At 40.8% G+C, this 72089-nt stretch overlaps 1 protein-coding gene and 1 pseudogene across 1 annotated transcript; one reads left to right on the forward strand and one right to left on the reverse strand.

The window, feature by feature from the left end:
* Positions 1–12480: 12480 nt before the first annotated feature.
* PTPN20 (protein tyrosine phosphatase non-receptor type 20) lies at positions 12481–52832 on the forward strand. Its single transcript, XM_045570639.1, has 7 exons — positions 12481–12619; positions 14453–14601; positions 17377–17467; positions 35132–35466; positions 40157–40372; positions 50158–50220; positions 50990–52832. Exons 1-7 carry the CDS (start codon positions 12481–12483, stop codon positions 51074–51076), a joined length of 1080 nt encoding a protein of 359 aa, XP_045426595.1. The 3' UTR covers positions 51077–52832.
* LOC118732186 lies at positions 30577–31093 on the reverse strand (annotated as a pseudogene).
* Positions 52833–72089: the final 19257 nt, after the last annotated feature.

Raw genomic sequence — 72089 nt, forward strand, 5'->3', positions numbered from 1 at the left:
GGTATCTATTTCATTTTTGTTAGTAACAGATACAAAATAAAATTTGAAGCAACTTAAATATATTGCTGATGACATTTTTAGTTGATAGAGAAAGTATGGCACAGTGTCTCCAAACTATGGTTGTAAAAAATCTGGGGCAAAAACTCTGACCTTGATAATATTACCTTCCTTGTGGAGATACCACCAAGTTTAGAGTAAAAAAAAGGAAATTTTCATGTTGTGGATGCCTTGCACTTTTCTCTCATCTCACCTGCTGGAGCTTTAGGACTTCCATCATGTTGGGGTCTTCATAAGTCACTTCCTATAAATTCCAGCATTTAACAGAGATAAAAATTAGTATCGAGAATAAGCACTGCTTCCCTTACTTTCCAATTTAGCTGCCACCTCCCCTCAGGGATGACAGTTATGCTGCTTCTTTGAAAAACAACTTTGAAGATTTTTGTGTGACATGTCAGGTGGCCTTAAAGGCACCAGTGCATCTCTGACCAGCAGTGTTTGACTCTTAGTGTGCTGCTGGGCTCTCAGCCCACTGTGGATACTTGTCTCTGATCTGAATGGCAATTTGGAAGTGAATAATTTCACAGAATATCCTGAGTGAGTGGATCCTTTGTATAACTGCAATCTACAACTGAGCACTATTTATTTATTTATTTATTTATTTATTTATTTATTTATTTATTTTTACTTATCTAAAGTGAGTTTTGATATATTATATTTTAAAGTTTCATTTTTAGAAAAGAGTATCTTAGTACACTTCTGCATGGCTTTTAGAGTATGTTGGCAAAGTCAGCTGAGTTTTAAAATCAGAATTAGCTGATTAAGTAGCCACTTGACAGCCTTTCAGTTAAGATATTGTTCCTAGGAATTATCTAAAGGCATAGACGTGTAGATGTTACATTTGAAAGATAGACTAAGTTTTTCATTTATTTTAGAGTGAAGAAACTAAGTCCTAGAGAGAACTGAAATGATTCATCTGTGACATACATCTCTTCATTACAGAGAAAAGCCTAGAAACCAGGCTACTATCTTATAGAATTACCTTGTTTTCATAAAATCCTTGGCATGTGCAGTGCAGAAAAGCTAACTTAGCCTGATCAGAAACATTTATTCAGCCTTTTCTCTAATTTGACATTAATTTGATTTGGTGAACAGTCTATGAGAAGAGCTGACATCTTGTGCCTTCTTGACGTTGTTAGCCAAGTCGCATGTCATTCATCAGACGTGCCCTGATGAGCCTTCAGTCTGAACTGCAGCCAGCTAGAGCAGTTTGCTTCTTTGATAAATGTACTCAAGTTGACTTGAAAGAAGCCTCAGATTTAAACTGTGCTAGGACTTCTTACTCAGGTGATGTCACTTCTTTGGTGAATGCGTTGCAGGTAGATGCCTTTGTAAGTGCACTGTGCTGGATGGAAATGGGAGGGATCCTGTTGATGTCGCGTCACATTCACAATCTTCACATTTCTGTTTTAATTATTCAGAAATTAATTTTTAAGCATTTGTTTTACAAACTACTATTAATAAACTAGTTTTCAGGACTAGGTTAACTCTATAGAACACATTTAATTTATTAGTCACCCATATAGTTTAATGAAAAGAAATCCTTGGGAAACATTTTTCCTTGACATTTTAAAGGAAAATACACAAAGCAGCATCAAGAAAAGAGAGCTGTTGAAACTATAGTAATAGAAGACAAAGAGAAAGAAGCAAAAAGCATTAGGCATTAAGAGTTCACTATGTAATACTAGAAGGGTTAGTTCACAAGGAAGACATAAAATTCTATATTTATAAACACCTAATTACAGCTTCAGAATATATAAATTCATATTGGACAAAACTACAAGGAGGAATAATGAATAACTTTACTATTATAGTAGAACATTTAAAAATAAATCCTATCAATAGATTAGACAGTAGAAATTACCAAAAATCAATTAGCAAGTGAAGTATAATAAACATAAATAAACTTGCTTTTAAATTTAAAGAATACACATTCTTTTTAAGCATAGATGGGTCATTTATAAAAAATTATTAGATATCAAATCAAAATATCTCTTAGCAAATGTCACATAATCTTATAGTACTGACTGTGGTCTCTGACAAAGAAAATCAGTAATAAGTCAACCACAAAAGGGTAAATGTACATTTAAAATTTAAAGACATATACTTCTAAACGTGTGTGTCAAAGAAGAAATTACAAATAAATATTTTATAAAATATTTATAATAGAATAAATACAAAATTATTTATGAAAACTTGTTTGCTCATTCATTATGCAGTGGTTAGCAAATATAATGGTATAATCTATATAATTACATTTACAATGGCACCAGCTAGTAAGTATATAGGAGTAAATATAAGAAAAGGTATGAATTGTTATTGAGAATATAATAAAATGTTATAATAGCTATATCATATTAATAAAACTTAATATAATAAAGATGATAGTTATCCTCAATTTAAACAACAATAATTTCATAATTTGTATTGTGTGCATGTGATTTTATTGGCTGATTTAAAAGCTTGGAAAAACCTAACACCAAGATTAAGTAAGACAATATTAGGTAAGGAAGGAAAAGTGTGTATATGGTGGGAATGCTGGATAGTTGTTTATATCTTTCCATTAATGTGCTTAATTTTAAAATCTCTTTTGATGGGTTCATGTTGTGGAATGATGTCTGTTTACATGCCCACAAGAGGTATTCCAGGACTAGGAAGTTTTATGGAATCAATCAAAGCACATACACCTGTAAGAGGGAAAAAATTAATATGTTTTTAAAAAATAAAAGTCACCAAATAACACTTTAAAAAGATGAAAAGGCCGAAACTGGTTTGGCTCAGTGGATAGGGGGTTGTTGGCCTGCGGACTGAAAGGTCCCAGGTTTGATTCTGGTCAAGGGCATGTACCTTGGTTGCGGGCACATCCTCAGTAGGGGGTGTGCAAGAGGCAGCTAATCGATGATTCTCTCTCATTGATGTTTCTAACTCTCTATCCCTCTCTTCCTCTCTGTAAAAAAAACCAATTTTATATATATATATATATATGTTATTGGATATATATATATAAGATAGAACACAGGCTGTGGCTGGATATGCTACATGACAAATAGGGAAATTGGGGTTTCTCTGCACCAGAGAAGGCTGCCCAGATGCTGAGCCTGCTCCTTCTTCTCAGGATGCTTCTTTTTCATAGCCCTTCCTGGTATTTTTTAGGTACATGGCTATTTGTAACACCATATTGTGTTATTGCAGTAACACTAATTGCCAGCTGTAAGTTTACCTGCTTGCTTATGTATTTCCTCTCTTCCCAGAATATATAGCTCCACAGGGCAGGACACAAGCCTCTCTTGATCAGTGTTTCATTGAGAGCATTTAGAACATTGTATTCTGATCACAGGCCCCCAGGAAAGAATTGTCAAATGAATAGATTAATTGAAACAGAATTGAGGGCCAGAATATTGATTACTGAATCCTAATTTTAATGACTTTTCCCCTTTAATTATATTCAGTTCTGTTTACTGGTGGGCTAGGTACTGTACTGGAAGGTTGCAGATGCTACAAAATGGCCTAAAGACCGTCAGGCAGTACAAGTTCTCATGGCAGAGACATGCTTAGAATTATTGTATTAGACTATGCAAGTTCTAAAATAAAGATAAATATAATGTTGGGAATTTTATATTTACAATAAACTCAACACTCATTGTAAAAATTTCTAAGTTGAAGTCATAATCTTTTTTTTATTTTAAATGAAGCTTAACCTGGCTAGTGTGGCTTAGTTGGTTGCATGTCACCCCTTGCACCCAGAGGTTGCTGGTTTAATTCCTTATCAGGGCACATGCTCAGGTTGTGGGCGGTGTTGTACAGGAGTCAGCCGATCGATGTTTCTCTCTCATCATTGTTTCTCTTTCTCTCTCAAAAATCAATAAAAACATACTTTTTAAAAAGAAAGAAAAGAAATATGAACTTATTTTTTATTTACTTTGGAAAATAACTTGGGTGAGTTAATAAAAATCACCTGTATATGCATAGTACTCTACAGTCTATCTTAACAGATTGGAAAATATAGACTAGGGAGAGACACATTTCAAGTGATTTTCTAGGAGTAAAAACCATGTGATTATGGCTTTAATTCTGTTATTTGAAACCTTAGTTTAAAAAATATTTTTAAAATTTAAAATTATAGTTGACATACAATATTAAATTAGTTTTCAGCTGTACAACATAGTGATTAGACATTTATATACCTTACAAAGTCATCATGCTGATAAATCTATTGTAGTACCCATCTGACACCATGCATTATTATTACCATATTATTGACTGTATATCTTATGCTAGACTTTGCATTCCTGACTGTTCATATAACAGTCAATTTGTACTTCTGGTTATATTTTAAGAAGCTACATGTTTCTGAAACCTTAGCCAAAATTTTCTATTCTTTCTTATTCCTATAGGTTTTTACACAAGTTAACTTAGATAAGGTAATATTCTCTTTTTCGGATTTCAAACACCGTGATTTTGTGGACCTTTTTAAAGAACCTGCTGCAGAAAGGTATGACTAATGAACTTAATTAGTTTTCTGCTTATTTCTGTTAATATCTATACCTCCTCTGAGTGTAGATAGTGAATAACGGCCTTCAAATGTTTGGCATATTTCAAGATATAGCTCTTTGTAATAAGTACAAACTGGTTTGGTTAGAAATAGAATGTATTTACGATCTCATAAATATGGTATTAACACAAGAAAAAGATATGCCTACAGAATTTCATTTCTCTGCCATCTCAGCAATTCCTTGCTTCCCAAGCTTTTGTAAATGTGTCTGGAGCTCCTAAGGTAAGGTAAAGCTTGTTACACAGTGACATTTTATTAGAAATGATGGCTTGTTCAATAAGAAAATAATATGCTAGAAACAATGGGACTCAGCTTGGTGAATTCTTTGTATTTCATATGAAAAAAATTTAAAGAACCAAGAGAAAAGTAAATTTACATCAAGAAAAATAAACAGTGGTAGCAGCTCTTATGCTCATAAAATGTTCAGATTTAGGTGTTATATGCAAAAACCCTACCAAATAATGAAGTGTTTTATTGAGTCATATTTCCATAGAGATTACTAAGTAATATTACCTATAGTCACTGGGGTAATATTCATAATAATGTGTACAATGTAAATATTCTATGTTTAACTTTCAGAAGTACATTAAATGAAAAAAAGATATATGCTAATAGTATGTACTAAGCTGTAGGTACTTGTTATATATTAAGCAGTGTTTAAAAAGACGAAATATTGCAATGTACAGTTTAATTAGGGAAACACATAAAAAGACAACTTTAAATACAATGTGGTAAATAACAGTGCCAGTGCCCAAGGACTGTGCTTATGGAAGATAGAGAACTATGGAGAGAGGCATTCTTTACCAGCTCTGTGAAGAAAAGATTTTTGAAGATAGCTGGCAAGGAATGGAGAAGGAAAAAAAGTAAGAAATCTGAAATTACACACAGAAGCAAAGAAAGAAAGCATTTATTTTGTTAAAGGTTGAAATACATGAAGGAAAGTAGTAGAGATGACAATGAAAATGTAGACAGGGAGCAGGACTTCAGAGAGGGAGAGACTGTAAGGCAGTGATAGGGGTGTGTGTGGACGTGTGTGGTGTGTGTGTATTTGTGTGTGTGTGAGTGAGGGACAGTTAGATTTCACAGGAGTCTCAGGGTCTAGCGGATCAGGCTCTCCTGGACAAAGAAACCCGGCTACTGTCACAGGCACTCCTTGGGCAGGTGTGGCTCTAACACAGAAACCATGCCATGGGGCAGCAGTGGTGGCTAGAAGCACAGCCTCATCATCACCAGACTGGCCTTGGACTCTACTTTAGACCCATGCAACGAGTCACTGGTCAGTGGAAACTTGCAAGAGACCTGTTGCAGAAACAGGGACCCCCACAGTGAGTGGGCTCCAAGTCTACACAGTGAATGCACACCAGAGGGACCTCCTGCGCCACCCTGCTCAGACTCGGACCATGCGATTAGTGCACACTAAAGGGACAGTGTGCATGCCATCCTGCCATCTGCAGTGAACTGAGGGACCAGATCAGTTAGGGAAGGGAGTACAACTCAGAACAGAGACAATTAAGGCGTGAGACACAAGTTAGACCCAGCCTCTGGGCTAAGGTCTCCATGACCACTCTGCTAGGGGCTTCAGCCTTTTGGATCTCAATCAAGTTTACAGGATAAAGAATAGACAGCAACTCATATTCTCCTGCACTAAAGCAGTTTCCAGGAGACCTAGGATAGATACCAAGGGACCAGATTCAACAATATCAGAGCAAAATCCAATGAGTTCCAGTCTCACTGGTAGCAAATCAGAGGAGAAATCCTTCCTATCAATAGTACATCAACAATCAAGTGGGATAGGAAAACACATACATTATATTCTCTGAAAGCTAAACATTACCTCTTTTTCTCTAAAGCTCTGTCAGAAACAGACTTTTGAATGATTAAGATTGACAGCTGGCTGACAGACAAAAGAAGGGCAGAGGCAAAGGCCAGGGAGCCAGCATACCTTGGCTGAGCCAGCCCTGAGTCCCATGGGCCTAACAAGCATACCTTAGAGGGCAGATTGCCCCTCCTGCTTGTGGCCACAGTCTGTGGAGACAGACACAAGTGGCAGATCAGTGGGTCACCTGGAACAGCAAGCAACACATGTACAACAACTTGCACCATGAGGTTGAGGGTGAGGCACATAGTTAGACAGCATGGGACAATAACATTCAAGACCCAAATACATCAGGAGAATCCAAGTAACTCAAGTAAGGGGTTTTCCTAGAACACCCAGTCAAGGACATCTGAGAGATTGCACCACTGGGTCTCACAAAACAATGTCTATATAGGATGACCCTTCCCCCCCCCCCCCCCCCCACACACACACACAAAAAAAAGCTTAAGTGGCTTAGCAACAAGAAACAAATACAAAGGGACAGCAAAAGTGGGGACAGAAAGAAAGAAAGGAGAAATTGCCAGAAAAGGAAATGGAGGCAAATAATTTGTCAGATAAAGAATTCAAAGTAATGATTTAAGGATGCTCAAACATCTGACTACTAATTACAAGCAGCTCAATGAGAATTATAAGGAGCTGAGTAAAAAATACAACAACATGGATAAGAATTAAGAGGAAATGAAGAATGATATGCCTGTAATAAATAACACACTGGAAGGCTTCAATAGTAGATTAGAAAAAGCTGAGGAACAAATCAATGAGATAGAAGATAAGATAGAGAAAAACGCACAATCAGAGCAGCAATTGAAGAAAAAAATTAAAAACCAGGAAGAGAATTTAGGGAAGCTTAGGGACAACATGAAATGAAGAAACATCTGCATAATTGGGGTACCAGAAAGAGAAGAAACAGAACAAAGAATAGAAAGCCTGTTTGAAGAAATAATGACAGAAAACTTCCCTGCCTTGGGGAAGAAAAAAGTCACACAAGTCCAAGAAGCACAGACAGTTCCAATCAAGATGAACGCCAAAAAACCCACACAAAGACACATCATAATTAAAATGCCATGTGTTAAATACAAAAAAGAATCTTAAAGGTTTCAAGACAGAGACAGAAAGTTACCTATATGGGATCTCCCATTAGGCTATTAGCTGATTTCTCAACAGAAACACATCAGGACAGAAGGGAGTGGCAGGAAATATAGAAAGTAAAGAAAAGCAAGGGACTAAATCCAAGACATTCTATCCAGCAAGACTAGCATTCAAAATTGAAGAAAAAATTAGGAGCTTCACACACAAAGGCTAAAGGAGTTTATTACCATCAAACCAGCAATGTAAGAAATCCTAGAGACTGCTTTAAGAAGGAATAGTAGGGAGAAGCACAGGCATAAAGAATAAAAATGGCAATAAATAAGTACTTATCTATAATAACCTTAAAAGTAAATGGATTAAATGTTCCAATAATAAGACAGGGTAGTCAAAAGGTTAAGAAAACATGACCCATACTTATGCTGTCTAAAAGAGACCCGCCTCAGAACACAGGGCTCACACAGACTGAATGTGAAGGCATGAAAAAAAATTTCAGGCAAATGAAAAAAAAAAAAAAGTTGGGGTAGCAATACTGATATCTGACAAACTAGACGTCAAAATGAAGGCCATAACAAGAGGTAATGGTGACCACTTCATAATACTAATGGGATCAAGCCAGCAAGAAGAAATAACCCTGGAAGTAATCAAGGGAGATATAGCAATGCAATCATAGCAGGGGACTTTAATATCCCATTGACATAACAGGATAAATCTTCTAGACAAAATATCAATAAGGAAACAGAAATCCTAAATCATAGACTAGATCACATGGAACTAATTAACATCTTCAGAACATTTCACCCTAAAGCAGTGGAATATACATTTTTTCTCATGTGCACACGAGACATTTTTAAAGGTAGACCACAGGGCAAGTCTCTACAAATTCAAGAAGATGGAAATCATATCAACCATCTTCTCAAATCACAATGCCATAAAATTAGACATACACTATGATAAAAACATTCAAAAACAGTCAAACACATGAAGACTAAACAGCATACTATTAAACAATGAATGTGTTACCAAAGAGATCAAAGAAGAAACAAAACAAAAATATATATCCTGGAAACAAATGACAATGAAAACACAACAATCCAAAATCTATGGGACACAATGAAAATAATCCTGAAAAGAAGTTAACAGTACTACAGGCCTATCTTAAAAACAAGAAACATTTGTAATAAGTTATCTAACCAAATAATTTAAAGAATTAGAAAGAGAGCAACAATAAGAGACCAGAATGAGTAGAAGGAAGGAAATAAGGAATGTCAGAGCATAAATAAGTGACGTAGAGACCAAAGAAAACAATACCAAAAAACAATAAAACCAAGAGATGATTCTTTGAAAGCATAAACAAGATTGATGAATTTTTAGCCAGATTCAATAAGAAACAAAGAGAAAGGACCCAAATAAACAAGAGAGGTCAAGTAACAACTGACTACACAGCAAAACAAAGAATCATAACAAATACTATAAACAACTCAATTCCAAAAAACTGGGCAACCTTTACAAAATAGACATATTCCTAGAAAAAATACAATCTTCTAAAACTCAATCAGAAAGAATCAGAAAACCTGAATAGGCAGATAACTGCTGATGAAACTGAAGCAGTGATTTAAAAAAAAAAAAATTCCAGCAAAAAAAAAAAAAAAAAAAAAAAATGCCCTGATACAGATGGCTTCACAGGAGAGTTTTTTCCAACATTCAAAGAACTAATACCTATACTCTCCAAACTATTCTAAAAAATCCAAGAGAAAGGAACATGTTGAAGCTCTTTTTATGAAGCCAGCATTACTCTAATTCCAAAACCAGATAAAACTACAAAGAGGGGGAAGATCCAAGATGGCAGCCTACGTAAACACCTAAACTGCTGCCTTACACAACAATTTCAAAACTACAACTAAAAGACAAAACGTCTATCACCCAAAATCATGGGAAAGCTGGCTGAGTGGAAGTTCCACAACTAGAAGAAAATAGAAAAAAGCATTCAGTGCACACGCGCTGAAAAGCTGAGGTATGGAGGTTCACGTGATCCAGGCTGGCAGCAGGCGTTGCTCTCTTCAACCCAAAGGGAGACAAGCTACCAATTTCTCTGAAATCCATTTTCTGGAGAGACACAGGGGACCCAAACTCCTATGGGAAAAGCTGAACTGTCTGCCATCAGGTCGGAAAGCAAGGGTGGCTTGCTTGTAGACCTGTGTGCAGGAATAATTGCTTGTTGTGCTGGGGTGCAAGACATGGAGATGTGGTCAGAAGTGTGGGGACAGCTGGCTGGCAGCCATTGCTGTTTGCCACTTCCTAGCCCAGTGATACCCTGAGACTCCGTCCTGCACAACCTACAAACCCACCCAAGCTCCAAGCAGAGGCTTTTGCATATGAATGGCCTTCCATATCGCAGCTTAATCTAGCAAATTTGTAATCTGGTTCAGACAGCTCTAAAACCTCCAAACCCCAAGCAAAGAGGAGAAAACTGTAGTTCTCGCTACAGCTCCTGCAGGGTGGCCTCCGACAGTAGCTGACCTGCACCCCATTGGAGATCCAGAAGACAGTGTACCTAATGGTCAGTGTGAGACACCAGATTTCAACTCCTCACATCCATAAGTGTCATATTCAGGAAGCAGTCTCAGAGCACCAAAGCTCCACTGAAACAAGTACTGCAACATAAGAATGTCTCCAGTGCAGCAGTTCTTCGATTATAAACAGTGGGTCCTCACAGCCAATTGGCCTGGAGATCAATTCCTTCCAGTGTACCAACAGCAATCAAGGCTTAACTACACCAAGACCTCAGGTGATAGGGGAGGCTGAGTGACTGGCCCCTATAGGTAAGCTACCACACAAAGCCACTCCATCAACACCAGAGCAGTCAAAATGTGGAGACACAGAAACATGTCATGAATGAAAGAAATGGAGGAAAGCAATCTACTGGATGACATAGAGTTCAAAACCACATTTATAAGGTTACTCAAGAATCTTCTAAAAACCACTGAGAAACCTGAAGAGACCTTCAAGGACCTTAATGAGAATGGAAAAAAAAAAAAAGTGGAAAAGGACCAGTCAGAAATTAAGCATACACTGTATATTCTGTATAGTCTGATAAAGAATATACAGAAATTCAACTGTAGATCAAAGGACCCCAAGAGTCAAACCAAAGATCTTAAATATGAGGAAACAGAAAACACCCAACCAGAAAAACAAAAAAGAATCCAAAAATATAAAGATAGTGTAAAGAACCTCTGGGACAACTTTAAGGGTACCAACACCAAAATTTTGGGGGTGCCAGAAGAAGAGAGAGAACAAAATATTGAAAACCTATTAGAAGAAATAATGACAGAAAGCTTTCCCTACCTGGTGAAAGAAATAGACTTACAAGTCCAGGAAGTGCACAGAACCCCAAACAAGAGGAATCCAAGGAGGACCACACCAAGACACATCATAATTGGAATGCCAAGGACAAAAGACAAAGAGACAATCTTGAATGTAGCAATATAAAAACAGTTAGTTACCTACAAACGAGTACCCATACGACTGTCAGCTGATTAATCAACAGAAACTATGCAGGCCAGAAGGGAGTGGCAAGAAATATTCAAAGTGATGAACAGCAAGAACCTACAACCAAGATTACTCTACCCAGCAAAGCCATCATTCAGAATTGAAGGTCAGATAAAGACAAGAAAAAGTTAAAGGAGTTCATCAACACCAAACCAGGATTACATGAAATTTTGAAAGGTATTCTTTAAGAAGAGAAAGAAAATTTGAATTTTAGTGGGAATTTTTTTCTAAACATGAAAGATTAGACAGATAAGTCAAATAATAGGAAGCTTCTGTTAAGTGGGATAAAAGTGAAAGTACAGCAAGAGCCAAGCAGATAGCACAAGAGAAGAAACTGAGTCACAGTGAGAAGTTGGAAAGCAAAAAGAAATGAGTGTGGATTTGTATTTGAAAAGTCTCTTAGAAATAGAGCAGGAGTTAGATTTAGATAGAAAGTTTGAAGGGTTTTCTATTTTTACAATGAGGGTGAATCAAGTATCCTTATAATATTAAAGAATGTGTAGGTAGGGGGAGACTTTATATATATAAAACATACGTATATATGGAATTTTAGAAAAAATGTCTCAAGAGACAAAGGCATTGTAGTTGAGAATGTGGAAGGATGAATTTTGAACAGGAAGAAAGTAAGGAGTAATGAAGAATGTTAATGCATCTAAGTACACATTTTTTAATATATATTTTATTGGTTTTTTTACAGAGAGGAAGGGAGAGGGATAGATTGATGAGAGAGAAACATAGATCAGCTGCCTCCTGCACACACACACACCCTCCCCTCCCCACTGGGGATGCGCCAGCAACCAAGGTACATGCCCTTGACCGGAATCGAACCTGAGACCCTTTAGTCCGCAGGCTGATGCTCTATCCACTGAGCCACACTGATCAGGGCAGTACACATTTTAAAAGTAAGTTGAAAGAGTTCTGGTTTCTGGCCTGCATTTTGTAGAAGTAGCTGCATTTTTACTTCAGCAGAGGGTTAGGATAGGAACTACATGCGGCTGGTAGTTCAGGTTAGCGGCAGTGGAGGGATGGTAGAGAAAACCAGTGATATACCAGTGTTTTCCAAAGGGCTCTCTGTTGATATGAGAACACTGAGTGAGCCTCATATTGCTCTCTCACAGCCTAGGTAAAGGAGGAGAGAGGTGGAAGGTGGATAGGTACAAGGTGGCTGGTTTACAGGTAAAAGTTGGGGGAAATGGGGTTTGTGATTAGACACTGGGATTTCAGAATTATCTCTTGGGAAGTGGGCCAGCTCAAAGTGCTGACAATGGAAGTAGGTGGTGGAAAAGAAATGCCGGTGAATGTCAATTAATAATGACTGTTGATTATAAGAGGTTTTTAAATGCCCAAGTTCTGTGATCCCATGAACAAGTATGTACATTTATTTTCTAGTGAGAGTGAACACACGGTGTGGACAGCCGATGACGCCTACCACAGAGATAAGTGGATGGGCGAGGATGAGCATGCAGGGCCGTCACAGCCCATCTCCCCGTCTGCGCACGGTACGGCTGCTCCCGTTCTGCTGAAGGGCCTTGAGCAGGCTGGTTCAGAGCTGCAGAGCACAAAGCTTTTCTAGCACAGATGCAGGAGAGAGCTAGGCAGACTTTTTAAAACGGGAAAACATATTTTTGGGGATTTTCTTGCTGCACACTCCACATTCATAAGGGTGAATTTCCATCCTTTCTTTAAATATTTTAATATATAAAACATGACATTAAAATGAGCTATTTTATATTTTCTTAAACTAGGAATTATAGATTTGTATAGACTTGAATATGACCTTTCTCATTCTCCTAATGTTAATTCGTTGTTGCATAGTATGTGCTTTGTAAATAAAATAATAATTTTGGATTACACACACACACACACACACACACACACATATATGCATGTATATGTATATGTATATGTATATGTGATATAAACCTACATAAAACCATGAATGATATATTCATTATCCATATATAAAACTTTTGGGTGTGAATTAGAGGGCCACATGCATACTTTGGAGTTTGAGAGGAGTTTAGAGATCACTCATTTCAACCTCCCATCAAGTGTCAGATTACTTCTCTAATGACTTTTTATTTTAAAAATGTCAAATCTAATTAAGGCATTATCACACTGCAATTACTAAAACACAAGTCTCACAAAAATAGTTGATAAGGAAATAGTTTTAAAATGTTGAAAATTCATTGACATAGAGCGAAACCCAGCCTTTCGGCACACAGTTCTCTGAGGTCGGACAGAGGTCTGCCACACCCCAGGCAGAGGCTGCTCTTGCCATGGTCTCTGCTCTTCCGCAGCCGGCCACCAGCACCGCAGCCAGCAGTGCTTTCCTTCTGTTCCCTCTGGTTTCTTTCAGAGTCATGTAACTGGAAGCATACATATATGTTGCCTTTTGAGTCTACTTTCTTTCACTTTGCATAGTATTGTTGATATTCATCTATGTCTTTGCATTTATCAGAATTTACTTTTTTTCTCTACTGAGTAACATTCCACTCTGTGACTACCCCAGTTTTATTATCCCTTCACCAGTGGAAGGACATTTGGGTTGATTTCAGGTTTTGGCAATTATGGATAAAAGTACTACAACGTTCACATTCTGTTGGGCTCAGTGACACAATTGTTAACCCTTCTCCTGGTGTCCATAGAGGCAAACCTTGAGCACCAGTTGTGAGACGCTGCACAGATGCTGCCCCCGGAGGTGGGTGGTTCCCAGAGGGTCTGGAGCCTGTCGGGATCCCCTTACATGTGCTGCTTGTGTGACCAGTTGGGTCTAGCTCTGGTGTGATGTGAACCCACCACAGCAAGAGCCAACCAGTTAGCACAAGAGAAGAAGCTGGTTGTTTTGGTTCTGGGTCTTCTTAGATGGGTTTCATATGCAGATCACTCTCAGACATTGTGTGTACCTGGCTTGACCTACCATTCTGTAGCTACTACTCTGTTCAGTGTTTGTGTCTGCATCTGCTAGACCTGTGTGTGCATGGGAGGGGCCAGTCTGTGTAAATGGGTTAGCTCCTCCAGCTCAGAGCTGGGGCCAGATCTGTGGCTGTCCTGCTGGGGCTCCCTAGGGCTGGCTTCCACCTGTGAACCTCTTTGCCTTCTGTTACATTTATTGAGCCTACAGTTTTCTCCAAGAGCAGTGGGTTTGGTGTAATTTCAAAGTATATAGTTATGATTTTTCCAAAACAAGGATACTTCCTTTTAAATAGACCTCTGAAAATATAAACTTCCATTATCCTTAAGTGGCTGTGTATTTACTTAAGAGAAAACAACAAAATCTCCTTTCATATACATACAAGTAAGTTACAAGTGTGAATTTCTCTCTCCCTTAGGTATACAGCTTATTTCTGAAAAGGATTTAGTTCAGTTGGCTCAGATTCGGCCATTAAGATTCAGTTTTCGCGAACAAACAGAAATCAAGAATTATTTTCAAGTACTACAGAGAAAGGTAGAAGATAATGAAATAATCCAGGAGTATATGGTAAATATTTTTGTCTTAACAAAAGTCTATATGTGATTTATTTTCCACATTACTACTAGGGTTGTTGTTTTTTCTTTCTTTTTCTTTTTTTAAAAAGACTGAGTATATTGTTTTTGTCTAAATATTAAATTTATTTTTGAAGTCACATGGGGTACAAGGTAAAAAGCCAAACAGCATAAAAGCTTATGAAATGAATAAAGTCTCCTTGTTCTCCCTTTATTTCTTAGACCCTCTTTCCACCAGCTAAGTTTCTCATACAGACTTCCAGAAAAAGTTGTTAGCTTGTACTTTACTTACTATTCATCCTAATTTTCCTTTAAAAGTAATTTTCCATGAAATATATAATTTCCAAATATAATATCAGCACATATAGCTCCAGCTCATTCTTTCAGGCCTGGTCCCTTCCCTTTTTTCAGATAAGTAACCACTTGAAGCAGGGGAGGGCAGTTGGGGGTGACCAGGCAGGTAGGAAAGGGGAGTTAGGGGCAATCAGGCTGGCAAGGGAGTGGTTAAAGGGTGATCAGTCTGGAAGGCAGAATGGTTAGGGGCAATCAAGCAGTCAGGCAGGCGAGCAGTTGGGAGCCAGCAGTCCTGGATTGTGAGAGGGATGTCCAAATGTTTGTTTAGGCCCGATCCCACTGGGGGGTCCCAGATTCTAGAGGGTGCAGGCTGGGCTGAGGGATTACCCCCGGCCCCCGTGCATTAATTTCATGCACCAGGCCTCTAGTCCATTAATAAGTTTTCCAATTATGAAGAAATGATCCCTTTTGTATGTGTGATAGATGGTAAATTTTCCACTTTTTGTTATGTTGCACACATTGACTAAGAAAATACAGGTGTTTTCAGTAGTCAAATATGGCAAGCTTTTCTTTATGGACTTCAGGGATTTCTCTGTCTTTTAAAATTTCCCCTTCCACTCTAGGATCATAATAATTATTTCATGATTTTTTCTAATAATTTGATGAGTTTTCAAATATAAATCTTTGACCCAGCTAGAATTTAATTTATTAGAAGATATTTTGTAGGCACCTAGCATTATGTAGCTATCCAGGTATCTCAATATTATGTGGAAACTTCTCTTCAGTGATATAAAATGCCACCTTTAGCATATATTAAAGCCCTGCATGCACTTTAATTTATTCTTCAACTTTTCCCAGCGATCTGTCTATTAATATACTGGTATCAAACTCTTTTATTTATTTATTTTTATTTTTTTCATCACTATGTATCTTCTCTATGCCCTCTTCCAGCTCCACTCCAACCCCCTGCAGTCACCCCAGCTTTGTCCATATCCATAAGTTCTCCACTCCTTTAATTACCATGACTGGATAGTGTTTTTACCATCTGTTAAGACTAGTCTTTCCTTATTACTCCTACTTTTTAAAATTGCTCTGGTTCTTTTTACAGATTTTTTTCTAAGTTAAATTTAAAATGGGTTTGCAAAAAGATTAAAAGCATAATCTGATTATATTATCTTACTACTTAACACCTTCAACTGCACCTCAGGAGTTGCCAACACCTATTTAAGGACTGGTGGTACCAAGTTGGCCACCCAGGAGTTACTGAAAAGCTTTTAAAAGTATAGATTTTATCTACCAATATTCTAATAGAACAGGACTAGCTGTATCTTGATTTCTTTTGTATATGAAACAAGGCCTTCCAGGTAGTTTCAGTTTCCCATTGGGCTACATCATGTGCCCTGTGCTCTTGTTGGGTACTACCCACTATTTCCCTGAGAGGACATATATATCTCAATGCCTTTATTCTTGTCCTCTATCTGGAATGATAGCAACTCATCTCTGTTCTTTTCTTACACACACACACACACACACACACACACACACACACACACACTTTCACGTGAGTAACTTCCAGTGACTCAGGAAGGCTCAGTTTAAGTATTCATTACTTTAGCTTTCCTTCCCAGACATTCAGTGCTGTCATTCATGTTGATATACATGTTCACATGTGCACCCTTCTAACCCCATATCTTCAGATAAAGTCTAATGCTGTCAGTCATATTGGTGTCTTTGTACCTGTTCACATGTCTGTCCTCCAAACTGCGTACCTTCAGGAAGAGCCCAGTGGTTTCGTGTAATACATTCTCCACCAACCCCATACCTTCAGGTAATGTCTAGTGCTGTCAATCATACTGGTGTCTTTGTACACGTTCACGTCCATCATGTCAACTTCTCCTGTAACTAACGTAGGATGAAGCCATATTCACGTTCAGATTCATTTTGTATTCTTAAAGTTTAGATCAGTGCAAATACATTCTAAATATACAGTAAATGTTTGTTAGATTTATACTTGGTAAATACATTATTTTGATAGGAAGAATTCTCTAATTAGTGTCCCAGCTATAATTTCTTTGCAGGGCAAGTAGTAACTTGTGAGACTATACTTTTTATTTATATGCTTATATATTTTTGTTGCTGTCATTTTTGTCTATAAAATGATAGATTTTGGGTAGGTCCTAAGAAGTGATTATTCTATATCTTTTCTTTTAAGGAAAATTGGAAGGTATTGAAGTTCTAGCAAAAGAAGAATCTCTTAGATTTTAACATTTCCTTATAAAGCCACTTGTCTATTGACATCTGAAGTTTGAGATATTTCTTATAGTACTTTTTAAAGAGGGTTCAATATTTCCATTACTCATAAAACACATTTAATATCAGGTCATGTCATATAAAGTGTTAAGGATCATGAACAACAGACAAAGGCAGATGTCTTTTGTTATAGTAAATACGTGACTTATACTTCTTACCTCCAAAGGCTTTGGACAGTAAGGATCTGCGTTATCAGTCCAACTATGGGAATGAACCAGGCAACAGGGACAAAAACAGATATCGAGACATCCTTCCATGTGAGCTAAAAATGCTTTTGATTATTTTCCTGTTTACATTTGGGAAAAGATAAAAAGTGGGTTGTATGGCTTTTAGGCAATTTTGTCGGTGACAATAACAAGGAGTGAGTAGTAGTCAGTGGCCTGGGCATAGTTTTTGGATGTGCAAGAACATGGTAAAGTTCAAGCCTTTCAACCCAGGTACTTCTTCCAGCCACAGCCGTAGGGTTATTCACAGAAGTCCTTCAACCTGTTCTTATGCCTTTATTGTTACTTTTAGGCCATGAATCATTTAAAACAATTTAATAGTTTAAAATATCTGTAGCTTTTGGTACATAGCTAAAAACATCGATGAGAGAGAAGCATCAACCAGCTGCCTCCTGCACACTCCCTACTGGGGATGTGCCCGCAACCAATGTACATGCCCTTGACCAGAATCGAACCTGGGACCTTTCATTCCACAGACTGATGCTCTATCCACTGAGCCAACCCGGTTTCGGCGGTACAAGAAGCTTTGACCAGGCTCCCTAGTCATTTTGTTCAGACACACAAATAAATGGGGCTATTTATAGCCTTAATCCTGGAAAATAAACTTGCCAATAGGAGGCTGCCCTTTGTCTCCAAAGGGCCCTACCCATTGTTTCCCTGTGCTGAGTGAATATAGTGCCACATCCCTCCCCACCGGCTGGTTCCTCATAGGATTTATCTGTCTCAGGCCATACAAAGAGCAGAAAAACACACAGGCAAGCTCATTCTATTCCTTACATTCCTTTCAAAGTCAATATGTTTAAATTAAATTACCATATTTCCTTTCAATTTAATCTTCCTTTATTATATATCATATTTAATGCAACCACCAAGTTGTCAGACAGGAAATTTCAAGTCACCTGAAATATATAAAAGTAGTCACAAGTCTCTTGATTCTACCTGGTTAATACCTCTAGAATCCTCTCCCATCTCTGGATTCCTAGGGCTGCTGGCTTCCAGTGAGTCTATTGTATCCCAGCTGACCTTCTCTGCACTGCCCCCACTCTCTCTAGTCAAACCATAACTCTAGAAATGGTTTTCCTGAAATGCAAATCAGAACAGGACCTCTTGGCCTCTCTGTTCCTGTAATGGCAAAGTTCTTTAGCATGGAACTTCTTTTATTTTCTAGAATTCATCATTTTCCTTCTCTTGTCTCCAGACTTTTGCACCTGCGGTTCTTGTAGGAACCATCCATCTTTTTTTGCTGAGGTAATTCCTGTAGTCTTTCAGAGCTAGCCTGACCAGACATTCCTTATTTTCCTCAAAGCTATGTTTGGTATTTTCTAAAAGTATCTACTATTTTGTGACACCCTTCCCCACTTAACAATCTATGATTTAATTATCTATTTATGTGTAGAGGGCCAAATGGAAAAACACCTGGATATTCTTTAGATTGCTGCTAACTGGGCCTGGGATATTGGCTGAGTCATGTCAGTTGCACTCCTGCCCTGGGAGTGGGGAGATGTTCTTAGTTCCTGGCTTGTGTTTGTCCAGGAGGAAGGAGTGGGTGGGACCTGGGCCCTCCCAGGCTCCTTGTTTTCCTGTGAAACCCCCTCTGTGGATTGGAGAATAAGTAGATGTGCTGCATGGCTCAGGAGGTGGTCAGTCTGTCTCTCCAGCAGAGGAGGTCTGCGGCCCTCCCAGCTTAAAATCTATCTCTGTGTCTTCTCTCTTTATTTCTAACATTTCTCAATCCCTGGCCGCCTCCACTTAGAACCCGTTCATTCATCTCTCTTTCCTTGCGGGACGTGGAAAAGGGAGATCCTCGCCACATCAGGTCCCCACATTTATGTTCTTGTTTCTCTCACTAGGCCTTAGGTGGTTAATATAAAAATCAGAGTAGAACACATCATCTGCCATCCTTGAGTAAATATCTTCATGTTTATTTATATTTATTCATTAATTTGTTCATTAGTTGGTTCATTCAAATTTAAAATAACTTTATGGTTATAAAAGTAATAAATACCTTCCCAAGTTAGTAAAAATAACTTATTGTATTTTTTATAAGAAGAGTGCAGAGTGCATTGATGAATATTTCTAAAATCAGGATGTTGAATCATTATTAGACAGTTTAAGAGATAATGTCAACAAATTGGTATTATTCTGAGAAGTGAGAGGTCCAGTGTTGTAATTTCTACCCTTTATATGCCATTAACCCCAAGGAGACGGAGTGCCTGCAAGCCTAAATGAGCTTCTGAATCGCAGCAGAAACTCATCATGGGATAGGGGTACATTTAACATTTGATCTGACTGAACTTTTATTCTGGGTACAAGAAGAGTGACAACTAGAGAGATGCACAGATATGAAATAGTAAAGTTAAATGATTAAAACTAAGAAAAATCATGTACAAGTTCTTTACTTTCTCTGAAAATAAATTCAGGTGTTATTCAATCAAGTTCTATTTTGAAGTTCACTGATTTGTCTGTCTCTTACCACAGTGTAACTTAATTTAAAATAAGCTCACTTAAGTGACAGGGTCGCCGAAGGAGGAGCTCACGAGGCCAAAAGAAGTAAAGAATTATGAGTGTATGAAAACCAGATGGGCTAAGCCCCAAAATGGTGCCAGCTCCAGGGCTGGGCAGTCAGAGGTTTTAAAGAACTCTAGGTGGGCTTTTTCTGGGCAGAGCATTCTTTGGGCGGGCCTGGATCCTAGAAGACCTGGAGGGGAAGTATAAGGTCTTAGTGAAGTGGAATGTGATCTAAGCAAAAGGGAATGTCCCTTATGAAGTGGCCTAAAGGTCAGTTTCCAGGGGATATCGATTCAATTATTTGATCAGACCTAACAGTGACAGTCATAGAAAGCTTCTTTGATTTCTTCACCATACTTTCTTGGAAGTAATAGAAAAGGTCCGTCAAGAGTTACATGAAGAAAGCCAAAGAAATAACATCTTTCTTTCTCTTCAAATGCTGAGAATGCTAAATGGGGAACTTACGCATCCTGAGACACTGCAAGTGAAGATGGTTCTCACTCTGCATGGCTCTAAGATGTACACATTTCAGTTACTGTTTCATTAGATAACAACCACCCCTCAAAAGCATGATTCACATTTCAATAGTGTTGCTATATTAACTATGAGTCATTGCCTAAGGCAGTGTTTCCCAAACTTCTCTCATGATGAGAATCACCTGGTGGAGTTGTTAAAAGACAGATTACTGAATCCCAACTAAGAAGTGCTAAACTAGAATTTTTGGAAACATATAGGTAAAATTGTATTATATACTTAGCTATTGCTCTAAGACAGAGCACTAAGTTAAGTATACAATTTTACCTTAAAGCACTAGTGTTCTAAGACAGAGCACTAAGTTAAGTATTCAATTTTACCTATATGTTCCCAAAAATTCTAGTTTAGCACTTCTTAGATGGGATTCAGGAATCTGTATTTTAACAACTCCACCAGGTGATTCTCATCATGAGAGAAGTTTGGGTAACACTGGCCTAAGGTGTAAACTTCCCTTCTATCTCTCCTGACCACAGATCACTATGTGAGTACAGATGCACATACTGATTAGTGACCAATCATGTCACTTCTTTTATAATAAAATGCTTTTCATTGATTTTTAGAATGAGAGGCAGGTGGAGAAAGAGAGAGAGAGAGAAACATCAGTGTTAGAGAGAGACATTGATTGGTGGCCTCCCATACATGCCGCGACTGGGTTCCAATCTGAAATCTTAGGTATGTGCCCTGATGGGGAATCAAACCCACAACCTTTTGGTGAATGGGATAGTACTGCAACCAACTGAGCCATCAGACCAGGACTCATGTCACTTCTTTTAAATATGTCAGCATTTGGTCACTGTGTGCTGGTTACTCAGCTCACGCAGAGACAGCAAAGTATGTGGTTGTGTTGCCTTCTCATCTTTCAATGATAAACCGACATATAATAGCATTTTACTGGATATGGATAATCAAAATATGACATTGACCAACAAAGATGACACTGAGGCAGAAAAAGAAAAACTGGTATTGCTGGCAGTAAAATTCTAATAGAACGGAAATAGTTACAGAAGAAATTGCTAACCAGGAGAAGGTTGACATGGCCACCACTGAAGACAGCCCAGATATGAAGCCAGAGGAACTGGTCTAGAGGAGTTCATTGGCATAAATGCGTAGAGTGTGACAGAAAGGATGGCTGTGGCCTAGAGGAAGTGATGCTGGCAAATAGCTTCACATTAAGAAGCTCTTGGTGCTGCTCCACAGCAGCATAAGTGCAGAGGATGAAGCGGAATGTGATCTGCCTGGGACGCAGTGTGGCAGGTCACAAGGGGTAGGAATGCTCAGTCTGCTTTTAGTCATGTGACAAAAAGAAGAGGCAAACACTGTTCAAACTACTCTTGATAAGTTATTTTCACAAAAAAATTGCTCTGATTTTCAATCTAATATTTTAAATTCCTGTGTTCTAAATAATTATTGCTGTTTTCCCACTTCCATTACATTTGTAACCTACAGTAAAAGGGTTTCTAATGTTTTGAGAATGTTAATGTTCAGAAGGCAGTCATAATTTGTACCCTTGACTATTAGCATTTTATTGCACACCTTCAGTTTGCAGTCACTTATGTTCCTGAAAAGTGAGAATGGGCTTCATCATGTTGTCCAGGGATCTTCAGGTGTAAAGACAATATCTTGGATTTGCATAGCACTTTACAAGTTATGAAGCACTTTAAAAATGCATAATCTGTGTAAAACACCTCTAAAGTAAAACAGATATTGCTATTCTTGTTTTACGGATGAGAGAATAAGCTCTGAGGTTAAAATATATTTTAAAGGCTAACCAAAGAGTGGGGGCTTACCACATGTCAGGTTCTATGACTCCTGGCCTACTGAGGACTGACTAATAATGATGGTCACATAGATTTCTATGATTATTCCACTTTTCAGAGACATTTACATATCTCATTAAATGCTTTTCTACAGTCACATGAGGAAGAGGGAGCCAGTGTCTTTCAATAAATAGTTCTGGACAATTGCATATTCTTATACCAAAAAAAAAAAAAAAGAAACTATGAACCTTACCTTTCACAAAAATTAATTCAAAATAGATTATTGACCTGAAGATAAGAGTTAAAACCATAAAACTTTTAATTAAACCAAACAGAAAAATTTAGTGTCCTTGGGTTTGGCAGAATTTTTCTAAAAAGGGCACAGAAACTCTACACTGTAAAAGAAGAAAACAAATTGGACTTCATCAAATGAAAAAAAAAGGCTCTCCAAAGCACACTGTTATAAAAATTAAAGGGCTTGCAACAGACTTGAAGAAAAATACATTCTCAACATTTGACAAAGGGCTTGCATTTATATACATAAAAATTCCTACACCTGATGAGAGGACAAGTAGCCCAATAATAAATGAGCAAACTATTTGAGCTATCACTTCACCAAAGAAAGTATACAGGTGACAAATATGTGAAAAGATGTTCAACATGGGTAATCATTAAGAAAATGCAAATTAAAACTCAAATAATATATTACCCCCCACTACAAAAGAGTTTAACAGTTTCTTATAAAGTTAACCATCTACCTACCATATGACTTAGCAGTTCTACTCCTCTCTATTAAGAGAAATAGAAACATGTCTGCAATAAAGACTTTTTTTTTTTTTCCAGATTACACATAATTGTTTTAATTACCTGCTGGAGGCTAAAGCAAATAGCAATTGGCACAGAAGTGCAAAAGAGACATTGGAAGGCCAATTGACTTTGATATTCAGCAGGGCTGAATACCAGCACAAGTTGCCCTGCTATGATTGCAATGGCTCAAGACAAGTTTCCTGACCTGATAATCTTTACATTGTATACCAAAACTTTACCTTTGATCTGCCAGTATGCATTGCTAAAGAGCAAATGTGTATTCAAAGTGAATAAAAACAGATGGACTGGACTTGGTGAGCCTCTTAATGAAAGAGGTTTCCTCCTGGCCCCCCATGCCTTCCAAAATTCATATTTCTTGTGTAGTGTATTCATTGTGTCATTGGCCCTCCTGCAAGTCATCCTGACCCCGCTGCACAGGTCGCGGCAAGTGAAGCCTGGAACAGGGACTTGAGGAGAAGTTTCGCCTGAGTGAAAACAAATTGGAAGTGGAAGTGGAAGTCAGCCAAATGCACAAGCCCGTGCCAGCTTCAGAGTCATGACTGTAAGTGGACAGGGACATTTCTGAAATCAGCCAGGTTATAAAGGGGAAGAATTTGAGTAAAAGGCAAAAACATTATTGTAAACTTTATCTCTGGGAACAAGTAGGTAGGAATTTAAGGAGAAATCAAGCTCAAGGACAATGATAACTGCCCATTATCATGGAAACATTAGTCTTGTTGCCCAAACCTAGCCTGCATATAATGGACTACATTCCAAGGTTGACTTCCTTGTCATCGTTAACTATGGGCTCTTGTTTGAGCTGTATATTTCTCACTTCATATTGAGGATCAAAAGTCTACAGAATGCCAGAAGGATTTACCATCATCCCTTCCTACTCCCAAAGTAGAGCCTGTAAACCTGTAATACCTAAGGCCAATATCATCTGCCTCCAGTGTGGGAAAGCTAACCAACTAGAGAAAATGGGGTTAACAGTCTGTTTTACAAAAGGACTCCTTAATGCTTTGTCTGAAAATTACCATATGATGCCTTGGAACTGATACATTTTAGCTAAATGACTTTAGACTCTAGTAAATACTATGGGGAACAGAATATGACAAGATCTGTAAACAACAGGCTATTTGTGGGTATTCACTGGGATCCCACTAGGAAGCCCTCTGGGCTGCATTCTGGCTGTAGGTATGGGCGTAAACATCTGAAAGATCCATGAAAAGAACAATGATTTATTAAGTCTTGCCTACGTGTTATGCGTGCTTATAAATATTGTATATAAGAGTGTCTGTTGATTGTTGTTTTACATCTTTGTTGTTTGGTTTGATTTGCTTATTGTTACTCCATTCAAAAAATATTCCAGAAAAGATAGAAATTAGTAAGAAATTTTGGAGACTGTCTCAGAACTATTCTGAAGTTAATAAATGCCTACATCCATTTTATCCTTGTAGGAAGCATGCCTCTAATTTATCTTCATAGAAAAGAAACAATAGGTGTCCAGGACATTACTGAATTTCTCCAGAGCAAACAGGATGTGGGGGTGGAGAGAGAGAATATTAGCGGTACACGTGGCTGATAACACAGGTCCTAGGAAAATTCCTCTAGGACCTGTGTTATCAGGTAAAGAGAGCTAAAAAATGCCCCAGCCCATTAATTACTAGGTCTCTTGCCTCTCACCTTTATTGTGATAAAATGGGCTCCCATTCTCAGGAGAGTTCTTAAAAGTCTCATTTTTTCCATGTTTTTGTTTCCTATTCTGTCATTTGAAATTTGAATAAATGAGCCATTTATCACAATTTGGGGACATGTCTGGGACTTCTATACCCCTGAAGAGAAAAAAGGTAGCTTAAGAGAAGGTGCACCCCACCTTATTTTGGTTTGCCTCTTGGCCTAAGCCCCATCTCTTCATGGATACTATAGAATAGGCTTGAGACTGTTTTTCTTTGGAAGCTGGTGAAAATGACACAAGGAAAATATACAGACTGGGTTTAGGCAACAAGGCTGATGTTTCTATGATAATGGGAAGTTCTTGAATAATAATGGACGTAATAATAATAATAACATTCCATGATTAACTCCCAAGTCCCAGGGGCACTTCTGTGTTTTTGTTTGTTTGTTTGTTTGTTTGTTTTTGTTTTGTTTTGTTTTTTGATTTAATAAAGAAAAATAAAATAAAGTAGTACTTTAAGACTAAACTACTGAAAGCCAATGAGTTATCTCTACTACAGAATTTGCCAAGGAAAATGCCTTGGGTAATAATAATTGGCTTTAAGATTTCAAAGTTGTTAAGGCAAAAAACATATAACTAAAACAAAGGTTATATGGTAAATCTTTTTCAGTGGTAATTATATATGGCTAAACATAGTTTTCCAAAATCTTAGATAACTTTAAACTTTGGAGTTTGCTGAATTAAATAATAAAAATTATTAAATATCTGGGTATTTTGAAGTGGCAGGATACTGAAACATGAATTAATCTAAGTTTGCCTCATATGGAGAACCTAGAGGATGAATTAAATCTATTAATTTAATATTTCATGTATTTTATTTCTAATATCTATTAAAATATGAATATATTACTAATCTGAAAAATTCTAAGTATTTAAATTACCACCAAAAATTGAAGGCTTCTAAAGTTAAAAGTTCAAACTAAGTTGGGAGAATTTATATGATTGTAATAACATTCATTTTTGAGGAAAATAATTTTTTCATTTTCTCTGGAAAAATTAGTTAAAAATATAGACTTTATGTGTTTGTGTGTCTGTGTACTATGTGTGGTAAAATTTCAACCTAAGATGTAATATGTTATTGGCCTGATTTAAAAAAAAAAGAATTAATTCTTATTATTCAAACCAAATTTTTAATATTAATTTAAATTTCAAGACTTTACCAAGAGATAGCTTTGGGACATTTCAAAGGCCCTATACTATTCAAGGATTTATTCTCTCTTCTTAAGAGAAATATTTTTGAACTAAATTAGGCTGATCTAATATACTTGAAATTATGTGGGAAGCTTTGTCAAATAAAAATTAATAGCTATATTCTATTTATGTACATGTATTTTAAATGTTATAAAGGTTCAAGTCTCTAAGCTTGACAGGAAATCAGAATATTCAGCAACAGAATTTCAAAACAGGCGCATACATAATGCCTCAGACCCCCACCCATCTGCTCTTCAGATTGGTTGGGGGATGGGGTGGCATCTGTACATCATGTATAAAATATATATTTGCTTTTTTTTTCAATAAAGGAGCATACTCTACTTAAGTTAGCTTTTCACAATATAATCAAGGTATTATATAAACTCTTTTATATGAGAAACCAATATTTTATGAGCAATTTGTTCTAATAAAGTGCCAAGTAAAATTTGCATATATTGCAAATAAACACTAGCCAAAAATAATGCTGTTTAGAAGTAAATGGCTTGGGTCCCAGGTGGCAAAGGAGGTGCTCCCACCCAGGCATTTCCATCTGGCAGTCCACTCTCTGTTACCACTGGGAAAGACGCTTGCCTCCTGCTAGTAGGGGAACCAGTGACCCCTACATTGTAATCAGACTCACTGACCTTTCTGAAAAGCCTCTCTGCTTGAGGGTATTTTCATTAATATTACTGATTTTAAAACTATAACTTAAGAGTTGACACACACACACAAGGACCAAGTGGTCCACAAAATATTTTCCTTTTCTTCTAAAGATTTTACAATGTACTGTAATCATTAATCACATCAAACTTAAATGGCCAATTGAGACAAACAGTAGTTAACTTTAGAATTTGGTCCCTGCTTTTAACCTTTTGGACCACAATTGTTAAAGCTTCATACTTTTAAATTAATAAAACATAGACATTTAGTTATTAGGCGGGCCGATTCCCCTCTGACAGAGAGCAAGCACCCCTGGGAAAAAAGGAATCCCAGTGGCCACTCGGGGCAATTTGCTATGTGTCAGAGCACTTAGCCCTAAAAAAAGGTTTCTTTTTTTAAATCAGACCAAACAAGTAATATATCTTGAATTCTTAATTAAGAGAAAACACATTTTATTTTCTCAAAAACAAGTTGCTATACTCTAGGCATTTAGTTACCACAATTATAGAACTTCTCCCAATTCAATCCGAATCGCAAAACCTTCAGAGCTTACAAGTCAAATATTTACCAGTTCTTTAAAATCTAATAATTAACTTTAAACCATGTATTTTTCTGCCCGGGGAAACCGAGAAGCAAACTTGTAGGTATTCACATGTAAACTTGTCCCTTGGCTAGCAAAAGGTGTAGCCATTTAGCTGTTGGCGGAAATTGTATTACCTGTTAAACCTGCTATCTACTTTCTGCTGGTTACTTGCCTCAGGTCTGGAATTTCAAAAGGGCTGCTTAAAAATGCCTTGGGAGACAATCCTGTATTCATCTACTCCAACTATAAGGTTAAAAACAGTCAATTGGGTTTTTATTCTGTACACAGCAAAGAGTTAAACCCAGCTCAAAAACTATGTGCACTCGTTTTTAAACTGGCATTTCCCCCCTACATGAGTACAGAAATCCCTGATGCATAAAAGCTTTCTTGGGAAGTGGCGTCCACATTGGATCGCTACGTGTCTCCCCTCCCCCACCTCCTAATGCTATGGAGCACATGTGTCAAACACAAGGCCCGAGGGCCAAATCCATCCCGCCAGGCCTTGCAATGTGGCCCGCACCGTGCTGTCATCATTGCACTCCACTGCGTTTCCATCACAATGACAGTTTATGACTGTTCAGTAAACCATTCGGCCCGCGATTTAGGCTGGATTTTAGATTTTGGCCCCTTCTCTGATTGAGTTCGACACCCCTACTCTGGAGGGAGAGAGTAGCAAATTTATAAACAAGAGCAAACTGAAACCCTTACTTTTACAAACATACAAACAACACAGAAACAGACAGAGGGCCCCTAAGAACAGTCTTCCAACTCCATGGAAGCAAAACCGAAAGCTAGACGACGGCCTCACGCCAACCGGTGGCCCTCTGGTGGCCATCAGACATTGAAAGCTGGCCACTCACTAGAACAAGTCTACCAGACCTCCACAACACTGAAAATCACAACCAACAAGATGAGGGAGCCCAACATCAATATTTCAACTCCTTAGAAGAAAACTCAGACGTCAGCCTCATGCCAGTTGGTGGAAGTGACCACCTTGTCCTGGGAGAGGATTCCACGTCTCTCCTGCCTGTGAGGGGATTCCACGTCCCTCCTGGGAGGTTGGAATGTCTTCCGAATCCTGCGGCTTGTGGTCTTCCAGCAGTGCGTCTCCCTAGACCTCTTTGGGCACTACCGACATGAAGGGATTCCACATAGCTCCAGAGTGCTTACACAAGGAGTGGATTCCATGTCCCTCCAGAGCCAGCTTACACAAGCGTGTGTGCATGCACCCACACACACACACACACACACACACACACTTACCGTGGCCAGTCGGACTCTCTGGATCGGGGTCCTTCAGGGTCTTGGGGATCTTGGATGAGCCCCCAAATGTTATGCCCAGATTTCGTGATCCCCAAAGACTGCCAGGGAGCCGAGTCTGATGCAGTAACAGAAAGTCTGTGTTCCATGCTAGCATGGGCTCTGTCCCACTTATACCAACAGCGGTGTGGCAGAAGAACACGAGCTTCAACAGATCAAAGGGCTGGTGATGTCACTGCTTTGGCTGACCCTGATTGGTTGGGTGAGGGCTAGGGAAAAGTTACATAAAATGGAGCATAGCCCCACCCTGCCCTTTCATTATGAGGAGTGAGACCCGCCCTGCCCTTTCAGTAACACTGATGGCAAGACACCAGTGGAGTTACACTGGTGTCATAATGAGCCAAAGGAAAAAGGCTTGGTCAAATGGAAGGACCCTGAATCTGGTTTATGGAAAGATCCCAACCCTTTATTAACCATTGGTCGAGAATATGCTTTTGTATTTCCACAAATTCCTCCAAGCACCTGTGGATTCCTGCAAGGAACATTAAATTTGAATTCGCAGGATGAACTGACCAAACTAATGAGGACTTGCACCTGGAGCCTCAACCTTTACTTGTAGCTGCAGACAGATGAGTACTTCCAGCAGCCCCAGGCAAACTTACAGACCAGTTCCTTAGATGCCTGGCAGGAATTTTAAAAAGACATGAAAGAATTCAATCCTGTTTTTGCCTCTTAGCATAACCACTATTATCTGTCTCCTTGTTGGTCTTTTCTGCTTATTTCTAGTCTGCAGATGTGGAATGAAAAGTCTTAAAAAACAAAAACAAAAAACACCAAAAAGACAAAACAAAACAAAACAAAACTCAAGCCCTACAGAGGGCCTACACTTTTCAAGATTAAGAAAAGAAAAAGAGGGAAATGCCAGAAGCTAAAGCAAACAGCAATTAGCATAAAAGTACAAAAGAGACATTGGAAAGCCAATAGACTTTGATATTCAGCACAAGTCTACCCTGCTGTGATCGCAATGGCTTGAGGCAGTTTCCTGACCTGATAATCTTCACATTGTATACCAAAACTTTACCTTTGCTCCTGTATGCATTGCTAAAGGGTAAATGTGTATTCAAAGTGAATAAAAGCAGACTAACCACACTTGGTGAGCCTCTTCATGAAAGAAGTTTCCACCTGGTCCCCCATGCCTTCCAAAATTCATATTTCTGGTGTAATGTATTCATTGTGTCACTGGCTCATCCTGAACCCACTGTGCAGGTTGCACCAATTGCCATTTATAAAATCGTTAAGTTGCTTCAACATTGTAATTGCTAATACAGAATTTTTAAATAGCTCTATTATTGAGGAGCCTTTCTGGGGTGATGACATTGTTCTGGTGGCAATTGCACGTTTGTGTTAAAATCCTTACAACTGCATACACAGGTCAATTTTACTGTATGTTAATTTAAAGAAAAAAAAGTAATATTATTAATTTACTATTATCAGTTAAGAATAAAAGACAAAGTGATGTTTTTACTACTTTTTTCCCCAGGTATCTTACAGAATATCTTATGAATATAACAGAAGGGATGAACTACTTTCACTTTTTTTTTTAAAGTAACTTCCAGTTACATTTACTAAATAGAGTAACTAGTTCCTACTTCATTGATTGAGAATAAAATGAGAGAAAATTACATATACCATGGCACTCAGTGCATGCTTATGATACAGACAACATTAAGAGGGGGGAAAAACCTTGCTCTCCCACTAAGGAATATTCTATTCTCATATTAAAATTACACCAATCACATAAACCATGGAAGCCCTGAGGGCTACTGAAGGGATGTTCTCAAACATGAAAACTTTATAGCACTTTTGTTACATGCTACTACCATGTTAAATCTTTAATAAAATTCTGTAATATAATTTTATTAACCTGTTTTAAAGTTTATTCCCAAGCTTCTTCAGCTTAATTAGCTGCAAACAATGATTTATGTATAAAGCAAAAACTTAAAAGAGCTGTAAATGTCCGGGAACATCGGCTGAAAAATATTAGAGCTCTAGATTTTATCAGATCCATAAACAAATTTGAAAAATTTAGCAGTTCCCAGAAACTTCAAGTTTGTCCTCTTATAGTTGACTCAATTCGGTTTGCTTCATTCTTGGAAGCCTCATCAGATCCTCACAAGATCTGGAACTTCATCATTATCTCTCCAGTAGCAAGCGGTGCTTTTCTACCCACTTACTGTTTGGGCAGAGCTTCAGCCAGTCTCCTTAAACCAGTGTCTACCCAAGCTGGTTTAAGATGCAAGGTAGCATTTCTGTCATCTGCTTTGTCTCAGCATGGCCTATCATGATTTGTGAACATATTTACCTCTTCAATACCAGAGATACTGCTTACCCCTGACTTCTTTAAGGGGAACTGAAATGTTTTATCATCTTCTCTAGCTGTTCTGTGAACCACCACCTTCTTTCTACCTGCAGTTCCTTTCCCACCCATGCGCACTTGTGCCTGAAGTTGGCGATTTTCTCTTGGTTCATGATAGTTTCTTTCATCTTGTTGGAGAGGAAATGGGGCCGCCTGGGGATCTAGGGCTGACATCAGGAGGTCTTGGGCAGACCAGCTGAGTGAGAATAAGCATTCACACTCGGAGACTCAGCTTGGCAGCTACATCAATGTCTGCATACAGACTTGCATACAAATACTCACATATGTTTTATTTGCTATAGCCCCCAATTAAAAACAACGCAGTGTGGATAAACAAATGTGGTATGCTCACACAATGGAATTTCTACTCAGCAATAAAATATTGGAAACTAATGATGTATTCAAGAACACACAGTAATGTTGTATATATATAAAAAAAAATTATCTGCAGTGAAAAATCCAATCAAAGGAGTATATACTGTACATTAGAGGCTGAATTGAGTTCCTCCAAAATTTGTATGTTAAAGTCCTAACCCTCAGGACCTCAGAATGTGGGTGTACTTGGTGATAGGGCCTTTAAAGAGGTAATTAAGTTAAAATGAAGCCCTGGGATTTTGAAGTAAAACCTGACAACCTTTGTTTATAACTACTTTCATATCTATATCTATATATATCTATATCTTTATATCTATATATCTATCTATATATCTGTATATATCATATCTCTCTCTATATATATCATATCTATCTATCTATAGATAAATATAGATATAGATATAGATATAAAAGCCTAATATGCAAATTGTCCCATCGGGAGTTTGGGAGACTGGGAGTTCAGTTGCTCATTATGATGTGCGCTGATCACCAGGGGGTGGTGTGGAACTAAGGAAGGCCCCGGCCAGCAGCCAGAAGCCAGCAGCCATCAGCCAGGGAAGAGAGGCTCTGGTTGACAGCCAGAAGGCCCCCTTTGGCCTTGATCGCCAGCCAGACCTAGGGACCTTTCCCATACACAAGTCTCATGCTCAGGGCCTCTAGTATGTATATATATGTGTATATGTATACTAGAGGCCAGGTGCATGAAATTTGTGCACAGGTAGGGTCCCTAGGCCTGGCTGGTGATCAGGGCAGATCTGTGGGGCAACCGGTGGGGTAATGAGGGCCCCCACTGGCACCCATTTCGATGATTTGGGGCCTGTGGGCTGGGGGCAGCTCCTGTGTTGAGCATCTGCTCCCTGGTGGTCAGTGTGCATCATAGCAACCAGTTGTTCTGCTCTTTAGTTGATTTGCATATTAGGCTTTTATCATATAGAACTAGAGGCCTGGTGCATGAAAATTCATGCACTGGAAGGGGGGTCCCTCAGCATAGCCTGCCTCTCTCAAAGTCTGGGAGCCCACAGAAGCAGGAGGCAACCCTGCGAGCAGGGGAAGGCAACGTCCCATCACACCTCTGTTGTTGCCACTGCTGGCTGAGCTGAGGGGACTAGGTGCTGCCACCTTGTGGCTGTGGGCGCTGCATCGTTGAGGGCACGGTAGTCAATTAGCATACTCCCTTTTTATTGGCTGTGGATGCCACCATCTTTGAAAGCAGGCAGTTAATTAGTGTATTCCCGCCTTATTGGCTGTGGGCACCACCATCTTTGTGACTGCATGAGGGTCAGTTAGCATAGTCCTTCTTTATTAAATAGGATATGTACATATGTGTATAAATCTTGATGTTGCAAGTATTTTAGATGTTCCCCAATTTTTCCACACCTTTTGCCTCCCTCTACCAAGACCCTATCCCATCCCAGGCCTTCACCACACTATTGTCTGTGTACCTGAGTTCTTTAGTTAAAATTTTCCTGCCTTCCCACCCCCATCCTCTAAAGATATGTCAGTCTGTTCTATGGTTCTGTGCCTCTGGACCTATTGTGTTCATCAGTTTATTATGTTCATTAGATTCTATATTTAAGTGAGATCATGTGATATTTGTCTTTCTCTGACTGGCTTATTTCACTCAGCATAATACTCTCCAGGTCCCTCCATGCTGTTTCAAAGGTAAGAGATCCTTCTTTTTTTTTTAGCTGCATAGTATTCAATTATGAAAATGTACCACAGCTTTTTTATCCACTCATCTGATGGCCACTTGGGTTGTTTCTAGATATTAGCTAATATAAATAGTACTGCTATTTATGGTGCCTATATTTTTTCTGATCAGTGTTTTGGGCTTCTTAGGATATATTCCTAGAAATGGGATTGCTGGGTCAAATGGCAGTTCTATTTTTAATTTTTAAAGTAAATTCCATACTGTTTTCCATAGTGGCTGTACCAGTCTGCATTCCCACCAGCAGTGCACCAGGGTTTCCTTTATCTCTATCTTCCATAGCACTTGTTGTTTGTTGACTTATTGACAGTAGCCATCTGGCAGTTGTGAGGTGGTACCTCAATTATCTTATCATAGCATATTTGTTAAATAAGAGGTCCCAATGACTTGGGGTCATAGGGACAGACTGCTGGTGTGATGGCTCCCGGCTGGGCGGGCAGGCCCCTCCTTTGTTGAGGTTTTCATCCTCTCTGTGAAGAGCCATGGGAGAGCCAGAGCTCCAGGTGTCACTGTAACTCCATTCCTGGGCCGGTGAAGTTTGTTAGTGAGTCAAGCTATTGCTTTTCCGTCTCATATTTGTTGTAATACTTGATGTCAGACGAGTCCCATGTTGCTTGGAGAAAATGCCCTTCATAGCATCCTTTTTCCCATAATCCCTCTGCTTTGATTAGCAATTTCCACTTTACCAGTGAAACTGAGGATGGACGTTCAGAGGGTTGGCTGCATGTCTGTGGAATTGATACGATTCTGTTATGCTAGTGTTTGTATTTGGTCAACTGCCTTTGTTCTCAGTTATTGTTGCTGAGTTTTCCACTGGCTCTGCTGTTTTGGGCTTGCAGGTTCCCCAGATTTCTGGGGCTGCTCTCCACTGGCTCCCTCGGAGGGCTCCTTCTTGGCTGTGTTCTGTTGTAGACTAGCAGGCCCCTCTTTTGACCTAATCCCACCTGTGCCTGCATACCAGAAATCTCTCAGTATCTGGATACTGGTGACATCCTTCTCTGTTTAGTAGAAAGTTATCCTATCTATTATAATAAAGAGGGTATATGCTAATTGACCATCACTCCATCACAAAGAAGGCTGCACCCACAGCTGAGGCCAAGTTGCCATAAGGAGCCTTAAGGAGCAATCGGCACAGACCAGCGGCTATGCCCTCCTTCACCCCATGGGGCTTGACGGAGGAACTCCGGCTGCATCCTCCAATGGCAGGGCTTTACAGGGGACCTCAGGCCACCCCTCCCACCCCAGTGCCAGGCCAGAACTGAGGCCACACCCCCACCCAGCGGGGCTTAACGTGGGACTTCAGGCCGTGCTCCCCACCCCAGTGCCAGGCCAGGAGAACTGAGGCCACACCCCCCACCCAGCGGGGCTTAACGTGGGACTTCAGGCCGTGCTCACCATTCAGCAGGGTTTGACGGGGGACCTCAAGGTGCATCCCCAGTGCTGGGTCAGGGGAACTCAGGCCGCACCCCCTGCCCAGCAGGGCTTGACAGGGGACCTGAGGCTGTGTCCTCCTGCCTGGTGAGGCTTGATGGGGAACCTCAGGCCATGCCCCTCACCCAGTGGGGTTTGGCAGGGTATCTCAATACATGCCCCCCACCCTAGTCTGGGCTGGGGGACCCCAGGCCACGCCCTTTGTCCTGTCACCAGACCAGGGAACCTGAGGCAGGGCTTGACAAGGGTGGGACTGGCCAGGTCTGGATCTAGCCTAATGAGGGCAAGAGCCGGCAAGTCTGGGTCTCATGTGATTTTGAGGCACATGTGGGTGGGTGGGGACTTGACTCTGGGTCCCATGGTGCACCCCAGATTCTGACAGGAGGATTTCCATATACATTTTACTAATTTTCTTTCATCTCTGAAACTTCTATTATAGAGAATGGGCAAACAGCAATATTAAATTATTTTCTCTAATTAATCCCCTTTTAATGTGCATGAATTTCATGCACTGGGCTATGGCCAGTTTAAAACAAATAACTTCCCTACTTGTATACTTCTTAGGTTTTGGGGAGGGAAGAATTTAAATTTATGGACTCAAAGATATACCTTCTTCTCTATTGGTCAAAGAGATCAATGTATTTATCTGCATTAAATGCTTTCAGGAAGTCTAGGTGTATTACATCTCCTGCTTTTCCTTATCTACCAGATGTTTCTGTTTTGTAATAGATGATTCAACACGTGTTCCTCTCGGAGAAAACAAGGACTACATTAATGCTAGTTATATTAGGATAATCAATGGTGGACAAGAGTATTTCTATATCGGTACCCAAGGGCCACTGCCAAGTACCACAGATGACTTTTGGCAAATGATTTTGGAAAATAACTCTAATGTTATTGTCATGATAACCAGAGAGATAGAAGGCGGGATTGCCAAATGCCACCATTACTGGCCCGTTTCTATGAAGAAGCCTTTGGAACTGAAACACTGTCGTATCTTCCTGGAGAACTACCAGATCCTTCCATATTTCACCATTCGATTATTTCAAGTTGTGAGGAAATCTGTAAGTTTTTTAAAAATCAGTATCAGATACATATTTCACTATATAAGCATGCATGTCAGGACAAGAAGTTAGGCGTAGGGTAGCATATAGACTGGGATACTTTTTAAATAACTTAATTTTATTTCTCTCTGGAACTAGAAACTAAAACCCCCATTTCTACTTGTGCTTAATCAAACTCTGGCTGGAGAGAGGAAGGAATGGAAGGGGGAATGGAGTGAGAGAGTATCGAAAGTTGCCTAATTCTGGGATGTACTTGGGCTGCTTCTGCCAAGGGTGACAGATGTGTACTGAGTCCTTAAGGTATGTTAGTCATGTGAAAGTATGTTAGTCATCTGAATGTACAATATATTAGTCATGTGCCAGGCACTGCTTATTGAGTGGTGGAGAGTTTGGTGTGCTCAGTGGTAATATTGAGACCCATGTGGAGGGTTTGGGAGCTTTGGAGGGATGTACTTAGCATTACTTGTGGTTTTGGGAAGGTTTGCTGGAGGTAATGGCATCTGAATTGAGAATTTCACAAATGAGAAAGATGGAAAGAGGGAGCAAATGATCAAGATATAAAACGGAACAAGGTATATATGAAGAAATGTAAGTAGTTAAATGTTTCTGGGACATAAAATTGCAGTACCAGAGTAATGAGAGATGAGATGAGGCTACAGAAAGTAAGCAGGGGAAAACCAGACTTGAAATTTCTTGGATTTTAGTGAAGGAGCCAAACTTTATTATGAAGATAATTGAGAGACATTGAAGAATTTTAGTAAGAAAGTGCATTGTCTCTAGGGAAGTTGGTATTGAGATTGAAAACAGAGACTTTGGTATTTTTTTTTTAGATAAAATTGACAGACTTATATATGACTTATGACTTATAAGTGACAGAAGGAGTGGTCAAAATTATGCTGTGTATCGATAATATGGTAGCCAGTTGCAGTGGTCATGTTACCAGAGGCCACCATATTGGGCAGCACATATATAGAACATCTGCGTCATTGTAGGAAGTTCTGTTGGGGAGTGTTGTCTGGAGTAATACACAGAATTCTTGCTTTATAGACTCGGAAAATAGAAAAATCAATGATTTATAGGAGGAAGTGATGAGTTAACCTCTCTAAGTAGATTTGATTATCAGGTACGTGATGTGTGTTACACAAGAATGAAGGGATGGGAGTTAAACAGGGAGCTTGAAAAAAGTGATGAGATTTGGAGTCATCACCAAAGAAGTTGATTTGATCGGAGCATAATGACTAGAAAAAGGGTTTTTGGAGGTGCTGAGGTTGGAAGCTATACATTTTTAATTGCAATAAAATATGCAACTATGTGATTATATTCTTCTCCACAGCCAGACTATGGGATTTCTGTCCATCAGTTATGGGACTGGCCCAGGGTGGGATATTGTCTATAATCTGTGGCAAGATTCAAATGATAAAGGGAGTTGACAGTTTGTAAGAGAATGATTCTGATAATTAGTCATGAAGTCTTAACTTAGAGAGATTAATGGAATTAGTGGCCAGTCAAATAGGAGTAAGTGGAGGACACAAGGGACAGGAGAGTGCATTTGGTTGCATTGAAGTGAAGCACAAATGGGTTGCTAGCATACAAGCTTCTGGTCAGACAGTGATGGTCGATTTTAAGAACTGGAAACTTTTTGATCCCTGACATTGCAGGTGGTGGTAGGAAGTCCAGGAAATGCTCACCACTGTGAGGACTAGGAGGAAGGAGTCTCTCCTCTTCAAGAGAGAAATAAAGGTGCTGTGAGTTAAAATGTCAGTGGTATTATGGGGACCTTGACTGTGCCCCGGATGGTGTCAGAACCTGTGGTAGAGAGAAGGTCAGGATGTGCTGTGAATGTAGATCAAGCAGGAGGTCCAGCTACTGGGTTATAACAATGAGAAGATGAAGCTAGGAGGTCTGGAAACTCAAAAGGAAAGGGGTTTTTTTGTGTGTGTTTTTTTCAAGGAGAAGGAATAGTGAATTGGAAATGGGAGTGGGCAGCAAGCCATATGTAACCTAGTATCTGTGCTCTGTGGTATGTGGGGCACAGGAGACAGGTGGCCTTCATCAGAGCACCACAGACAGTAAAGTGCCTGTGGGAGGCAAGGCAAGGCAAGAAAAGGGAAGAAACATTTAGGAAGGTAATTGTTGTTTCTAAGATATTATTGTGGGATGGTGGCCCTGAATACAAAGGAAGAAGTTGAGAGAGAGAGGAGTAGGGAGGGAGGGATGGTAAAGGAAGACTTGAGAATGAGGAGTTCTGAGCCCAGAATGAGGAGCAAGGAATAACAATGGCTGACATGGATGCAGAGCTTGCTGGCTGTGTGCTGGGTACCAAGCTTGTCCTATGTGTTTGGGCACTCTCCTCATCCCTCATTCCCCTGATACCTGTTGATTCCTTCCTATTAACCAGGTAGCATGTCAGGGGCTGGGATATAAAGCAACACAGTCTCAAGTCTTAGAGAACTTGTAGGCTGGCATGGAAGGAAGACAACAGCCACGTCCAAATGGGGAATGATGCCTGCCATCGCCGGAGAGGGCAGCATGCTTGGAAAATGTAGGCCAGACATGAGGCACAGATGCATGGTCTGTCTGCACGAACTCAAGTTCTGGAATACACTTACAGAGTCTTGGCAAAGGGGAACAGGATGTTGGCCTTTGGGCTGGGCCCCACAAGCCTCAGATCCATGTGGTTCTGTTTGGAGAATCTGCACCAGTGGCCTGTCATCACTGCACTGGGCCAGTCAGGAAAGCAACTCTCCATGGAGAGATTTAGTCCTTGAAATATGTGATAGGGTGAGAGTTACCCTAAACTTCAAGCCTTCACAGGATTTTCATGGATCATTTTCATCACTGACTTTTAGGCACTGATGATTCAAACTTGATCTATTTGGAACTCAAGAAAAATGGTGCACTAGGGCAGCAGGGGAGGAGTGATAAACCCATCCTGAAGATCCACTGGTCACCAGTGAAACAAAGGAGGGCTGGCCCTGGATGAGGACCATCCCTTTGGAAGGGATGATTAGAAAACTCAATGTGCTTTACCTGTCAGTCTTGAGGAGTTTCATGACTCCACACCCAGGAGCTCAGCACTGTGTCCTCATTGCCAGAGGACAATCAAGCAACTTGATAGCACAGACCCATTTTAATTAATTTACTGACAATTAAGCTAAGGTAGATTGCTATTCTATATTATTCATAACATGTTGGGCCATCTGAATTCCTGCTTTTTCTGTAACCTCATGGTGCAGAAGAAAGATAGTAGACTTGGATTCAGGAGGCCTATTTGATAATCTCAGCTCTGGACCTGTGAGCCTTCAGACCTAGTAGTCATGCTAATCCTTACTTCTTTTTCTCTAAAATGAGGATAAATAGCGCCACCTCTAAACACTGATGTGAGGATTAAATGCGATAATGCACAGTACCTGGAACATAACAAGTGCCCAATTCATGTTACCTATTAATATTCTTATGTTTATTATTGTAGTACCTATAGCCATTATTATTATTATCACTTGAGGTCTGGTGCACAAAATTCATGCACGGGGGAGGGGGGGAGGGGGCAGGGAAGAGCGGGGGGGGGGGGGGGGGCGGGCGGTGTGTCCCTCGGCCAATCCTGCATCCTCTCCAATCTGGGACCCCTCGAGGGATGTCCGACTGCATGAAATGAGCAGTTGGATATCCCTCTCACAATCCAGGACTTCTGGCTCCCAACTGATTTCCTGGTTAACTTCCTGATTGCCCCTAACTGCTTCTGCCTGCCAGCCTGATCACTCCTAACCACTTTCCTGATAGTCTGATTGATGCCTAACTGCTCCCCTACCAGCCTGTTTGTCCCAAACTTCCTTCCTCTGCCGGCCTGGTCACCCCTAACTGCCCTCCCCTGCAGGGTTGATCACCCCTTCCTGCTGGTCATCTTGTGGTGGCCATCTTGTGTCCACATGGGGGCAGGATCTTTGACCACATGGGGGCAGCCATCTTGTGTTTGGAGTGATGCTCAATCTGTATATTACTCTTTTATTAGATAGGATAGAGGTCTGGTGCATGGGTGGGGGCCAGTTGGTTTGCGCTGAAGGGTGTCCTGGATCAGGGTGGGGGTTCCCTTGGGGTGTGGGGTGGCCTAGGCAAGGGGCCTGTGGTGGTTTGCAGGCCGGCCATGCCCTGGTGATCCAAGCGGAGGCCCTGGTATCTGGGATTTATTTATCTTCTATAATTGAAACTTTTTAGCCTGGAGTGAAGACCTGAACTGGCCAGGGCTGCAAAGCTTGGCTTCCTCCATCTCCGGAAGCAATCATAGCCTCCAGCTCTCTGCAACTCCCTGGCTGATGCCATTTCTGTTGGAATTTATTTACCTTCTATAATTGAAACTTTGTACCCTTGGCTGGCCAGAGTATGTGAAAAGCTTGGCTTCCTCCATTGCCAGGGAAACCCAAGCCTCCCTCCTGCTCTCTGTGCCCGCAGCTATCTTGGGGTTAATTTGCATACTCACTCGGATTGGCTGGTGGACATTGCTGGTGGGCATTGCTTGTGGGTATAGCAGAATGATGGTTAATTTGCATATTACTCTTCTATTAGATAGGATTATTATTTCTGGTATATTAGAAATTAAAATGATGCCTTTAATATAAGAGGTTGATATATTTGTCTTCTCTATCTCTCCCTTCTTTCTTTCTCCCTCTTTCCTACCTCCTTTCTCTCTCAACAGACAAGAACTAAGCACTTTATAAAACAGTTGCAGTTCACCAACTGGCCAGACCACGGCACTCCTTCGCCACCAGATGGTTTCATACAGTATGTCCGCAGCGTGAGGAGCAGCCAGGTGACAGGGCCCATCGTGGTTCACTGCAGCGCGGGAGTGGGCCGAACCGGGGTGTTCATCTGTGTGGACGTGGTGTTCTGCGCCATTGAGAACAATTTCCCAGTAAGTGTAGGAATTACGCATCTAAACCCAAGTCAGTAAAACTCCACTTGCAGCAGTCTTCTAACACTGAAGACTGACTAATGTTTAGTTAGCTATGAAGAGCAACTTAGTCACTAGGAGCTACTTAGTAAAATAGACATGAGCTTTGGGTACCTGCTCCTTAACTGCTGCAGGTTCCTGGAGGTGGTGTGAGGAGTGAAGCTCATAATGAAACGAATGGCTTAGAACATAGTACATACACACTGAGTGAGAGTGCATCTTCCTTTCTCTGCCTTCCACCCCCAGGGGCCTCTTCCCAGCCTTGTTGGAGAAGGTTGGTGACATGTGCCTGTTTGGAATGAACAGACGGCATGCATGTAGCACGTTGAAAACAATGCAGACTTCAGAGTGACTGAGAGGCTCTGGGAGTGACTGCCAGTTTTGCCACACACTGTAGACTTTTGGTGCTTTTGTGCGAATTGTTCATCCTCTCTGCAACCAAGTTTGCTCATATATAAAATATGGATAATAATATTGTTGGGTTTGAGTTATTCATTAGCAAGTTTTTGCTTTCCTCTTAATTTAGACATGTAGTGATTATACTGTTTTGCCTTTATTATTGGTTACACTGATGAGGGAATGTGATTTTAGATTTGTGGCCAAGCAGGCCACTTGCTGAGCATTCTGCACTGCAGCAGTGAAGGTAGGCATGTATGCACTGAGCTGGCAGGGCTCTGACCACAGTCAAGCCCAGGAGTGTGACCCTGAGGCTCAGTCCAGATGGATGGGCTGTGGGCACGCCCGGCAAACAGTGCTGAAGTTAGGTCGTTGTTGAAGCAGGTGTCAGACTCTTCTCAGTCTCTGGGTAGTTGTACCAGTGACAGCAGATGCCGCCTGGGCCCTGGACCTCACCGACCTCAGGCTGCATGATGTGGGAGGATAGGGAAATGACCTCTCCTGGTCACTCCTGAAGGACAAGAGCAAGCAGTTTTCCTTCTTTTCAGAATCTGAGCCCAGTACCTCCTAGCATTTCACTGTTTCTGACTGAGTTCCGATTGAGACTGCCCCTTCCCTGAACTAGTCCTGTGGGAGATGCTGGTTAGTGTAGGCCAGTGAGGGCTGTGCCAGGCCTTTTGGTTGAAAATAGGAGAGGAATGATTTTCCAGAGTAAACTAGGGCTTTATCACATAGAATAAATATAAACTGGCTGGCCAAAAAAAGATAAATGTTCTAAAAAATGCTAAGTGAGTCTGATGTTACCTTTTGTCCTGTTAGCAGAAAATGCGTTAGTATAATTTTTCTTTTATATATTTTCATCATAATTTCTTAAGTAGTTTGTTTATATTTATCTTTATTTTATATCCCTTATATAAACTGTAAAACTGTAAATATTCTATTTCATAACCCTTAGAAGCACTCTTTTTCCCACATTGTACCTTCTTTAAATCCTAAATGTGTTTTATAATGTCATCTGTCTGCTTAATTGACAGTGTACATAAAATGATGGATTTTACAATCAAGAATGCCTTGGACTTGATGACATATAATGGTTCAAAAATAAGAAATACACCATTGTTTCCTTATTGGTTTTCCATAAAGCCTTGAGCTGACAAATATTCGTACTGATGCCCCTCTCTGCTCTTCAGAAATGCTTTTCACCAGAGCTCTGTGAGATGTGGCCTTGGCCAGCAGCAGTCTGTGCATGTTTGATATGTGCAGAAATTGCTTTATAGGAATTGAGAGGAAGCTTTTAGAAACACTCAGGGCAGTTTGGTGCATTGCTATATGGTCTAGGAGCATGAGCAGTGTGCTGGCTGTGTGAGCAGGTGCAGACCATGCGTGTGCTGTGAATTCGCATGGGGAGGCTTACATGTTGCAAGCTGCATACAGCCACATGTGGCTGGACAAGTTTGACCTCTGACATTTAGGATTAACTTAATGCTAAAGGATATGAACATCTTAAGAATATGTAACTATCTATTTATTTTCATTAATTGTTATTTTTAGACTATTTCCATTGTTAATCAAGCCTTCTTAAAATCCCTGAAACTCTGGAGACACTGAGGTTGTTCTGAGTTCAGACATTCTGCACACAGCTTTCCTTCACACCACCTGCAGCAATAGCAGCCACTCATGGGCAGTCACCAGCTGTCAATCATGTAGGGAAGTGAGTAGTCCAAATTCTCACTGCACCACTAAGCACACAGTTGAGTTAATCCAGCCCGTGTTTTTTTTTTTGTTGTTGTTGTTTTATTTTTGTTATTGTTTCTTAACCAACACTGTCTTAATGAAGCCGTGTGTTGATTTGCCTTCTGGCATAAATTAATCTGTGTCACTACCTTCGACTGTTTTCTGGTCATTGCAACTCTACTATCAAAACATAATCCTTCACGAAAGTTACACTCTGAGCAACATTTGTTGATGATGTTGTACTTTGCATTTTTATACAGTGGAGAGCTAGTTGTGTTGGTCAGTAATCACACTGAGAAAAGAAAGACTTCCTTAGTTCTCATTATGTTTAAATACCACATATACTGAAAGCATCACTGTAAGCATTATCTATGTGTTTATTAGTTACAATGGTAAATGATTTGCTACTTCTGTCTCATAAATTAGTTCCACTGCACAGCATTAACTAATCCATGAACTTGTTAAGCTATGGAGTCATTAGAAAGTGGTCCTTTAACTTTTTTGTCACATATAATGGTAGGCAAAAATAGGTTAATACCAATAAATAATAATACAATGATTACTAAATGATAGCACTAGTGTGGTTTTAGCAATTCACAATACATAATGGCTATAAAACTCCTTAAAGTAAGTAAGGAATTATAATTCCAGGTAAAATTACCATGAGCTTTTGTGGCCTTTGTTTCTCTACTTCATTTCCATGATCGTCACGTGGTCACTCACCACAGCTCCATTCAGAAAGCTGTGCTTTTCCTGATAGCCCAGTCCAGAAGCTTCTTCTGCCATCAGTAAGTTTAGGTTAAATACAAATTTATTTCCATAGTTTTTCTACCCATAAATTATAAATTTAACGCCCCCCCCCCCCCACAGGATTTCATGCTGTTGGTGCCAAGTGTAAGTACTCATCAGCCTAGGTCCCAAAGAGTTAGTTCTCAGCTGTATTCTGAAAGTTCTATAGTTTTATCTTTTACATTTTAGTCCATAATCTATTTTGGATTAATTTTTTTGTATAAGGTGGAATTTTAGATCAAGGTTGATTTTCTCCTTCCCTCCCCCTCCCTTTCTCCTCCCTTTCCCCTCCCCCTCCCTTTCCCTTCCCCCTCCCCTTCTCCTCCCCCTCTCCTTCCCCTTCCCCCTTCCCTCCCCTCCCCCTTCCCTCCCCTCCCCCTCCCCATCCCTCCTCTCCCTCTACCCCCCTTCCCCTCTCTCCCCTCCCCTCCCCTCCCCTTCCCTTCCCTTCTCTTCTTTTCTTTTCCCCTACAGATGTTCAATTATTCCAGCACTAGAGGCCTGGTGCACAAAATTTGTGCATGGGTGGGGTCTCTAGGCCTGGCCGGCAATCAGGGCTGATTGGGGCCAGGCTGATCAAGGCCTGCCAGCTGGGGGAAGGGTTGGGGGAGGGACTGTGGGAGGTTGGCCAGCTGTCCAGGAGGAGGGACCGCAGGAAGTTGGTGGCCACAGGAAGGGACTGGGGGAGGTTGGCCAGCTGCAGGAGGTTGGCTGTGGGAGCCCACTGACCACCAGGGGCAAGTTCCTGTATCATTGTCTGCCCCCTGATAGTCAATACGCATCATAGCAACCGGTTAACTGGTCATTCTGGTAGTTCCAGTTGTTCGGTCTTAATGGCCGCTTAGGCTTTTATAGATAGATAGATAGTTTTTGTTTTGTTTTTTGTAGAAAAGGCCATTCTTCCATTATTGAATTGCTTTTGCATCTTTGTCATAAATCATTGGGCATGTTTATATGAGCCTATTTTTGGTTCTGTATTCTGTTCCTTTGATTCATGTGTCTATCCTTTTACCAATGCCACACTTTGGATTATTGTAGTTATATTGTAGGCCCTAACACCAGGTAGAGTTATTTCTCTCACATTCTTTTTTTTTTTTTTTTTTTGAAATTGTTTTAACAATTATAGGATCTGTGCCTTCCCATATAAATTTTACAAGTTTTCAATGTCTACAGAAAATCTTGCAGGGATTTTTATAGGAATTGCTTTAAATCTAGATTAGTTTGGGGAGAATTGACATCTTTACTATGTTGAATATTTTAATCTATGAACATCGTATATCACTCAATCTATTTAGGTCTTCTTTGATTTCTGTCATTGGCATTTTGGCATTTTCAGCATACAAACCCTGTACATGCTTTGTTAATCTTATTTTATTTTATTTTATTTATTTTATTTTATTTTATTTTATTTTATTTATTTTATTTTATTTTATTTTATTTTATTTTTTTATTTGGAGTGATTATAAATAGTACTAGAGTATCATACTAGAGGCCCAGTGCACAAATTCATGCACTAGTGGAGTCCCTCGGCTTGGCCTGTGGGATTGGACCAGAACTGGATCTCTGACATCCCCCAAGGGGTTCCAGACTGCAAGAGGGTGCAGGCCAGGCTGAGGGACCCCCCACGGGTGCATGATCGGGGCTAAGAAGGTTGGTCAGCCTAGGAGGGCTCCAGGACATGTCTGTCCCATTCTTGTTCAGTCCTGATTGTTGGGAACTCTGCAGCAAGCTAACCTACCAGTTGGAGCATCTGCGCCCTTGTGGTCAGTGCACATCATAGCAACTGATTGACCGATCGACTGTCCCCTGGTGGTCAGTGCATATCATAGCTAGAAGTTGAGCAGCCTTAGCATATCATTAGCATATTATGCTTTGATTGCTGAACAGATTAGTGGATAGACACTTAGGGTACTAGGCTTTTATTATATAGGATTATGTTTTTACTATCAGTTTCCATGTGTTTATTGTTACTATGATGTAGAAGTGCAACTGATTTTTGTGTGTAGAGCTTATATCCTGTGATCTTGTTGAACTCAGTTCTAAGAGGCTTTTATTTATTTTTTTTTTTGGTTCTGTTTTGTCCTTAGATTTCTTGGTATTTTCTACATAGACAGTCATTCTATTCAAAAATAGGGACAGATTAATCTCTTTCTTTCCAATCCATATACCTCTTATTTCTTTTTCTGGCCTTATTGCACTACCTAGAACTTCCAGTGCTTGTTGAATGTAGGTGGTGAGAGAAGACATCTTGCCATCTCTGATATTGGGGGAAAGGCAAATTAAAATTATTCGTTCTTTGAAAGACCCTATGAAGATGATGAAAAGAAAAGATGCAGACATGAAAAAACTATAAGTCACATATCCACCAAAGGTGTTACATCAAGAGTACATAAAGAACCCTCAAAACTCAATTTAAAAAAAAAAAAAAAAAAAAATATATATATATATATATATATATATATATATATAAATATATATATATATATCAATCTAGTTATAAAGTGGGTAAAAGACATGAACAGAAATTTCACTGAAGAAGATATAAGGATGACAAGCACATGAAAATGTGCCTAGCTTCATTAGCCTTTAGGAAAATTAAATTAAAACCATGCTAAAATATCACTGGATATCTATCAGAAAGACTAATATAAAAATAATGATATAAAATATCTTCACCAAATAAATGTTGGTGAAGATTTGAAGAAACTGGATTGACCATATCTTAGTTATGGGAATGTAAAATGGTATATCCATTCTGCCCAGCTGGTGTGGTTCAGTGCTTGAGCATTGATCTATGAACCCAGAGGTCACAGTTTGATTCCCAGTCAGAGCACATGCCTGGGTTGTAGGCTCAGTCCCCAATAGGGGACATATAGGAAGCAGCCAATTAATGATTCTCTCTCATCATTGATGTTTTTACCTCTCTCTCCCTCTCCCTCCCTTCCTCTCTGAAATATATATATACACACTAGAGGCCTAGTGCACAGAATTCATGCATGGGTAAGGGAGGGTGTTCCTCAGCCCAGCCTGCACCCTCGCCAATCTGGGACCCCTCAAAGGATATAGGATCAGGCCTAAATGGGCAGTCAGGCATTCCTCTCACAATCCAGGATTGCTGGCTCCCAACTGCCCACCTGCCTGCCTTCCTGATTTCCCCTAACCACTTCTGCTTGCCAGCCTGATAACCTTCTAATCATTCCCCTTCCAGCCTGATTATTGCCTAACTGCTCCCCTGCCAGCCTGTTTGCCCCTAACTTCCCTCCTCTGAAGGCCTGGGTCCCCTACAACAGCCCTTCCCTGAAGGCCTGGTCATACCCAACTTCCCTCCTCTGCTGGCCTGGTCACACCTAACTGCCCTCCCCTGCAGCCTTGATTGCCCCCAACTGCACTCTCTTGCAGGCCTGGTCCCTACCAACTGCCTCCCCTGCTAGAGTGATCACCCACAACTGCCCTCCCTTGCAGGCCTGGTCCCTCCAACTGCCCTCCAATGCTGGCCATCTTGTGGTGGCCATCTTTGACCACATGGGAGCAGCCATCTTGAGTATTGGAGTGATGGTCAATCTGCATATCACTTTTTTATTAGAAAGGATAGAGGCCTGGTGCATGGGTGAAGGCCAGCTGGTTTGCCCTGAAGGGTGTCCCGGATCAGGGTCCAGGTTCCCTTGGGGTGTGGGGCAACCTGGGCAAGGGGCCTGTGTCAGTTTGCAGGCCAGCCATGCACCCTGGTGACCAAAGTGTAGGCCCTGGTATCTGGGATTTATTTGTCTTCTATAATTGAAACTTTGTAGCCTCGAGTGCAGGCCAAGGCCGCAGAAGCTTGGCTTCCCCCATCACCGAGGGCAACTCAAACCTCCTGCTCTCTCCAGCTCCATGGCTGTCACTATTTTAAAAAAATATATATATATTTTATTAATTTTTTCAGAGAGGAAGGGAGAGGGACAGAGAGTCAGAAACATCAGTGAAAGAGAAACATCGACCAGCTTCCTCCTGCACACCCACCACCAGGGATGTGCCCGCAACCAAAGTACATGCCCTTGACCAGACTCAAACATGGGACCCTTCAGTCTACAGGCAGATGCTCTATCCACTAAGCCAAACTGGTTCTGGCTTGTCACCATTTTTGAGGTGATTTATTTATCTTTTATAATTGAAACTTTGTACCCTTAAGTTGAGGTCTGGGCCAGCCAGGGTATGTGGAAAGCTTGGCTTCCTCCTTTGCCTGGGAAACCCAAGCCTCCTGCTTGTTCCGTGGCCACAGCCATCTTGGTTGGGTTAATTTGCATACTTGCTTCAGATTGGCTGGTGAGAGTGGCTTGTGGTGTAGTGGAGTGATGGTTAACTTGCATATTACTCTTTTATTAGATAGGATATGAAAAACAGTATACCAATTATGGAAAATAATGCTACAGTTTCTTTAAAAATCAAAACTAAACTTAACTGCATATCCCCAACAATAGCACTCTTGGGTATTTATCCCAGAGAAATAAAAACTAATGTTTACTCAGAAACCTGTACACAAATGTTCACTGCAGATCTATTCATAACAGCTCCAAACTGGAATCAATCTGGATGTCCTTCACTAAATTGATGGTTAAAAACCTGGTACATTTCCAGACCATAGCATACTATCCTATCTAATAAAAGAGTTATATGCAAATTTACTGTCACTCCAATATACAAGATGGCTGCCCCTGTGGTCAAAGATGGCTGCCCTCATGTTGACACAAGATGGCCACCACAATATGGCTGGCATGGAAGGGCAGTTGGGAGAGACAAGGCCTGCAGATGAGGGCAGTTCGGGGTGACCACGCCTACAGGGGAGGACAGTTGGGGGCGACCCAGGCCTGCCGGAGAGGGCAGTTGGGAGGGACAAGGCCTTCATGGGAGGGAGTTAGGGGTGACCAGGCCAGCAGGGGAAGGAAGTTAGGGGTGACCAGGCTAGCAAGGGAGGTAAGTTAGGGGTGACTGGGCCAGCAGGGAAGGACAGTTGGGGGTGACCAGGCCTGCAAGGGAGGACAGTTAGGGGCAAACAGGTCTGAAGGGGGGTGGGATTTTAGGGGCGACCAGTCCAGCAGGGGAGGGCAGTTAGGGAGGGCAGTTAGGGATGGCCGGGCCATCAGGGGAGGGCAGTTGGGGGCAACCAGGCCTGGGACAATAGGGGCAATTAGGCTGACAGAGGAGCAGTTAGGCATCTATCAGGCTGGCAGGGGAGTAATTAGGGGGTGATCAGGCTGGCAGGCAGAAGCAGTTAGGGGCAATCAGGCAGGTGGGCTGGCAAGCAGGCAGGTAAATGGTTGAGAGCCAGCAGTCCTAGATTGTGAAAGGGGTGTCCAACTGCCCATTTAGGCCTGATCCTATTGGCATTTGGACATCCCTCGAGGTGTTCCTAGATTGGAGAGGGTGCAGGCTCAGCTGAGGGACATCCCTTCTCTCCCCCAGCCCCCCCTGCACCCCTCCATGCATGAATTTTGTGCACCAGGCCTCTAATTTAGCAATAAGAAGGAAAGATCTATTAATATGCAAAACAATTTTTATGGGTCTCAAGGCAATTATGCTACATGAAAACAGGTCCTTTTCAAAGGGTTAGCTATTTCATTATTCCATTCATATAATCCTTTTGAAAGAACAAACTATAGAGATGGAGATCAGATTCCCTGGTTTACAAGGGTTAGGGGTTGTGGTATAGGGATAGCATTAGGAAATCTGGTGGTAACAGTCAGGAATCTCGATTGTGTTTACAGTTACATGAATTTTCAAATGTGATAATGTTGCACAGAACCAAAGATACACAAACACACACAATCACAAATAATCACATATAAAACTGGCAAAATCTGAATAAGCTTTGTGGGTTGTACCAATGTCAATTTTCTGCTTTTGATGTTATATTGCCGCTATCTTGCATGGTTTAACTTAGGGAAACTGGGTGAAGAATATACAGGATTTCTCGATACATTTTTTTGCTTCCTACTTTGCATATATAATTATTTCAATATGAAAAATTTAAGGCTAAATTAGATTTTAAATTATTATAAAAACGACAAGTTATAAAAGTAAAGGGATGCTTATATTCTCTGATTTTTACATTTTTTTGTTATGGTTGACAAATCTTGGAATTTTCAGGTGTCAGCATGGTCTTGCTGCACATGACTGGTCCTCAGCTTGTACCAAATGTGACTCTAGGAAAATTCACCCATGCCCTAGCTGGCCTGTGTACTGTTCCACTGATGATACCTCTGCCTGTGCCAGCGGCAGACTGCCATAAGTTTCTAAAACTTACTGCTCACTTCTGGACTCATTGCATTGTGGCCCAGCAACAGCCCTTTGCAGGTCTGCCCCAGGCAGCGACCACCCTCGGCAGAGCAGGTCTCCATGCACACGTGTAGAATCTGGTGTTGGGCCAGCTGTTGCTCAGGGTCTCCATTTGAGTTGAGAGGACTCTTTATAAGAAACAGCTGTGCTACTATTGTGGCCAGAACAAGTCTTGTATGCATCAGACTTTTCCAGAGTTATCATGCCGAGAGTTAAGATCTCTCTTTGGAGAACAGAAAAGTATACACAGGGGAAAATTTGTTATTATTTCTCTACAAGAGCATTTCTTGTTATTTGATTGCTTCCTTCCTTTCCTTGGAAACCCACTATACAAGTCTTGCTTATTCATTAGACTAGGTTAAAATAGTGCATTTTCTTATGACTGAAAATGAGACCTTTCTGGTAAATCTTGACATCTTTTTCACTGGAAAGCAGTATAGAGTACTCATTTGGCAATCTGTAGGTTTATGTTCCCCCTATATGGATAATATAGAATTACTGTCATCCTGTTGCAGTTCAACATTAGAGATATCGTGGTCCAAATGAGAAGACAACGTCATGGTATGGTTCAAACAAAGGTAAGCTCTCATGGCATAAATTCTAATTTGAAGAATAATGAATATAAAGATTCACTGTATAGCATATTACAATTTATAAAGCTCTTTCACCCACATCTCACTGAGTTCTCACTTTTGAGGTAGACATTACTGATGCAGAACTTCAAGTTCAGAGCAATGCAGCCTTTTCCATGAGGTCACGTCATTCTGGTAGCTACCGTAGCAAGTGAAAGAGTTAAGACCGAGTTTCCCGGTGCCCACACACAAGCTTTGTTAGAGTAACATGTCTCAGTGTATTTTCATAAATTTATGGATAGCAATTCTGGGATATTAACTTGTCACTAAAATATTAACGTCATTAGCATGTCATAAAACTATCATTTCAGTCACAGTTCATTATTAGTCATTTTGGGGGGTTAAGACCCTGAATCTTCAAGCTGACCTGTTTTTTGGCCAATGTTAAGTAATATGGAGCATTTTATTTAAACTATTGTCTGAGAGACCTGAGGCAATATCTAAAAAAAGTTTAAAATGTGATTCAGAATGAGTTTGAGAGTCATTTTCCTCTCTATTCAGTTAAGTCTTTAGTTCTAGACCAAGAACTATAATATATTGTGATCATTTATGTTTCTGGTATTTAAAAAATATTTTTATTTAAAGAAGTTCTTAGTTAAATGTGTGCTCTTTAGGAATATTCTCTGTGGCTGAAATTTACAAATGTGTACTCTGAAAGTGGATATTGGTATTCAGTTACTTTACTGTCTATTGTTTTTCATATATTTATTTACAGGAGCAGTATTGGTTTTGTTATAAAATTGTGCTTGAAGTTCTTAAGAAGCTTGTGGCTTTGGATTTAGAGAGACAGCCTCACACTTGACATACCAGGTGGCATGGAGCTTCCTCAGAAAGAGCATGACAGGTTGTGCTGAAGGAAGGGCTCTGCTGCGCGCAAAATGTGCTTTCTTGGTGTATCATTTGATTTCCTTTCTGACAACTCCCTGAAGGCAGCATCATTTGGTTTGGGGTGAATAGTGTTTACCCACTGATTTTATTTAGATAATATCAAAATACCCTCCCACATTTTCCAATGAAATAAAAGTTTCTTAAAACAACTGCAGCCTATTTGGTTGAAAGGATTACAAAGCCCCATAAAAGACTTAAACTATATTTATTAAAATTATATCTGGAAAGACAGCTAAAGGAAGCTGAGGATTTCCCAGACCTTAGGAAGCCTTGATTCTGGGAGGACCTAGAACCAGTAAACTGACTTCTTACAGGCATTTTCAAGACAGATACTTATCCATGGTTTTTAGCTAGAATCTATACTATTAGCTGGCATTTGAACAACTCGGCTCACTAAATATTCCTATTAGGATGGTTTAACGTGTTATTTTGGATTCCATTTTTTCTTACCTCCAAGTCCCATGGAGCCCCAGGGAGCTCAGAGGAGCAGCTGCCTTTCTAGAACCACTGGACAAAGACCTGATGGTTTGGGAGCTTTTTGTGGGTGGGCAGGCTTCCTCCCTCCATCACATGAGCACACTGAGGAACAGTCCAAAACTAAAATAGTTATTTATAGAGAAGGTCCAAGAGGAAACTTTTGCCTGGCTTGAGTTCTTTCCTATCCCACCCTAACACTTAACATATTACTCAGTCTGCTTTGTTGAAAGCAAATATTACATTCTACTTGCTTCTTAGTTTTTGCCCTTTAGCTAACCAATAAACTTTGATATAAGCGTTATTATATAATTTTGAATCACTTATGCCAGATATAGTTTTCAAACTAAGATCTAGAGTAACTTTTTTCTTCAGAGTTCAATTAAACCATTTCATTTTACTACACACCTCCCTCCCCACCCCAATTCTGCTGTAACATTTAGAAACTAGCGTTGGGAACCAAATTTTGGAAAACTAAATTCATAGTTTTAAAAATGAAAATTTCCATATTCTGTTTTTGAAAAGATTGTGGCCATTATTACATTCATCTTATTATAGGACTTTGCCTCATACAATTACAGTGATAATTTTATCAAAGAATTTTAGTGACCAGTTAGATTTTATTATAAGCTATAAAGCACTTGATATACATCTTTGTAAAGTGTAATTCAGTAAAAATCAGAATATTCTATGTATTATATTAAGAAAATTTCTAATATTAAGCTGTAGATCTTGAATTTTTAAGAGGTTTATATTGTTCACCTGGCTGAATGAATACTTGAATTGGATAAATTAAAATGCTAATTCTCATTTTAAAAATAATTATATACCAGAAATCTATTTTATATTAATATAATAATGTAATGAGTCAATCTCTTTACATTATTCATATAAATAGTAGTCTATGCTAAACACTAATTTTGATGATTGGCCTTTAATATTTGTATTCCTAATGTTTCCCTCTGTTTTTGTAAAATAATAGACATAATGTACAACAGTATTCCTGAATATTTCATGCTGTTATTTAAATGGAAATATTTACTATGTATTGTCTCTTGTGTTTTTATTACTTTGGCCTTAAAATATTCTTGTAAATAAAAATTTCTCACTTTTTTGAGAGTAAACATGTTTTTTCTTTAATGTATGTCTTATATTTTTATAGCTGGACTAATTTTTCACTTGTCAGGGAAATTAAATAAGTAAATATGAGAATACTGATTGTATTTGTTTTGATTTTATTTTGGGGAAGTAAATTTCCAATTGAAAACTTTTTACTAATTAAAACACTAAATTTCATACCAACAATAAATTAGTTTTTGCCTAGGATATGGATATGAAACTCCCATTATACATCTTTGTGAGTATATGAATGCTTATTTAGGGAAAAAAAAATATATTTAAATATAATCATATATGCATTTATTACCTTTCAACCTTAAATACATATTTTTAAAAGTTTTATGTGCTTGATGGACCAGATTGGACCAAATCTTCTCAGACATAAACATTGTAGGCTTTATTTTCATATAAGTCCTAGTAACGTATTTTTCTTTTTCCCCACCATTATTCATTCTTTTCTCTCTCTTTCTTTCCATTCTTTCTTCCTTTCTTCCTCTCCACCTTCCTTCCTTCTAAAAATTTTTTTATTGTTGAGAGTATTGCAGATGTCTCTGCTTCTCCCCCCATTGCCTCCCTCCACCAGAACCCTCCCCACTTCAGGCCTTCACTACTCTATTGTCTATTTCCCTGGGTTATGCACATAAGTTATTAGTTTCTTTCCACCCTCCTTTTCCATTCCTCTCTGAGATTCTTCAGTCTGTTCCATGTTTTCATACCTCTGGTTCTATTTTATTCATCAGTTTATTTTTTCAGTAAAATCCTTGTTCATTAATTTTGATTTTTAGACTTAACTGTTGATAGATATGTACTTATTGCCATTTTATTGTTCATATTATTTATCTTTTCCTTTTCTTAAAGAATATCCTTTAATATTTCTTGTAATACTGGTTTGCTGGTGATAAACTCCTTAGCTTTTTTTTTTTTTGTCTGGGAAAATCTTTATCTGAACTTCAATTCTAAATGACAGCTTTGCTGGGTAGAGTAATCTTTATTGTAGATTCTTGCTTTTCATCACTTTGAATATTTCTTGCCACTCTTTTCTGGCCTGCAAAGTTTCTTTTGAGAAATTAGCTGACAGTTGTATGGGTACTTCCTTGTAGGTAACTAACTGCTTTTTTCTTACTGCTTTTTTAAAATTTTCTCTTGGTCTTTAACCCTTAGCATTTAAATTATAATGTATCTTGAAGTGAGCATCTTCTGGGCCATCTTGTTTGGGACTCTCTGTGCTTCCTGGACTTGTATGTCTAAAACTTAGGGGAAGTGTTCTGTCATTTTTTTCAAATAGGTTTTCAATTTCTTGTCCCTGCTCACAACCCCGAAGGAAATAGGTACCTCAGTGTCACAAATGCAAAGCCCAAGATTCTGTCAAGCATTGAAGGAGCCCTGGATGACCATGCAGCGGGCTGGCCACAATTTTAGCCTGGTGAGACCCCAGACAGAGGGTCCAGCCAGGAAACTGTGAGATGAGATATTTCTATTGTTGTAATCCATTAATCTTGTGGCATTTTGATATCCTGCACTTAAATATAAAAGACCAATTACCAACTATCAAAAACACTTAAACACTTAAACTTTTTTTCTTGGATTATAACATTCTTCCTTATTTTTAAATGATTATATCTACCTTGTTAGGTAATATAATCATTTGCATATTACAATGTATCCCTTTTGACTCTTTTATATGCATATATTTATAAGAAAACATTATATAAAACTATATATATATATATATATATATATATATATATATGCATTATGTTAATGATTCTCTAAGCATTGATATCTCAAACATTTTTTTCTAGTAGGTTCCCTTGAAAGACCTCTTAGAAATAGTTTTCTCTGAGCTCTTGCATGTTGACATCCATCTGCACCCTCTGTACATCTACGTTTTACTAGATATTAAATACTGGAATCACATTTTCTTTCCTTGAAAATCTTGACTATATTAATCCTTTTTTCTAACATAAAATGTTATTGTAAAAAAGTACAATAACCTGATTTTATTTTATTCATACTCTTTGTATAGGTACCAAAGGATATTTTTCTTTTCAAACTTCACTAATTTTACTAAAAAATTTCTTGGTATTGCCTTTACCAGAAGCTCAGTTGGTTGGAATACCAGCTTCAGGAATTTTGAGAAAGAAGAGCAAAGTTTGCCCTGACTGGTGTGGCTCAGTGGATATATTGTCGGCCTGTGGACTCAAAGGTCCCAGGTTTGATTCTGGTCAAGGGCATGTGCCTTGGTTGTGGGCACATACCCAGTAGGGAGAGTGCAGGAGGCAGCTGACCAATGTTTTTCTCCTATTGATGTTTCTAACTCTCCCTCTCCCTTCCTTTCTGTAAAAAATCAATAAAATATATATTTTTTTTAAAAGAAGAGCAAAGTTGTAGATATCATGCTACCTGATATCAGACAATATTATAAGGCTATTGTAATCAAAACAGTATTAGCATAAGAGCAGGCATATAGAACAATAGAACAGAACAGTGACCCCAAAAATCACCCACATCATTTTGGTCAATTAATATTTGACAAAGGAGCCAAGACGTATGGAGTAAAGACAGTCTCTTCAATAAATGATATTGGGGGAATTAGACCAGTAAATGCAAAAAAAAACAAACAAAAAAAACTAGATCACCAACTTACATCATACATAAGAATAAATTCAAAATGGATAAAAGACTTAAATGTTAAATCACAAAACCATAAAAATCTTAGAAGAAAATAGGCAGTAAAATATCAGACATCTCTCATAGCAATATTTTTGCCATCGTGTCTCCTAGGCCAAGGAAACAAAGAAAAATAAATAAATGGGACTCTATCAAATCAAAAAGCTCAGCACAGCAAAAGAAACCATCAACAAAATTAATTCACCATGCAGGAGAACATATTTGCCAATGATACATCTAAAAAGGGGCTAATTTTTAAGATATACAGAGAACTTATACAACCCAACACAAGGTAGACAACACAATAAAGATAGGCAAAGGACCTAAATAGATGATTCTCCAAAGTGGACATTTGGCTGGCCAATAGACACATGAAAAAAATGCTCATGTCACCAATCAATCAGAGAGATGCAAATTAAAACTTCAATTAGGTATGCCCTCATACCTGCCAGAATGCTACTACCAATAAACCAACAAGTGTTGATGATATGTGGAGAAAGTGTAACCTTTGTATGCTTTTTTTTTTTTGAAATGCTTACTTTTGCAGCCACTGTGGAAAACAGTAAGGAAATGCCTTAAAAACTAAAAATGGAACTTCCTTTTGACACAGTGATTACTTCTGGGAATATATCCTAAGAATCCCCAAATACCAATCAGAGAGAAGATATGCACCCCTATGTTCATTGCAGCATTATTTACAAGAGCCAAGATACAGAAACAGCCCAAATAGCCATCAATAGACACAGTGGAATATTATGCAGCAGTAAAAAAAAGAAGTATCTTTTACTCTTTGAGACAGTATGGATGGGAGAGTATTATACTAAGTGAAATCAGCCAGTTAAGAGAAAGACAAGTACCATATGATCTCACTTTTATGTAGAATCTAATGAATACAATAAACTGATGAACAAAACAGATCCAGAGGCATGCATACAGTTAACAAACTAACAGTTGTTAGAGGGGAGGTGGGCTTGGAGACTGGATGAAATAAGGTGAAGGGATTAGACAAGAAACTATGTACATAACATAGACACAGATAAAGAGTGCTGGAAAGAAGGAAGAGGGTGGCAGGGGCTGGATGGAGATAGAGAATTGAGGGGAGAAAATGGGAACATCTGTAATAGTGTCTACAATAAAAATAAAGTTAAAAAATTTTAAATTAAAATATTAAAAAATAAAATATACATATTGATTTAAAATACATTATAAACTGGCATATTGGTCAGGAGGGATGCAAATGTGCTTAAAATGTTCTAAGATCACTGAATTATTTAAGAAAAGGGTAAATTTATCAATAATAGGTTTTAATAACTTTAAAATGCTTCTTATAATTTCTATTATAGCTGCTAAAAGAATAGTAAAAGAGTATATACTTTTCACTAAGAGAACTTAACATGGTCAGGACAAGAAAGAAAGAGAAACATAAGGAAGAGTACAAAGTAAAAGCATATAAAGAAGATTAAAGCCCCAAAATATCAGTAATTACAATACATTGTAAGTGGATCAGGTGCTCAAGGTAAATTAAGAATATCAATAAATCTAAAATAATACAAGAAGACTGAATATGAAAGAGTCTAAAGACGGATTCCAATGCTAGCCTAAAGAAAGATGGTGTGGTGCATTACTTTTAGACAAAATGGAATTCAGGCTAAAAGCATCATAAGAGAAGTTCCCTGGAAATATATGGCCATTCTGAATTTGTGTCCACCCAATAAGATGTTAAAAAATATAAGGCGTATATACAAAATAAATGAAGCATATAAATAAACTTGAAAAATGTAAAGAAACAAGCACAAAGTAATAGTTGGGGATTTTAACCAATCTCTTTTAGTTATTAACAGAAAGCTCTGACAAAAATCTAGTGAGACACAGGGGGAGACAGCCATCCACAAGCCAAGGAGAGAGGCCTTAGTAGAAACCAACACTGCTGACACCTTGATTTTGGCCTCCAGATATTTGAGAAAACAAGGGTTTGTTGTTTAAGCCAAAGAAAGTAAAATAAAATATAAAATAAATAAAATAATGAGACTACAGGAGAACATCATGTGCCAATTGACCAAAGAGCACATACAGAACACTGCACACACTGCAGAGGGACACTGCAGAATGTTCCTTTCCAGCTCTCCTGACACACACAGAAATGCTCACACAATCTGGATGCCCCCACACACCAAAATGCTCATACTGGGGGCCATAACGCAAATTTAAAATTATGTAAAAAATCTATAGTAATAAAAGTATAATATGCTAATTACTGGTAGACCAGATGTCCTTCCGGATGAAGTCGGGGCTGCGAGGGAAGGACATCCGGGTGCCAGAGGGAAGCTGGGGGAAGGAAGGCCTACTCTTGCACGAATTTCGTGCGTCAGGCCTCTAGTATTGGGATAATATGCTGTGTGGTTCCTAAATCAAGTGCAATTATGCTAAAAATTAGTAACAGAATGATAGCTGGAAAAGTCCTATATCTTTGAAACTTTAATAATGAGACAAAGGAAAAATATAATAAAAATGGAAATGCTTTAAATTGATAATGATAGATTTAAAAATGTTTTAAGACAGTAAAACAGTATATAGAGAGGAATGTATAGCCATAATTATTAGAAAAGGACATTAGCTAAAGAAGCATCACTCTCAAGAAGATAAAGAATATAAAAATTAAACCAAAGAAGTAATAGCGTTCAGATCGGAATCAATGACATAGATTAAAAAAATATGCAACATGGAGAATAGACGTGGCTTCATCAAAGCTGATTCCAGCGTAGCCGTGTGGCTCAGGGGTTGAGTGTTGACTTAGGAACCAAGAGGTCACAGTTTGATTCCTGGTCAGGGCACATGCCTGGATTTCCAGCTTGATCCCCAGAAGGGGGCCTGCAGGAGGCAGCCAGTCAATGATTCTATCTCATCATTGGTGTTTTCTATCTATCTCTCCCTCTCCCTTCCTCTCTGAAATCAGTAAATCTAACCTAATAATAGAGTAATACCCAAATTAACCATCACTGCTACACAAGCCATGTCCACCAGCCAATCAGAGTGAGTATGCAAATTAACCCAGCGAAGATGGCGGTTAATTTGTATATGCAGAGAGAGGGAGGAGTGAGGACTGAAGACAGCATAGAAGGAAGAGGGAGGGAAAGTGGGAAGCAAGGCAGCGGCGGCTGCTGGAGGGAAAGCACTGGCAGGCAGTGCCTGTGAGGCGAGGCGAGGTGCATAGTGGTGGCACAGCCGGTGGCGCGCAGCGGGTGGTGGAAGGCAGCGGGGGCCTTGGGCAGGGCAGGGTGGGTAGGCGTGGCAGGGTGCGCAGCAGCCGTGTGTGTCAAGGCCCCAGAGGCAGAGGCAGCTGCAGGCTCAGCGGGCAAGGCGCGCTGTGGTGATGGCAGTGCTTGCTGCTGCGGAGATGGTGGCAGAGGTGGCCGAGGGCGCAGTGGGGCGAGTGGGGGGACAGGAGAAGTGGAGGTGGCGGGAGGGAAGCCTGCCGGAAGTCTTGCAGGAATATTCCTGCAACAGGTGCCGAATTATATTTAAAAAACTGGCCCCAGTGGGGCTGATTGAGAGAGGTCACAAATAAATAGCAAAATGAGGGGAAAAAGGCTTATTTCATTACTGAAGACTTAAAAAAAGAAAGTGGGAGAGTTTATGAAAAAGTTTATGCCAACAAATTTGAAATGGACAGATTCCTAGAAAAATACCAAAACCACACAATGGAAATAGAAAACTATAATAGGTCTAAAAGTTCAAAGAAATGAATTCATAATTCAAACCATCCCACAATAAACACTTCAAGTTCAGGTGGCTTCACTGCATGTTCCAAAAAAATAATTAGAACTCCAACCTTATATAATTCTTTGGGGAAAAAATGAAAAAGTTTAGCAAACAGTTCATACCAAAACCCCAAATGGAAACTATGAGAACATAGCAGATCAGTTTCACTCTAAAATGTATGCATACATCCTAACAAGGTATAGCAAATTGAATCCAGAAATAAACTGCCAGAAGATAATTTTGTTAAACTATCATTATGTCTCAGTGTTAAACATACACACACCAAATATTTAATTCCTCAGTTAATGAGGAAACCGTGACTAGTTCACAGGAAAAATTTTAAGGCTACACATAAATCCTGAAATTTAAAAATACATGATAAACTGACATTTACCATGGATTTTAGGAAGACTTAATTGTCCCTTCACTGAGCAGTTAACTGCATATCTGCAGACATGGATCATTTGCATTGCTACCAGTTATCAACAATTCACAGTACTGAAAATAGCTCAAAGACTATGAAAAGCACAATTCCCACAAAATTAGAAAACATAAAATGAGAAAATTCCTTGTTTTCTATTAAGAATACCAAATAATCCTTTTGGTCCCATTCAAAGCTTTATACAATTTTTTTTTTCCCCCAGTTAAAAATGATATAACATGATCAAGTTGGGGTTTCTTCTAGGAATGTGGAATCAGTTTGATAAATCAATGAATAAAATTGATCACACTAATGGATTAAAGAGGAAAATGCTGTGGATAGCTTAATAGATACAGAAAAAGTTATTATAAAATTTAATATTCACTCTTAAACTTGAAAAAGAATAGAAATTTCTTAGCAAACTAGAAATAGAAGGGAATTGCCTTCCTCTGCTCATGGATAGGTAGGGCATCCACTCAAGAGTGAAGCTATTCCCCTCTGCGGTCAAGCCTGCCTTGACTTCTGGAAAGTGGGTGGGAGCGGCAGGGCTGAGTCCACTGCCAGCCAGGCGTGGATGCTGCCCAAGAGATGACTGTGTCCCCTTCTGCAGGAGCGCAGGTCTTCCTCACTGGTGCCAATTCTTAACCTTTTTCTCAGTTATGGACAGAGTAGATTGGTTAATCATACCCCATAGAGCACCCTGAGAATTTTCTCAGTATCCTTTCTGTTCAGGATCACTGCTGAGATGTTAGCAATCCAGAAACAATCCTCTCATACACCCGACTTGTATAAAAATACCTCGCTCGGCAAACAGAAATGGCACATTGGGAAATACATCTCCTGCAGGGCACAGTGCTGAGGCTGCAGGTGCCTGGTCCCTGCAGCCAGCTCCGAGGAAGAAGCACAGCCAGTCAGCGTCAGTGGGCCACATGGGAGCCGCCCCACAGGCAGAAACCTAGCACTGATGACAGGGTGGGACCTGCCCTCTGGAGCCAAGTGGCGCTCTACTACCTGCCAGGCATTTGGGCCCCTAATGTCTCAGGTCAGGTTGTGTGGAGGAGAGCCCTCCCGGGGAGGGGAGAGACTGCCCAGGTGGGCAGGAAGGGGTCAGGCAGGGAAGCCTGTGTTTTCCTAGACCTCTAGAAAAAGTGTGTCAAGTTGAGGGTGAGTAGATGGAATGATAAACTGGAAAAGCAAAGCAAAATAGTACCATAAGGACAAATAGCCTGCCACTGCCCTATTGGGCTTCCTCCGTGCTGTTGCGGAGGAAGACGCTGTGAGGAGAGGACAGGAGGATCCATGGGTGTGGGTGAGAGGGTTCCCTTCGGGAAGCAGAGTGGAACTCTAGGGAAAGCAGAGCAGGCGGCCGGTGGGAGATCCGCACAGACCTGGGCTGAGGAGCTTTGGCCACAGTCTGCCTTTTCCTGTGGCTTCTGCTCCTGGTAAGTCACAAAGATGTGCTTCTAGTCTCTCTCCTTTTCTCCAGCTCACCCTCTCCTTTGGCTCACATCCACACCCACACCCAGGGACATCCACATAGCTGCACATCTCCTGATGCTTCTCCACCTGCCCACCCACACCTGCCTTCTGAGCAGGGCGCAGGCACTGTGTCATATTGCACTCATGGTCCTCTCCCAGCAAATGTGAGTAAAGTCAGGAAGTAGGTGCCATTTGTGAAGCACTGGACACACACTTGCACAGCGAGTACGCTCCCAGGCAAACAGCATCATGTTATTATTGATGACTTCCCCATGAGCTCCTCCCCATATAATACCCATATTTTGGGCATTGAATTTTTTTTTTTTTTTGAAATGCTAAGGCATGTTCTGCCCAAACTAGTCCCATGAGAGAGTCAATAAGAGGAGGGCTCTTTGACCAAAGAAGTTTGGGATGTACTTCCCAAAGACATGCCCTTAGAGTTCCCAGTGCAGATTAACATCTGAAGGACCTTAAGGAAAATTTGCATGTGTAAATGCCAGCACACTCTTAGCCTCTGGTGTGAAGCTGTGACTGTGGGAAGAAGGGTGAGTGAATTAAATATCTGAATGTAACAGCAAATTTGCTTTTTTATGTCTTTAAATAGCATCTAGAAAGTCCACTGGGTTGATTAGAGTTCATCCTCTGAAATAATCTTTCCAGGTGAACTTCTGGGTCCTATAGGCCAGTGCTCACCAACCTTTCGGACCTCATGGACCACTGGTTGGTGACCACTGCTATAGTCTTTGTTTTCTGGCAAATCTGAAAATTCCTGTGTGCATTTATGACATACTAGCTGTACCCAGCCACGCATTGCTGTGGCTCAGTCTGGTTAAATGGAAAAGAAAGAAAAGAGAAAGCACACGTTTCTAATATGTTTAATTTCACAATGCTTGTGTGTATACAATATTTTTTGTTGTTCCATTTTCTGTGCAGATATAGAGATTATCTGGTTTGCCGACTCTAGAACACACAACATATAACTGTCCATGTAAGAAGCAATTCGTGTCTAGATCTAAATCGCACAATTCTAAAAATTGGCCCTGAGCTTTGTTGATGGTGATTGCAAACGCCAATCAAATGGGGAATTGTAATCTCTTAAATTGAAATGGCATATCCGATGGAATCATAGAAATGTGAAGAATGAGGACAACTTTGAAAGGTCCTGTCAAGATTGTTGCTTCTATGACATTGGTCATTAATTTTGTTACTGCAAGCCATGTGCCCTTGCAAAGCTTTGGCTGGTTGATATTTCACAACATGATAATTGGCAAGCCGATTTTCAATCGCAGATCGAGTGAATTCAAAAATTTTGTTGGATAATTAACCGCTTCATCTGCTTCCACAACAGTGTCAACGGACTTATATGTGACTGCATCGCTTTGAATGTTAGACTGAATAATATTGTGAAGTTCGTAGATGTCTTTGTTTTTGGCTGAAAGAATAGCTCGTTCATTCAGCCAATTGTGATTCTTATAATTGGTTTGAATATTGGGAAATATTTTTTCAACCAATTCTTCTTTGGACGTCACTAAATTGCAGAATGTATGAGGCAATGAAATTCGTCCTGAGGTCAGATCAACTGGCACCTTTCCATTCTCAATTTCCAGCGATTGATGTGAGAATGTCTCAGCTGATCGATCGTTTTGCAGCTGGACATGCATATTTGTAGTTAATTTTAACATCTTTACTTTGTGTCATCACAAAGTAGAGTATTTCAGGCAAGTATTTATTTCGTCCGCTGGTGTTAATCAAGGAATTATAGGTAATGTTTGACTGAAATCTCCTGCAAGCAATATTAATGCGTTCCCAAATGGTCTGATGTTTCCACCCAAATCTTGCAATGATTAATCAAGAGCCTCGAGCAATTTTTTTGTGCGCCATTGAGCATTCATCCCAAACAATAAGTTTGCATTTCTGCAACACTTTTGCCATGCCAAACGCTTTGGAAATGTTTCATGTGTGAGTTTCAATGAATTGCATGTTCAATGGCAATTTCAAAGCGGAATGAGCAGTTCTTCCACCTGGTAGCAGTGCCGCAGCTATTCCAGACGACGAAAGAGCTAATGCTATGTCATTTTGGGATCGAACTGCTGCCAGAATCAATCTAATTAGGAATGTTTTACTAGTTCCTCCTGGCTCATCTAAGAAGAAGATTTCAACAACCTGGTTATTGACAGTTTGTATTATTTGATCTTAAATGCCCTTTTGCCCAAGTGTTAGTTTAGGAATATTTGATAGCACATATGATAAAAAGTCACCCGTGTTGAAATTTTGTTCACAAGGCATTTCTACGTGGAATGAAGCAGCAGCAGATCGATTAGGTGATGGCATTCCCAATTGATTGAGAACTTTGTTCACGATTTCTAAGTACAAATCATTCATTATCAACACTGAAATGGAATCCTAAAATATTTAGTGTAACGCGTGTTGCTTTTATGTCCAACAGATGGCACTATTTTATTTTTTTTAAAAAACATGTTTTTACCTGTAACAGCTGTGACATCTATATAATAGTAGGTATAAGGTATATTTGAATGCAACATTGTGTCAAAATTTCAAAGCAATCGGTGAAGAACTTTCAGAGATTTAAGATTTTGAACAAATGAACATTTACATTTTTATTTATATAGATTGGCTAAGCATAAAGTTTCCGTCATGCTTTTGTATACATCATCCCACTTACTTTCTCTTGGCATTGAATGTTGTCATGGGGGAATCTATTGTGTTGAAAACATAATTCTTATAAAAATTATAGTGAGTGAATTTCATTGTTTTGTTTAACTGATTAATTGTACAAACAGCAAGAAGACAAAAAGGTCTGGGTTGGATCAAAGAAGAATTTTTCCCATGCACTTTATTTCAAGATACAATTATCCCCCCACCCCATTAAAGGCTGTCTCTCCATCTTGGTCTCATCTCCCTTACACAACATAATCTTTCACTCAGCTTTAATTACACATTTTACATTTAAATAATTAACCAAAGGTAAGATATTCATGCAATTATTTGATTACAAGTCTCATTGACTGGGGAAAAATTCCATTACAAATGGAATTTTTGACATGCACTGCTAGATACAGAGCTAGGTTGTAATCTACTAGTTAACAGGTTGTGAGCCTCCAGGACAGTGTGACATGACTAAAAATTTATCCAGATAATCTCAATCTGCATGTTTTCTTTCCATGTCCATAAAATGAAGAGCTTTTCCTGGTCACCTTTTCCATACAACAGGCAGGTGAATCTTGTAATACTAGTCTTCAAAATGAATCTGATATCCACAGCTTCATTGGTATTCCTTAACTCCCAGGATGCTGGCAAGATTGCTAGATTTTAGCCAGGTAATTTTTCCGTAAATATAAGTTTTGGAATTTTCCTTTGCATCTTAGCATCTTCATGTAAGAGCTTTGTTACACCGAGAACCATTGTTCCAATAACACAGCACCAACTCCCTAGTCCAGATGCAAAAGCTGACTCACTTTTAAACTCCCTTGCTTCTCCCATAACCTGCTGTTTTGATTTTTTGAGGGCCTCTCTCTCCTTTAGTCCCTGTGTGTGGAACCCTAATTTTCGCCTAGTGAATATTCTTCTGCTGTCTTTTCCTTTTTCCTCTCTAGAATCTTTAGTTTCCGCAGTCCTTCCTCCCCCCTTTGAAATGCAGCCCCTCTGTCCAGCAGCCAACGCGGGCCCTGCTGTTGGCGCTGGATCAGCTAGCAGCCTGAACTCTGCTCTGTCGTTTCTGAATATGTTCTCACCAGCACTGTCCTCTGGGCAGGTCCCTGCTCCTCAACTGTGAGAGTCCACATTTCTGGATGTGTGGGTGAATGCCAGTACTTGATTTTCACGGCATGTTTCCCTGTGTCTGGGTGCCACGGCTGCCACGGCTGGGTTTTTGCTCTTCGAGAACCCAGTGCCCCACAGGGCCAAGCTGAACATCTTCCCAGAGGCCCTCAGGAGCCTTCTCTTTTCTGGGATGGAAAGAGACACACGCATTTCATTCTGTGATGCTGATGGGCTGTCAGGAGGTAGCACTCGGTAGGCGATGGCACTGCTGCCCAATTTCTCCCAGGCCACTTTTTAAGACAAGCAGACTGGTGGTGAGGCATGCATGTCCCCGCTGCTGTGTGCGTAAGATGTTGGGGAAAGCTCTGCTGAGCTAACCCTTTCTACGCTTGAGTTTGTTTGGCCCAGCAGTTCCTGCCAATAACCAATGAGCAAAAGGTTTCCAGTTAAAAATAAAATAAGTCTCAGTGTATGTCGGTGACATCCTGCTCTCCCTGTGGTTGCTCGGGTTTGGAAGCCCCACCCTGTGTGCCGGGGGCTGAGCCGTGGGCTGCCCTGACCCAGAGTCCTCTCTCCCTGGAGCCTGGCCAGGGACAGCTTCCCCTCCCCTCCACCCAATAAATATCTGCCTCCCCCCACCTCCCCCCTAAACATCTGAAGCAAGAAACCTGGGCTGTGAGGACAGAGACAGTGCGGGCCCAGCCCCTTCATCCTGTGGTGGGTGGCCCCCTCTCTCCTGGCTGTGGCCTGGGGCCCTGCACACAGGGTCATGGGGGCGGGTTTGTGGGCCCCTCTCAGGGGAGCAGGCGGGTCCAGTGCTCCCTTAGGTGGAGGCAGCTGTGTCCCTGGCAGACAGATATCTGAGGAGGCAGCATGGCTCTAGGGGCGCTGCCCTGTGCTCCTGTTGAGAAGGAAGTGGGACACTCACCTGCTGGGATGAGCTTTGGGGTGTCTTTTCCTTGGTCACATCCTCTCTGCCAAGGCACCTCCTGCAGAAGGTGGGCACCCTGCAGGCCTCAGCTCCTGACTCTCCGAGTGTCCAGTGGCTCTCGCTCACACACACCACCCTCCCGGGCAAAACCACATTTTAAAAGCACTTTTGCTGTGAGCATTCCTCCTTCTTTCAGAAAAGTGCATTGGCCTTACTGAGGGGTGCGCCTGCATCCACAGAGCCTCTCACCGTTTCCCAGGGGTGCAGTGATGGTTCGGCTGCTTTACAATGAAGAGTTGTTAAATCTAAGGCATGTGCACTATAGAGGGAATGCTATTGCACACCCAACAGGCCTCAGTGTAGGTCAACACCGCCTTTGGGTGCACGGGGCGGCCGAGGGCGGCCGAGGGCCATGTGTGTGGGAATATGGAGTTTGCGTTCGCTTGCCAGTCCTTTTCCACTTGGACTTGAAACTGGAAATGAGACTCCTATGGCCGTGGCTCCTGCCATTCCCCAGCTGGCGGCACTGCCCAGGGCCCCACTACTAGCACCTGCTCAGGGTCCTCTAAGCCCGGCTGCCAGCAGTGGGGGTGGACGCCACAGGAAGTGGGGGGGATGGACGCTGCAGGAAGTGGGGGGGATGGACGCTGCAGGAAGTGGGGGGATGAATGCTGCAGGAAGTGGGAAGGGTAGACGTTACAGGAAGTGGGGAGTGGGAGCAGCAGGAAGTGGGGGGCTGGACGCAACAGGAAGTGGGAGGGGTAGACGCTGCAGGAAGTAGGGGGGTGGGAGCAGCAGGAAGTGAGAAAAGGCCCACAGTGAGCTGAAGGGGATGTGCACAGTCAGACATGGGCTAGACCCTTCGCAGTCGCTTCTAAATGGTTTCCTTCCAGGCAGCCCTGCCCCAGCCTCTCACTGCATCTCAACTCACGTCCGGTCTGCAAATGGGGGAGCTGGTAAGGCCTCCTTTGAGGCCTCTGAGTGAGTCTCTGGGACAGAAGGCCCTTCTCACCTGGGCCCAGGCACCACGAGGGGCAGGTAGCAGGGGTCTGAGCCAGGAACAGGGCGTCCCACTTGGGAGGCCATTGTTCAAGCCAAAGAATCTCCAGGAAACGGGCCCTCGCTCTGAGACCTTCTAATGAGCCATTAGCCTCTCTGTGACTGGACCGCAGGCCAAGAGCCCAAAGGGTCTGAAGGCAGGCCCAGCCCATGGGGAGCCAGACCCACAGCCTGGAGGCCTCAAAGAAGGCCAGAAGGTCTGTCCTGTGGGTGCAGTGCCCTGGCCTCCTCTGCCAGCTGTGGTGGAGCTGAGCATGCTGCTGGCACTCAGCAGACCATAAATCAGTGCTGTCAGCTGGGACAACTCCGCAGCTGGAGGAATTTTCTTCTTTCTCCCAAACTTAACACATCATAAAACACAGCCATTTGGGGAATGAGAACAACTAGGAGGTGTTTTCGCCTCTCAGGCTCTGTTCTGGGAGCTTGGAAGGTGCGGTGTGTAGTCTGACATGTCCTCACACCCCCGGCCTCACCAGCACACACAGAGGGAAGACAGCGTTGCTGAAGGTCGCCAGGCTCTGGAGCCAGACCCAGAGCATGGGAAGGCCTCGGTACTTTTCCAGGGCGTCTTGGATTTGTGGCACGTGGGCCACTGTGAGTGTAAGTTTGTCCTGGAAGTGAGTACTGAATCCTCTCATCACTTTCAGAGTCTGTCAGCATCTGTACCTGGCTCAGGTGTGTAGTGTAATGCATTTCCAGTCCCTGGTCACACAGATGTCCGATACCTGTTTCCCTGCCTTCCTGAGCAGAATATTGACGCGGACTCTTTCCCAAGGCGGAGCCGCCAGGTTCCGAGTGGGCAGTTAGTTCTCTGAGATGGAGACCATCAGTTCCTGTCCTCCCTCTGCATTGCTTCACTATCAGAATATTAGTAGCCCTGAAACCTTGGCTCAGGGCTGCATCTTTGACTTGCCTTGATCAAGAAAATGTGGATAAAGTGACAATTCTGAGCCAATCCTGGGTTTGGTCCTTAAGAAAGGCAGCTTCCACTTTCTAGGGGAGCCAGCGCTAGGCTAGGAAGGAGCTGGCTGGGCTAAGGAGGCCTGTGGAGTGAGCACCAGCTGTGGGACAGTGAGGAGACACCCACAGAAGTGGCTGGCAGGATTGGAGGAGAGCTTAGCCCAGAGCCAAGCACAGGGTCTAGCTGCTGGGCCAGTGCTCACTTCCTTTTTTCTCCCCAATTATCTTGCCATCCGATTTTGGAGAAGCCAGCTTTGATTCTGGCAGCCTGAGGACCAACAGGATAAACTCAGGTCAATAACACTTTGCAGGTGGTGTGGGCCCAGCCTCAGTTCTGAGTCATGAAGGAGGACACTTCTGACCTCAGTGCTGACACCCCACTTAAATCAGGGTGACCTGACTGACAGGCATCACAGGGTGATAGTCGCCTCTGATCCTTCCCCAAAGCCCTTGCTTGGATGTCTGAGTGAGCAGCATGCCCATGTACCAACACGAAGACGATAACCTGCAATGCCTAGGACTTGCCCAAGGCAGCTACAGGAGACTTATAGGTCTTAACGTGTATACCCCTGGCCTGTCAAAGGGAAAGCAAATTGGCATTTGTCAAAACAGCAAGGCAGGTTTTATTTGAGTTATTTCACAATAGAATTGAGCTCAACTCCCAAAAGAGCAAAGAGAGCTGGAAATTTAGATTTATAGGCAAAGGGTACAGTAACAGAAAATTAATGAGGGGCACTTGATTAGATATTGAGGGTTGGGATGGGGATGAGAAACTTGACTAAATATAAAGGTGAAGGTCAGGAGGGAAAGTCTCAATGAACTGGACTCAGCAGGCCAAAGGCAAGGCCTCAACTCAAAGAAGAGGCTCAAAAGAGCTCAACTAACAGTTGTTCAGGGAAGGAGTCTTTGCAAAGCTACACCTTCCACAGATCAAGAATTCCAAATTGGAGCTTAGTAAACTTCCATTCACTTTCTCTTTCTTCCTTTCTTTCATTTAGTAAATATTATTGAGCATTTCCCAACTGTCAAGGGCAATCTAATAAGCAGAAATAGTTGTGCCTGTCCATGTGGTGCTTTTAAACTCACCAGGAAGATTGTATTTAGTGAAAATATCCCAATGACTATTTGGAAAGATAAGAAGTATAAAAGGAAGAGGGTACAAGGAGGACCCAGGGCAGAGGAACCAGCCTGTTCTTGGTGTTCAGGGACTCATAACTGCTGTGGTCTCTGAACCACATCTTCAGGATGAGTAAGAGGAACTTTGCTGAGGGTGAAGCCGACTGCCCCACAGAGACCAAGCTGCCTGCAGCAGGTGGTACATAGAGCAAGCTGTGTGAGGGGACCTGGGAGAAGACCGGCACTAGATGTATGAGGGAGGGTGGAGGCAGGTGCTGAGGGTGAGCAGGGCTGAGCTCATGGGCTCCAGTGGGGACTGAGAGCTCCTCCTGGAAGGTAAGGGCAGGGTCAGCAGCCTGGAGTGAAGGCAATGGGAGATTTCAGGAGAATGGGGGTTGGAAATAGTTTGGAGGGAAGGAGAGCAGTTAACAAGGAAACCACAGTAGGTTTTTATGTCAGACATTTCAGATGTTAAAAATGGATTCACCGGGGACTTCATGAGCTCTGTTGTATCTATGTGGCTCACTTTGTCACTCTTTCCTATAAATCTCCTAATATACATGCATTTCACACTTCACATACATGGTTACATGCATATATCCACATATATATGGTTATAAATCTATGCTTTACATATATTAGGTTTTATTTTATAATATATATATTCAGATGAAGCAAGTAGTGTGAAAAAGAGACAGAGGCTAGAAACAGCAGGCTGTACTCAGGAAACCGCAAACTGATTATCTTGACTGAGTAGAGAGTGAGGGGGAAGGACTGGCTTAGCTTATGTCCCAGGGGCTACCAAAGAGCTCGAGCAGGTGGGACACATTAGCTTCTCTGGACATAGGCACCTGTTGCACACCAGTGAGATAGGTGATGGTGCAGCTGAGGTGATGTGCAGGCTGTGGGAGGCCCACCTGTTATGCAAGACCCCAGCCTCCCGAGAGCACTTCTTTTAGACCATAATGATGTCTTTTAAAACCACCAAATCTGAGAATCTGAGAAAAACAGGCCATGTAAGCTGAAATACTAAGCAAAACCCCCAAAGAAAACAAAAGACCAGCCCCCTAAACTCCCCTTTTCTTCCCTTGGGAGGATTGTCTTTGTTAAAGGTTCCTGGGTATCTAAAACTGTGAGATGTGTTGTAGTTCAGCAAAACTGACTTTGTGTACCCAGATGCACCCTTGTGTATACTGCATAATGCATGTTACTGCCCCGGACACCTGTGCTTCCTGTAATACATTTTGGGAAACACCAGCAAGAAGTCATGTTTCCCAAAGGCTCTTGTTCTCATTTCAATATGTTGCCAGGAAGTAGCACATTGGCACATTAAAATACATGCACTTCTCTGGGGGATGCAGCGGAAGCCAATCTAAGAGCAGAGTGGCTACTCCCCCAAGATTAACCAGAGAGGAAGCTCACATGCTGACAGGAGAGATGTACTGGGCTGAAGGCGGCTGAGAACATGCTGGGAGGGCTGCTATTGTGCCTGGCCCAGCCTGGGAGAGGAGACTGAGATGCCTTCCCAGGAAACAGCACTGTATGAAAGCTGGATCTTTGGTAGGGGAATGGGAGGAGGAAGAGTTCCAGTTGAAGGAAAGGATGAGAGTAAATGCAGTACAGGCAGAAGGGTAAACTCCAACTGGGGGTGCAGGGGAACCTGAAGATAAGATAAAAAATTGGAACTGAGGTATGAGTGTGCCAAGCCAGCATGAGGCAGGGGTTGGGGTGATGGTATACAAAGCAGTGGTTCTCACATGTGCGGTGTGGCATCTGCATTGGCAGCTCTGGCTCACAAGGAGCTCATTCTTCCCGGTAGGTATGGGGAGGGTGGAAAGTCTCACCAGTGACTTGGATAGATCCCTGTATAAATCATGTCTTTTATCTTCTGTGTACTGATGCTTTGACACCTTGGGTCCTTGCTGCCCCTCACAGGACTAGCCAATTCCGGAATAACTGAAACAACTCACCCTAGAGTGTGCTTTTCAAATGCAAACCCACCACTCAGAGACCACACCTCAACCACTCCCTTTATTGGTGCTCACAGTTTGGGTCACTATTCCCCTGCCTTTATCCTATCCTGCATTGGTCGAGTACTAGACAGTTCGGGATACCCCTGTGTTCCAGAGCCTGCTAAAATCATTCAAACTGGCCAGCCTTAAGCTTGATCACCCTTCCTCACCCAATCTTTCCCATTGAAACCACAATAAAGGCGCTTGCCCACATCTTCCCCTCTCCCTCTGTCGCGCACCCCCCCCCCCCTACTTCGACTGAGCCTGGTGCTTCCCTGTGTGGTCCTTCTTGTGGCCCTGCCCGGCAGGCTGTCCTCCTGATTCTAGGGATCTGTGAGCATAACAACGTTCTCTCTTCATGACAATCATTTCCATGCTTACATTAAAATGTAAGCAGATCTCAGGTAGGATGGCCAGGACAGTCTTGCTTGACACCTATTGCCCTACCTAGTTATTAATGGCATTTCTTTTACTCTCAAAAGTGCCCCAGTTCTAAAGGGCTGTTCCTTCCCATTGAGAATCACAGGTGAAATGCAGCAAGAGAGGAGGGTCAAGGGCAGGATTCCAGAGATCTCTAGGAAGAAAACAAATGGCTGGTGTGAGGAGGCAGGAGAGCCTGCACTTGTCAGATCAGAGACAGTGAGGTGTGGGAAGTCTTTGCATAACACATGTGGAGAAGGTGACAAGAATGAGAACTGTGAAGGAGCCACTGCACTTGCTCTCCCAATGGTGTGAATGGTGGGGAACAGATGTCTGAGGCTGAGGACTGATGCAGGGCAAGATGGGAAGTGGTGGTCACATAGTTCACTATGCAGCTTCCTAATCATGAAGGGATGCAGGGAGGAGATGGAACAGGAATCTGAAAGGAACAAGGCACAGGACATGCTTTATTTTAATTGGGTAAATTTGGTTTTCTGGAGTTTTGTGGAAGAAGAGGCATCACAAGACATAGCACACAATGGGAAAGGAGAGTCTCCTGAATAAATGGTGCTGGGAAAATGGCACACCACAGGCAGATGGATGAAACTGGGCCCTGTCTCCACATCATGCTATGGAGTGGCAGAGGACATACCATCTGTTTACAAACCATCTGCCTAATAAAGGGTTAATGTTCAAAACATATAAGAATGTCCTATAACTCAATAGC

Source organism: Pipistrellus kuhlii, unplaced genomic scaffold, assembly GCF_014108245.1.
Source record: "Pipistrellus kuhlii isolate mPipKuh1 unplaced genomic scaffold, mPipKuh1.p scaffold_m20_p_35, whole genome shotgun sequence".
NCBI classification, from domain to species: domain Eukaryota; kingdom Metazoa; phylum Chordata; class Mammalia; order Chiroptera; family Vespertilionidae; genus Pipistrellus; species Pipistrellus kuhlii.

Bases quoted from the DNA above. Each gene is read 5' to 3' on its own strand.
- PTPN20 (XM_045570639.1), top strand. From the start codon at position 12,481: ATGAACAAGTATGTACATTTATTTTCTAGTGAGAGTGAACACACGGTG. The intron at 35,467-40,156 runs GTAAGTTTTTTA...CTCTCTCAACAG, and splicing joins TTCAAGTTGTGAGGAAATCT to ACAAGAACTAAGCACTTTAT. The intron at 50,221-50,989 runs GTAAGCTCTCAT...ATTTATTTACAG, and splicing joins ATGGTATGGTTCAAACAAAG to GAGCAGTATTGGTTTTGTTA.